The 72089-nt window shown below is 39.5% G+C and overlaps 1 protein-coding gene across 3 annotated transcripts; it reads right to left on the reverse strand.

Moving 5' to 3' along the window:
• Positions 1 to 3201: 3201 nt before the first annotated feature.
• On the reverse strand, positions 3202 to 49198 carry LRRC3B (leucine rich repeat containing 3B). Of its 3 annotated transcripts, none has more exons than XM_064672698.1 (2): positions 48960 to 49198; positions 3202 to 4463 (listed from the first exon to the last, which is right to left on the reverse strand). In XM_064672698.1, the coding sequence occupies exon 2, from the start codon at positions 4298 to 4300 to the stop codon at positions 3521 to 3523; it is 780 nt and encodes a 259-aa protein (XP_064528768.1). In that variant the 5' UTR covers positions 4301 to 4463; positions 48960 to 49198; the 3' UTR covers positions 3202 to 3520. The 3 variants fall into 3 exon arrangements, with proteins under 3 accessions (XP_064528768.1, XP_064528748.1, XP_064528757.1); XM_064672678.1 differs by having other exon boundaries at positions 49059 to 49197; XM_064672687.1 differs by lacking the exon at positions 48960 to 49198 and adding an exon at positions 48207 to 48225.
• Positions 49199 to 72089: the final 22891 nt, after the last annotated feature.

Genomic DNA, 72089 nt, shown 5'->3' on the forward strand with positions numbered 1-72089 from the left:
GCAAAATCTTACTATTAAGAAGACTTGAAAACACAATGTCTGTTAACAATGAAGATATCTGTATCTAATTCTGTACCAAGCTAAGAGCAAAATAAAAACATGAAGTCTGAGCCTAAATACACACAGACCAAATGCACTATCACAGATCCTACAGATCATAATAACACTAGAAAATTAACAGAGAAAAAATCACCATTAGTTTTAAGAAAAAATTCAAGCTTGAGAGAGTTATCATTAATCATTTTGAAACAAAAACTAGAGAAGTTTTTTTTAAGAAAATCAGGGTAGAGAAATTAATGACATATAAGTTATTAAGACCCAGCTCTACATTTCCTGAATTATCTTAATTGAAAACAAAAATAAAAAATCACTGTGTTATGTATGTCCTTCATTTTCTGTCACATGCTATCTCCTGTGAATAAGGAAACATCAATTTCCTCTCATCTGTATTTACATGCTAAGGTATCATAGCAAAAAATACAGCAATTTACTCATTTGTGGGCAAAACTGTTTTTGTAAATAACTCCTCGAAGTGTTAAACTTTATCAAACTTTTAAAATTTGTGCCATTGACTTCAAAGGGCAGAGTGTAGGCTTTTCTCCAGGGTAGTTTTGGACAGAAAGGTGTGTAGTAAATGTGAAAAAAACATGCATCTTTTCATGCTAAAAGTTTTTATCTTTCTATTCTGTTTCTTTTCAATGAAATAAAGAGATATAGCCCAAATATTTGAGCTGACAGGAAAACTTGCATTGTCAGGTCCACATAGCTGAGGAACAGTAATTTAACTAATTTTCCTCATCAGCTAAATTCAGCTTGATGAGTTTGCATCTATTGGTTGTCCGAGTATTGCCTTGATTCTCACACTTTAAAAAAGAGATTTCAGTACAGCCTTCAAAGGAAAACTTTTGTGAGGAGAGATGTTTGATAGAGATCAATTAAAGAAAATCAATAGACCTGGAGAACTGACTGGAAACCATCCTTCCAAAACATTTCTACAGAGTAATGGTTAACTTGGTTTAAATGAATTTTGATCTGGATTTAAAGATGTAGAGTCAGAAATTCAGCTTGGCTAAATCTATACCAGCTCCAGATGCTGTCTTGCAGATCAAGTAATAAAGTGGAAAACCAGAAAAACTAAAGATATATTCTTTACATTTTTGTCAGTCAGGTTTGGGAAGAGGGGTTCTTTTTTAAAATGTTGCTTGAAATATAATTTTTAAAACCTGCAAGTGTTTTTAAAGTGTTTTAGGACCATCCATAAATTTGTAGATGTTGCTGTTTAAATAATTTTGTCCAAATTTTGTGTAGAAATTTCTGCATTCAGCTGTGAATAAACACTGAATTCTTGATTATATTAGTACCTCCAGCTCAGTTCCTTCTTTTAGCTAGTCCCCCCTGCTTTTTCCAAAATAAGCATACTATCTGGATCCTAAATATCACTTGGGGAACACAGTGATAGAAACTAAACCAATTTTATTCTGAAGGAAATTTTAGAGAAATTAGAAGAATTACATCAGGAACAAATTTGGCTCAGCCTATACAGAGGCACACACATCCCATTCAGTAGGGTTTGTTATATTGCCAGTACAGTATAATATTTTATATGCTCTCTTCAGAATCACATGTGTATTTAACCCTACTGCTCCTGAAGGAGTCTATGCAGAGTTTGGGGGGCTGGGGTATATAGCCAGATCGAGCTTGGAAAAAGGAAAGTATAAAATGCTAACTAAGGAGGATGTGTAATCAACAGTCATCTCAGCTTAGAAAATAAAATTTTTACTTAAGGGAGGTAGTTTCAGGAACAGAAATATCAGACAGCAGATACTTCCCGGACAGACTGTGCCCTTAACAAACATTAACACTCTCTTGATTTGCCAAAAACTGTTCATGGAGATAAAGCAATGCAAACAGCTAAGTTGGTCACAAGAACTCAGGTAGGACTTAGCCTACAAAGATTACATAAAAGGTTGACTCTATGCATATTGAAAAAAAATTGTCTTCTTTTTCCTGCTCTCTGACTTGCTTTGAAACAGATTTTAGCTATTCTTTTAAAAATGTTCTGAAAGAAATAAGATAAACAAGCTTGTGCCCTCTAAAATATTAAAGAGTATAACTGTAACAGAAATAACAGATAATCTAATTGGAGAAATGATTCCAGAGTTTTTTCTTAATTTTTAAAGAGTATAACTGTAACAGAAATAACAGATAATCTAATTGGAGAAATGATTCCAGAGTTTTTTCTTAATTTTTAAGGCTGTCTTTTAATACTTGTTCTAGCAAAGCAGCATTTTATATATTTTTTTATCCACCCTTCCGTAATACACATTCCAATGTCAGTTAGACGGGACCTACAGGGACCCAGAGACGAGCATCATTTTATTATGGTAATAAAGAACAAGACAAATACATTCTTGAGAATTTGTTCCCTTTGAAAACTTTATCTATGAAAAAAAATCATATTTTTAAAGACAGCAGAGATTTAAAATATCCATTTCATATGCAACACTGAGTTTAACTGCATGTGGGCTTTATATCTTCCCAAATGTTTAGTCACGAAATCATACAAAAACACATATTTCCTATCACACAACAGAATATGTCTAGCCTATATATTAATTTATTTCCTTCATTTTTTAAAAAAGTCTATACCCTAAAAAATAAAGTCACTTTTACTTATGAACAGATTATATACAGATTAAAAAAACCCAGGTTTATTAGGTTTTATTTTAATCATCACTAGTGGTACTCCAGTTTGAACAGTATACTAAGTTTGCTCTTGTCTTCTTGCTGTACTCCCCAGCACTGAGGACAGTTGCATGAAGCTCACACAAGGCAGTAAGCAGGTGTAAGATGAAAATCCACCACATTCCCCCAACTTACCTCTCTTTGACATCCTGAAATGCAGCTTCTTTATGTTTTCTCCTCCCCAGCACTGCCTAAAGGCCCTCTGAGGTCTTAACCAAGCATCAGTCCCTTACACTCAGTCAGAGCTTTCTGCTCTCCTCACACTGCGCCCCTCTCCCATCTTGGTGGGCAGACCCCCAGACAGGCTACCATTCACCAGCTTTTCACTTTGCACCCATGAGTGAGAAGTGCCCTTCAGGGACCCTCCACTCCTGGACCTCTTCATCATCATTCCTCTGAAGAAACCAAGTGTGCTCTGGCACTGCACAGGTTTCTGATCAATAAATTACTCTGCTCTACATGGTTCAAATTTAAGCTTTTATTTGGTTTTTAAATTAAAAAAATAAATTTCGTTATTAAATAGTGGAATGGGTCTAAACTAATGTTTACATATTAATTCACTTGTTTTAGGATACCACCAGAGAAATAATTGAAGTATACCACCCAGACAAAACTTTCTGTTAGAAAGCTCAACAGGGGCGTAATTCAGTTAAACAGGAAAAAAAACCAACCCCAAAAGTCTTAATGTTTACAATGAACATTAGAAGTAAACCTCTGGTTTTAGTGTCATCCAATTCTAGTTCTCATCACAAAGGCAGTCATTGTATTCAGGATACTATACCACAGTGCTAATGTCATCAGCTTCATCTGGTTTCTTTTGCCTGCTTGGCAGAGATTTCAAGTACTCAAGGTGCCTCCTTGCATCCTCCTGATTCTGTCGGACGTAATAAACTACATAGGAGATCACCATGGTGAACCAGCCAAACATGGTGACCAGCATGGCGTAATCAGTAGTCTTTTTAGGAAGGTTGCAGAGGTCAGCATCATTGGCAGCATTGAGGAATGGTGTCCCTGTGTGTTCATCCAGCACAGAAGTCTTGCAGATGACGTTGTTGGCTGTCTCATGGTTGGAGGCCATGCTCCGCAATACCTGCTGCAGTGTGCAGTCACAGTGCCAGGGATTGTTTGCAATCCTGGCTCTGGCCTTTAAGTTGTTGAAAGCGTTTTTGTGCACGCTTTTAATCCGGTTGTCAGACAAATCCAGAGTCTGCAAGGTTTCTGCCACCCCCTTAAAGGCGTGTTCATCTATAAACTCAATCCCATTTTTTGATAAATCGAGGACTCTCAGTTGGTGCAAGTCCTTAAAAATTCCATTGGGGATAGATGTTATCTGATTGGAGTCCAAATAAAGTACGACTGTTTCTGCAGGAATATCTCTGGGTATTTCCTTGAGGCTTGCATTGCTACAGTTGACATTCAGACCTCCAGAGCGGGAACAGAAGCAGTCTTCTGGGCACACAATGGCAGAATGAAAGCACGGCATCATGAGGACAAAGCTTTGTAAGAGCAGACACACGGAGAGGGAACGAGTTAACCACAGGTCTACCAAATGCATGCTGGGGTGTCAGCATAATCACATGACCATTTCTCATTCAGCCAACTATGGTGGAAAAAGGTTCGGCAAAGCTGAAACGTGGCTCCATTTTCTTCCGTGGGTTTAGTAAAAAACAACTAACACATGGGCTTCCTCATGGTCAGTGCTCTTCTTAGAAGCATGCCTACAGACAGGAAGGAAAAAAAGTTCTTTATACCATAAACTCCAAGCCTAACTTTGTTTTCATAAAAAGAAAACAGAAATTAAAGTGAAATGCAACACTAAATAAATGAGCTATTATCTTAGGTAACTCCTATTAGCATTAATCTGAGTTTAGTGCATATATCCCCTGGACATTTTTAAGAGGATAGACTGCACTTACTACAAATTGCACAGGTTTGGTCTTTAATACTTATTAGAGAAGGCACTGGTTCATTTTTATCATAGATTTTTCTAAAACAGGTATAAAATTAAATTGCATTTTCCCTTGCTGAAGTAGAAGATGCATTAATAGGAGCCAGAAGTCGTATCCCCAGCAACAGGGACAGGTAAGTAAGGAATTTGTGGTGGTTAATGTGAACTTATCTCAAAATAATTTATGCCATTGTAAATCCAAATCAAAATACTTTAGCAACAAAATATTTTTACTATATCAAGGAACAAAAATTAGGCAAACCAAATGCTGCTGCAGGACACCACAAACATCCACCATCTCCTTGTTTCTCTCCCCCCTCCTTTGCTTCTGCTTTTGAATGCTGGACTTCCTGTACTTTCCAGCATTTTGTGAGACCCACAGACATAATTTCTACTTCCAGTTATCTTGAAAAATTTATTTGCATTTAACATAAAGAAATGGAACAACTGCCAAAAATTCACATACCTCACTTCCAAACCAAATAAAACTCACACAAATCTATGTACGAGCCAAACACCAAAATATCTTATTTGTGGCATATATTTTGCTAATGGAACATATGAAAAATATTATTTCTGTTCCTCTCCTCTCAAGTTAGCCTAAAAATAGTAAACATCCAGAAGCTTTTCCATTTTCTCCTTTAATTGGAACACAAACATAGAAGTCTGAAATGCTGACCTATATGGTTTCAAACACAACCTTTTCCCCCACCCCTATTATGGTAAACTATGAATTTCTAACGACAACAGGTCCATTTGTTTTCATGTACATGCCCTCTGTCTTTGTAGAAGCTCAGATATTTGCAGCCTTCAGGTTGTATTTACATACAAATGAATTATGTTTTTTTCCAAATCCACATTGTAGTCCACTAAACAAGAAAATCCCTGCAGGGAGGATATGTATGATTTTACACAAAAAAGAAGAAATTGCATTGCAATCATTTTTTGCTCGCAGAATTGACATACCAACTGCAGTTTCTGGCACATTGCAGTAATATGGATCAGATGTTTCATGAAGAATTTCAAACCCATAACTCAAGTTTTATTTAATCCTTTTTGCTGAGGCACAGTATTCAGTAACCCCACAGGAAAAAAACAAAAAACAACTCAAAACCATCTTAATAGCATGTACATTATGCGTGGTTACTTCATTGCTCAGGAATGGCAAAAGCTCAGCACACACTCACTGCAACTACTGCAGAGAGTAGTGTATTACTATTAATCCTCAACTTACCTACTGTTCAAGTCAGAGATTGCCCAAGAACCTAAACAGAAAGTTACACTTGGACTCCATAAAACTTCTACTTTAAAACTAAAAAGATTGTAGCAATGAGAAGTTGTGAAGTTAACCCTGGAAATGTGAAACCATTAAGAAGGGAAGTAAGCAGAGCATGAAAAGCTCCTTTTGAGGAGAGAGAGGTGAGGTAGCACCTCCCCAGTCGATGGAGTCCTTCATGACCTCTGTGGAAGAAAGGGGGCTAACGTGAAAGAACCCCACTGCAGTGGGCTCATCCTTTCCATTTCTCCCTTTGGCTCTTTGGTCGCTGCAGTGCCTGGTCTTCAGACCAGGCAGAAATCTGCTACAGAAGGAGACAAGTTCCAGAAGTTGTTTTTTCCCAGCCTGCCCAAAAGCGCTAAGTACTTGCTAAAATGTGAAGCCCATTTGGAGGCCAAGCTGGAGCTGGCAGCTGCTCCCCCCGGCATTCCGAGCTGGCATTCTGCTTCTCCCTCCAGCAGCCCTGGGTGTTGCAGCAAAATGGCCCATCCCCTGGAGATACAGACACCTATTGTCTTCTCCCTTCATGTTTACATGTCTCACTACTGGGCTGCACCAAAAGAGTACATAAGTGGTCCAGCTCTTCGCCACAGAACGAGCATCATCTCATCACCTACTACTCGTACACAGTGGCTTCCCACTACCAACACTGGAGTCCTACTGCTGGAATAGACGGGGCTGAAAGAGACAAGACCTGAAGTAGTCTCAGATGCTTAATTTTGTAGAAGCATAATCATACTGTTGTCACCGGAGTGTGACAACTGAATAACATATTTGCTCCATTACAGGCTAAAAAATCCTGCCAACCTGGAATTAGGGCATAGACCCTGCTGAGTCTTCCACAGTGCAGTTACACCACCGAAGATCATGTATCAAAGAGGCCCCAAGAACCAAAGACAATGTGGAACATCTTCATCCCACTGAAGACAAATGAAACTACTTAATGTAATAATGGGTTTAGAGTGGAAGTAGTAGGATCATTACAGACTAAGCAGGAAAATGTTTAATGAAGCAATGCCTCTTCAAAAGACATAACCAAGTAAATGGATACAGAGAGGGGAAAAGCTCCCAATGTTTTAAGTCGTTAGAAAGAGAAAATACAAATTTAAACCCATAATGAACAACCCAGTCAACAAAACTTAGCTGAACAAGAACAAAGATCAGCAAATTCTCAGTAAATTAACTGGAAGAAATGCAACAGGACTGAGCATCAGTGAGGGTAAACAGAGCTTTGTTTGCTTCCATAATCAGAATATCTGATCAAAGGGATATCTGAGGTCTGGGTTTCAACAATAAACTTACTGCAAGAACTTTCTTTACTCCTTATCATTGCAAGAAGAGAAAAGAAAACGAGGATCTACACATTTCTAATGCCAATAGGAATATTTATGGGTTCTTGAACATCCATCTAATTTCATCTGCTTGGAACACAAAAAAATAAAGAAGGTAGCAAAGTCGGAACTAACACAAAAGACAGAAACACTAAGGACTACAGAGAAAGGGATGAAAGACACAGAATTAAAATAAATACATGAATTAATTATAAATCTGCAAATAAAGAACAAAATTAAAACTAAATTAAAAAGTAAACAAAGGCACAGGGAAGTGACAGCAATCCAATGAGCACTGGTAGCAGCATGTTATAAAAAGGTTTTTTGTGTACATTTCTAAAATACAAATACAAACATAGAAAACCTAACATACAAGTCAAATATTGCAGGGCAATAAAACTGGAGACAGATGATTGCACAAAAGAGTTCTTTGCAGTCTTGCAATTTAAATGGGTTTTCAAGCTTTACTCTTCCCATGCTCCCCCAAGACCATTCACTCAATACAAACATCCAAAAGCGTAGAATGTACAAATCCTGAAATCCTCAGGGAAAGCACATTGCTTTTAATACATAGTGAGATTTCTACTGAGCTTCAGGTGTCAGGCACTTTACGGCAAAAAAGGTGCAGAGACTGTATCTTAGCACCCGAATGCAATATTGCTAAATTATTTGTTTGATTAATAACTTCCCCCCACATGAAACTAATGATGTAAAGAATAAAGAAACATTAGTGCCTCCAACTACCAACATGGAAAAAGGGCCCACAGGCTCAGCCAAGCCACACAGACGGTCCAGGAACAAGACTGCCTGCAATATTAATTTATATTTTGTCTTCAGGGCAAGATATAGGAGGAAAGGAAATCCGACGACTATCACACAGAACAGCCTAAAAATGACACAGACTGAGACTTTTTGTTGTTTAGGACAATACTAAGACAGCAAAAGATGCATAAAAAAAGAATCAAACATATATATAGTTAAAGGTGTCTGACCAGGGGAAGAGGTTTCTACTATGGTGTAGAGACTTTCAGAGTCCACATGGCATCTTTAGTCATTACCCAAGTACTCACACATGTATGAGTAGTTCCTTATTAGTCCTCCCTCCACACATGCCATGCCTCCATAAAAAGTGAGAGTAGAGGAGCTGCCGACCCTTGCACTTAAGGGCCAGCCACTGCTGTCAGAGGATTCAAAAGCATAGACTAAAATCAACTTTAGGAGGTATTCTGCCTATAGTATTTTGTACACACACACAGCCCCCTCAGTCATCAGGTGAAATCAGCAGAGCCACTTCTTGATGACACTCTTCCTGGAAATTTTTATCTCCAGATGCGAGAGAGGGATTTACTCCCTACTGTTCATGAGATGCCCTCTCCAGATGTTGTGTATCTACATTTCAGTAGGGTCCTTCAAAGATTCCTTTCTAGCACTACAAAAATTACCTGTGACAATCAAATATCTTTGTTCAAGTCACTCCAACAGGACAACACTTCCACTTAGAATTTCACCTGAATTCTCAGACAGTTTCAGGTGAATTCCCAAACATTTCTGTTGAGGAAAGATCATGAACACCACCCTTTTCCTGACAGCTGTTCATCAAAATGTTAAAGACAAAATCATGATCCAATGTATTTAAACACCTTTATGGGTTGACTCCTGTTGTAAATCACAGAATGAGGGCCACAAATTAAGTCTGTAAAACAGGATCACACATGTACACACCAATGTAACACTGGGATCCTGAGGGAAGCAGTGAGGGCACAAGAACAAGGCAAGCTTATGGAGTCAAGTCTGGGGCAACAGTATGAAAGTGAGAGCATAGTTGGCAGCCACTTATAGAATTTTATTTGGCTTCTAGGGTCAGAAGGTCTGGCTACAAAGGGTTTTCACAGTTGATCTCTTATGTCGAGTGATATTTCCATCTCATGCATGATCACTGGTGCAGATCCCATAAGATAAATTATGCCTTCACTGGCAATTGAGCAACTACACCATCCTCTTGCATGTGCAAAAAAAAAGAGCTGCACGTCTCACTGTGAAGGAAATAAAGCGATAGCAACTCCATTTTTTGTATCAATCATGTAAGGTACTAGAATAACGTCTCCTCTTAAAAGCTGCATCCCCTGATGAAAAAGATTGCATCTGTTACTCCAGCAATGTCGAAGGGGTCACAGCTAACTAGTGATGCTCAGCATCTGCACACGCAGTTTGTACTTAAAGTTACTTGAAGGTACCATGATTAGAGAGGAATTTCTTGTTACTGTAGCTTATGTGCTCAAAGAAGCAGGCAAGATCAGAAGAGGTAAAAGGAAGAAGCCAACAGACCAACCACAGGGGGTGGGCTGTTGGCTGCATCATGACTGTACTCAATCTGTCTGGTCTGTCACTTTTCAACCACCAGAAAAACTGGAAAAAAATATGTACAACTCAGCTTCCCAAGAACAGGGATCGTAGGGGACGATGCACAATTCACCTGCCTAGGCTCACCATGCTTCTGATGATGTACAGCTACAAAACTTAAATGACCTGTTACTAACTTAAGGCACAGTACCCAGAGAAGTCCTCATTTGGAAATGGATGCCAAATGGCACCGCAGAGCTTCACACTCCTTGGAATCACAAGAGTCCACAACAAACATCAATTTCCTCAGTCAATACCAAAGGAATCCCTGGGAACAACTGCTGGCCCTCCACACCAGGCATGCACTGCACATGGCAAGGTGCCTCCCATACAACTCACATATAGCCCATACAACTCACATATGAATCTATAGACTGCTCCCATTTCTGCGGGCAGCAATACTGCCTTCAAAGGAAACAGCTCCCAGTAAGCCTTCAAGAGATCCCTGAAAAAAATAGCTCAACTTTTCAAACCTGGTCTAAGTAAAGTCCTCCCCTTCAGAGTAACAACTTTCTTGTGTGCCAGCATTGGAAGTCTGATACAGAATTAGAAAAGTCCAGGAAATAAGACTCTTACAGGGCTCTTTTTTTAGACATCCTTTACAGCAAACTTGCACTTTGAATAAATATTAAAATTTTATAACTAAAAATCCATTAAAAGGGAACACTGTAAAAAGATCATTGTTTTATCTGACTTCTAGAAAATTACTGAGATGTTTTATAGTTTTGAAAGACCTGACATTATTATAACTTTTTTCCCCCTCTTTAAGACATTTACTATGTTGGTTTATAGAAAAGATGCTCATTGATAAATCTAGTTTCCTATTCTCTATTAAAACAGGCCTTAACTTTGCCATATTGAATATTTTTGGTTTACATCAGGTTTAACAAAGTACCCACTGAAGTAGAAAATACTCCCTTTTTTAATACATTGTTTTCTTGAGTTCTGCTTCTTGTAATGCCAGTCTGCTTGTTACAAAATGCACACAAGTACCTGCCTTGTTATCCACATCCACAAAGAGCAATATTTTTTCTTTTTTTTCCCATTGTGATAAAATGCCATCTACTACTTTATCTGTAAAAAAATTCCCTTGCAATTAGTATTGACAAGACAGCCATAAGCTGGAGACTATAAGCTAAAGTTAATGGGTGATTATCCTACCTGAAAAGTCCAGTTTGCTAGAGGACTAAGGACAGGACAATTTTACCTGAACCCAAAGAAAGAGATTTGCCACCACTACTCCCTAATAATTACTAATGGCATATTTATGACAGAGAACATATCTATAGAAATAACTATTTATATACATCCTACTCTTAATCAATCTTACACTATTGGTAAATACTGACCTAGTAAGCTACACATGGGGCTTTCCTGTGCACCTGTGTGCCATACTTGAGAACAGCAGAACCTCTGGAGGTGAACAGAATCTGTGCACATTGGGAAAAAACCTCCATGAAATCCTGCCTGGCTCCACTAACATCTGCAGGCTGAATTGGCCCAAACTTTTTAAAAAACCAAGAGGATTGATGTAAAAATGCTGAGCCTCTTCCTTTCCTATCTTACTCTAAATTCTGTTTCAAGATTTAGATGATGGCTCAAAAGTGACAGAATCAAAATAATAAAAATTAAAATATTAAAAAAAAAAAGTTTTGTTTTGTTTTTTTTTTCTACTTCCCTATGGATATATGATAAGACTACACCATGGCAATATGACAGACTGAGTGGGTATTGAGCTGGAAAATGATGATACTTACAAGCTGGAGCTGCATAGGAGCAGCAGGACCCGAAGGAGAATGCAGAAGCCCCTTCTGATCTCTGTGCTGTCTGCACACTACAGAACAACAAATTTCATGGTACCAAGTAAATTCCTTCAAACAAACAACACAATTTTTCAAAACAATACCACTTGTGTACTGTCAGCACACCACAGCTAAGGGCAATCTCACTAGCTGCACAGACAGACACTGAGTCAGGCAACTCAACCTTCTCCATGGCTCCAGGACTACATGAGGAAATTTAATTTAGCAGATGAAACAAGAATCTCGTTTCAAGTCTCAGGACAACCTCTGTCTTTCATGCCTCTCTCCATGTCACTCCTCAAATGTGTTGGCAGCTTCAAAGCTCAGCTACCTTGAAGATAGGCAGTTAAAATGCTATAAAGCACCACACCAGAGAGATGCCACGAGTTGCTTGCAAGGTGCCAGGTGATTTAAATTCCCAGAAGAAAGTCTCTAGCAGTGAAAGATTCTCACGATTGCACAATATGGCAAGATGAAATCCTAAAGAAGTAAGAAGAGAAATTAATAGAAGCCAACAGCAAATTAGATGGGGGAAAAAAGGAGTGCAAAAGATCACCAATTCTATGAATAATTGAAATGTCATGATTAATCAGTGTAAGCCTGAACTTCAATTGCATAATGGATTCATTATCTAATGAAACACCAAATGTACTCAAACTATAATATTCTCCCCAAAGATAGAACTCAGAATGCCAGTTGACACTTTGTTCCCAAAAAACTTCCAGTATAGACATCTACGTATGTATAACTGTTCAGGCAAGACACTTCCAGTTGCAGAAGAAAACTGTATAGGTAAAATTTTATAGATCTTAAGCTATGAATGCCCTCTCTTAACAGTCACAGAGTAATAAAATGGTTGAGGAGAGCCAAATGAACATTTTAAGCTATAATTACTTTCTGATTGTGAGATCACTGAATTTATCATTCCTTATTATAGATTAACAGCTTAATTATACTGTGTGGGCAAATGAATCAGCACTTTAAGACTGATGTGTTGAGTTCATGCTAAAGAATGTATTTGACTTTTCTCCCTTTTCACATCAAGTCAGGAATTATTTCATAACTCTCAGCTGATAAATACTTGTGTGAAGCTTAGCAGATATAATAACAGATCAATGACAGGAAAGTATTACCAATCATCTCCTAACTTTCTTATGATGTTTTGCTCTTGGAAGTCTTCTGTGGCAACATGTTTCTTGGAATGAAATTTTATATACTTGCTGGAAATGAAAGAAACAGCTGTAGGGGATGCTCTTAGGCCTAACAAAGATTGAATCACTTGCTTTTAAAAAGTGACGCCTACTTTTCCCACTTATCTCCTGCACCCTCTTCATATGATGTAGACTACAAAACGCTCCAGTCCCTTCCCTGAGCAATACAACCTGATGGGAAATATAAACAATATCTTGTATGCAAATCTATGCCACTTGAAAAAGTAAAGAAAACATTACATACACTTATGGTGCGTATGTAGCGGCAACATTAAGTTAAAAATGAAAGGTATAAGATGTAAGAGACGTCATAATCTTCAACATCATTTATCACTATATTTGGGAGAAATTGTCTTGGCAACCCATAGAAGAATGCACTCAAACTGGCTCAAAATATGCCAGTTACTTCTCAGCAAACGTATCTGCAAAATGATTTTTTTATCACTATATAAGAACATGAAGAACCACATTACAGATGCTAAGGAAAATGCTCCAACACATGCAAATGACTACTTGTGAAGCGTTCTCCAAAGTCACATAATTTGTTTCTAGATTAATTATTAGTGTGCATTAAAGCAAAAAAACATTTTTAAGAGTTTGGGATTATATTCTATCAAGTCTCAGTCACATTTTCTGAGGCAACATCAACAAGCATTCTGTTTAGCAAGAAAACTCTTTCCAGTAGCAGCTGAGTCAATCCTCCATATGATCTATACTAGAAAAAAAATATACTCTGAAAGCTTAAAATAACCTGAACTGGAAATACTTTGTCTTCCTTGGGTAGAGAGACCCAGACTAAAGTCTGTTCTGAAGACTGGTTATGAACAGAATACCTAGACACCTTTCATGATTGCAGTAGCTTTTCAATAAATCTGATATAATCCAAGGGAAAATGTTTTCAATGCAAAATGGCAATTTCACAATATTTGCTGATCTATTTTTCTCCCATATTATAAAAAACCATGATTGAAGTGAAACAGACAAGCACCCAGTTGGAGCCATACACTGACTTTATCCAGTAGCTAATGATGGATGTTCCTTCAACTTAATTCTCCAGTATCAGAACAGAGAAAACGTCGTCTTGATCTCAAGTTAATTACACTGATCACCTCAATGATTACCAGCATAATCAGTGTCAAGTCTTGCAATTCAGTCTTGATAACTGCATCTGGTGACTGCAGATGGTGTCCTTGTCCAACTGAAAAATCTCATTCTTATTTTGCAAAGTGTAAATCTAACCTGTGGTAACAAAAGCTTATCAGAAGCTGATAGGCCTTTAAGGAACCACCTTGCAAAGACAAGATTCAGATCACCTAGATGCCTTTCTTCCACTTTTAGGGGTGTTTATTTGGTTCTGTGTACTGTGATCTTCAGTCTCATTTGAGGTTCATCCAAATGTTCCTGCAACTTAGTAGGCAGAGAGAAGTTGTAATTAGGCTGGGGAAGCTGTGCTGATAATAAAGTCAGCAATGCAGAAATAACCATGCAAACCTGAAGGGACCATTCAGCAAGGAGCATGCTAGTGGCTTCGTAGAGTTGACAATCGTTGCACAAAGCAGGCAGCAAGACAGCTGCTGGCAGCAGATACCTGGGCACTGGGGAGTCCTAGAAGAGATGTGTTACAGACTCCAAAGTAAGACAAGGGAGGAGGAGAATGAAGCAGAGCATGACCGAAAGTTGCTTTTTCCAGCTGACCCTCTGTCACAGAGCAGGTTCCCAGGAACTGCAATGAGACACATTTCTTGGGTTAGACAGCTTAAAAGGAAATATAGATGTGATCAGAGGAAGTGCCCCAGTGGCAGTTTAGCATCCAGCTTCACAAACTTACTCTTCAAGTGGGATTTAGATTAACCCATCGTGTTAAGCTCCAGGAAACCAAGGCTGTTTCTCCCCGTGCACAATTGCCCAGTGACACAAACACAGAGCAATAATCCACGGCACAAGGAATTTTCAAGGAAAGAAGCTGGTAGAAGCTACTACTAAAATGAAGCAATCTGATTAATATACACAAGATAAGACTACAAAGAAAAAGAACATACTTCCAGAGCAATTACTCTTTACGAAAAAATATTAAAGGGGTTGAAAAAACCCCACAAGATAAATTAGCAAAAGGGGACAGCAGTTAAAATAGAGTACCTCAGCAGTTATTAATTCAGCTCCTTGTGCTTTGAAATATGCTAGCTGTATAATAACAGGACCTTTAAGAGGCATGCAGAAGTAGAGTAACTCATTTAGAAAAATGCAAGAAAAATAAGACGTCTAACCGCATATAAAAGAAACCAAAAAAGTTTGAAACTTCCAATTAAAAGCTCTAAACTTAAATACCACAAAACTGCAATCTCCTATTAAAGAAACTAAAATTGTGACTTATCAATGCATTTCAGAAAATAACAAAAGAGAGAGTAAGTATGGAATAATTATGAGATCAATAAGCAATTAAGCAACTTCAAAAGACATTTAAGTGACCTTCCAGAATCTGGACACACTGAGCTAACTACAAGCCACTTGGCTTGCCAAAGAAACTGGCTGATCAGTGATGCTGGTTTTGCTGTGTCAATGGTTATCAGACCTGCACACTGCCACTTGCATAGCTGAGAGAGCAAAGAGCACATCTACAACACACAAACACACAATGTACTTCCCATTTCTCACCAAAGGTGTCAAGCAAAGGTATCATAAATGTTTCCTGTACCAAACCACCCACCACTAAAACCACATCCTCACTTTTAATACTTTAATCCATGAGCAGCTCCAAATAACTGTAATTTCTTTTTCATCAGCTTGCCAAAAAAACTTACCTTTTTTTTTTCTTTTCTTTCTGTCACTGAATGCCATAATACTGGGCTAATAATAGATTTTCTTTCTATATTTAGATATCATTATAGCTCTAAAAGCTCAACATGTGGGAGACTGAAATAGTCAGATACAGGGGCTCTTGTACCATGACAGCAACATTACCAGGTCCCATCAGGACCTGATTTTAGCTCTGCTGGCTGCTACTGCCATTAGAAGCTGACTAGCCAAAGCAACCTCTGTAGCCCTGCTTCAGATGAGGATCCCCCAAGCAAGTGAAATCTAGCAGTGTAAAGCTTCAATGCCATCTTCTGCTGGCAGCATTTCCCTAATTAAGAGTTTAAGGCCAGATGGAGCTGTTAGATCATCTAATCTGACCCCCTGCCTACTACATGACGTATCATTTTACCCGGTAAACCTCATATTGAGCCCAGTAATTTAGGTCAGACTGAAGCATGTCAGAACTGAGGAGACTGCTGTGTGCCAAGGCAGTACCTTCTGTACCCACTGTTCTTGCACCACCCTGTATCTTCATCCACCATAACAGTTAAACTATTCCAGCAGATGTACCTGCTCCACCAGGATCTAGACATCAAGCAAGACCCTCTGTTTTCAAAAGACAAGCTATACTGAAAGATAATGTTACACAGTTCATCATAAACACTTACATGTCTCCAAATGAAAGTTAGAAAAACTGGCTATTTTTTAATGTTCTGGTGAGCTACATCGGGCCCTCAACTGCCATTAAAGGACTTTGCAAATTACATGTGTTACATCTAAACAACAATCAGCACATTTTCATTTTGAAATAACTACTCTGGAGCATCCCCAAGGCTTACTAGGAAGTCAGGTAATTTATTTATTATTTTTTTTAACCACAGAGTACTTTTCCAAACTCATAAAAAAACTCGCTGTGTAAGTTCCTCTTCTGAGGACATAAGATGATAGCAAGTTGTTATTACAGCTTGATGTAGCAGACCGAAATCCTTTAAGGGTTTTCTAACCCTTACTCAGCAAAAATCTTTAGCCTGCTTGCAGTTCAGCAGCTTGGTGAGAGGTAAGCCTTCAACGTTCAGGGAGTTGAAATAGAAATTGTTTATCAAGACTTGCTAAATAAAAGGAACAGCTCCAAAGAAAAAAAAAATCTGCATTTTTCAGTGGAAATAAACACTAGTCTTTATCAGACATGAAATTTAGCTGCTCAAGAAAACCAAAACCAAGGCACGGCTGCTTCATACTGAGCGCACAGAGATTTTCCAGTCAGTCAGTCATTCTACCCAAGGAGAAAAGAAAGCAAGAGCCAAAAGAAAGTATTGCAATGGCTGCCTCCAAGATGAGAACAAATTGTTGAGGTCATATTTATTCTAAAGGAAAAGAGGTCTTTATCAGCTGCACTAGAGCACAACAGGAAGAGACTAAAACTCGGTTCAATAAAACCCTTATTTTAAAGAGAAGAATACACCAGCTCTTTGTGTGTCCCCTCTGAGGTTACACAGACAAGTTGACTTTGGCGGAGCTAGCTGACACAAAAAGCAGGAGTTGTGAAGGAAAAAAAAATCTTGATTAGCTGGGCAATGATCCAATAAGCAAGACACTGGAGGCTGCAAGTTCACAGCCGAAGAAGCTCAGGTAGAAATAATTTATAGCAAATTAAGTTAGGTCATGATAATGAAATTTAAAGACATGTGGGACATGATTTATTTTACTAAGGCTTGTTGGAAAGTGAAAACCAAGCAGTTCTAACAGGAGGGCTAATTTAACTCTGGTCACAGTTGGTATTGGCACTAGCATAAACTTAACTTGACATACTTGGAATGAGAAAGAGAATACAAGAATAGGATTTTTTTTTAAAAAAACTTAACACCATTTTTCCAAATTGCAGAGGAAAGTAGGGCAAATTTGGTCCTCTGAATCACTGCTGTTTGTTTCCCAATTTTAAAACACCCTGGCACGCAGCCCTCAGTGGCAAACGCAGTGGAAATACCTGATCGCAAGCATTGGGAAGGGATAGAAACCAACACCTGCACTGCAAAGCCGCTGCCATCAAGAAGCAGGAGGGAGGACGGAAAAACCTAATGGGAGAAGGTCTAATAAGAGGTACAGCCCCCTTGCAGGTCACTAGAAAGTGGCAGCAATGGCAGAAGGGATGATGCCATCTTTGAGGACTTCGCAAGTTACCTCAACAGGTTATCTCGTGGCAGCCTGGGCTTTGGCTTCATTCGGCAACAGATGCAGTGCCATTATGTCCTCAACTGTCCCTCCTGCCACCCATGTTTCTCATGCTATGAAAAACACCAGGTGAAGGGGAAAAAAGAAAGAGCCACTTTATAATGGATGAAGGCAGCAGTTTGCAGAAGGGGGAGAGAGAGAGAGAGAGAGTAATGAAAAAGTGTTAATATTAAAGTAATAAAGCTTGTGGCCATTTTTCAGTCTGAAATGCACAACACCATAAAACAACGCTTAAAGGCACTCACTTCTGTTCCAAACCACCTGCATGCTCAGGCACCCTGCTATTAGCACAGAAGTTGTTTACTACCAGTCTCATTTCAGTCTAACTCCAGGAGAGCCATAAAGCTGAATTTTTTCACTCAGTACAAGGCCCCAAGTGGCCCCAGGTTTTCTTTGGTATGCCAAGCCTCACTGTGTCACCTGCAATCCCTGCCCAGTCACTAACCCACTCATTTCAAACAAAACGTATAAAAGTCAAATCAGAACAAAGGGAATCTGTGCCTGGAGCACGGCACACATAAACTCTCCTTCTCCCCTTCTTCTCCTCCGGTTCCTGAAGCAACAGCTATTCTCAGAGAGGTCTATTAAGCACAACTACGATGTCTGCCAGTAAGTGTCAGTTGTGTCCTACGCTTCCCCAAAATGGTCTGGGCACTGGTGGGTAAAAATGAGACTTCTATTTCCTCTCCTAAAACAATTATTCAAAAAAATAAGGGAGAAGTAATGAAATATAATGGCAGAGTAAATAATGGATATTGTTCTGAAATTAAGAAAAATTTTTACCTGTTTGTTTTATTTGTCACTTGCCTCTTTTTTCTTTTTTTTTTTTTTTTTTTTTTTGGAGGGGGGGGCGGTGGTGGTGTATTTTTCTTTGGTTGCCTTTTTGTTTGCCCCAAATAAAAGCATATGAATTCAAAGCCACTCACTCACTTTTTTCCTCCGTCAGAAACAAACCTTAGGATTTAGGGGCTTTTTATAGAGATGGCCCAGGTACAGTGAAAGTCTTTGTCTCACTGGCAAGACTACTAATTCAAGGACTAGAAGACAGGAACGTTCAAGGCTGTCAGAAAAGCCTGTGGAATTGCAGGAAGAGCAAAGAAGAAGGAGAATCAGAAATTACACCTGTGCTCTCACTGTGAAGGGAGGAAGCCAGATGTGGGAGTTTCACATGAGAGACCACATTGGCTCATAAGCTGACGGGTGAGCTCCTTACAACCTGGAGCCCAGTGAAATTGCCTAGCCTTAACCAATTCTATAAATTATATCATCTTTCTGGGAGTTACGTGACAAACCATGAAACTGCCCACCATCAGCAGCATCAACCTCCTATTGACTAATAAGGTAGAAAGAGACGGACTGCTGGGGCCACCAAACCATACAGTGGTATAGTCCTTCCCCATACTTACACATCTTCACAGCAAGAGAGAAAATAATGAAAAGCACCTTGTTAACTGCCCTCCTCCTTTCAAAGGCACCTTTACCTCTTTCATGCACTCTTAAATCTCACATCTGAATACAAGTCAAGAGTCCAGGACACCCGAAGAAGTCCAAATGGCCTATGCAACATTGTTACCAAGTCCCAGACTACATACCATGAAGAATGGCAAAACAAAGAGTAAAACAAACTGTATCACTTGAGAGCAGAATTTTCAAATCCTTTTCCTCATGCTTTCCATCACAGGAAGCATTATGTTACTCATTCTCCTTTCCTCAGTTGCCATAGATGCAGTGCCACAGTGCTGCGGCAACAAGCAGCCACCTCCATAAGCTGGTTCACATCTGAGCACTCCCTGCTTCCCTTCTTGCTCTCAGTCAGGCAAAGGTATTCTCCAGTTCCATTCTGCCCCATCTCACTGGACAGTGAGGATAACAGACTAGTTCATGCACAACAAAACAGATTAAACTTTCGTAATGAAGGGCTGCCATACAGTTTCAGTGCCACTTGTTCTGGTCCAAAGACAGTTTACCTGCATCCCAAAAGGATGCTTCCTGAAATAACAGATTTTCCACCTCTTCCAGCTGCAAGGAGAAGCCTATCCTTGTAATCCTACATTTCAAACCTTGCATCCTTTGCTAGCCTGAGGAGCAGCCCAGTGTTAAACCTCGGTCAACGCAGTGCTGTCAACCCATATTCAAGCTGCTCCATGATAGATGAGAGAGCTGTGTAAGCAGTAGGTGTTTACATGGCAATAGACATATGTTACTGATCCACCAGAGCTCTCACGGTGCTCTGTGCTCAAAAGTGTCTCACCAGAGCACAAAAGAGAGAGACACTCATAGCCATGCCATCAGTAGTCCCCCCATACTGTCACCACAGTGGACGTGTCTTCATCAACAGGACTGCAGCAGACCTCAGCCCCATGCCTGCGCCATCCTGTTCAGTCCTCAGCTTCTTGCTACTGGCCTCATTGCTGCTTTCAAAACATCAGAAGACTGTTAGTAAAGAAGGGAAAAAGAAACTACGTTTGCAAAAACCATTGGATGTTATCCACTGGATGTTATGGAGATGGGGCACAAGGAGCTGTCTCTCTAGCATGAAAGCATACAGTCACAGCTCTAGGGGGAACACTCCTCAGTAATGAACTCTGAAGTTAAAACCACTTTTTCCCATGATCATCCAAAGAGTGTCCAAGGCACCTCGTGAAAGGAAGGCTAGAGTGAGTGACATGCACCACATTGAGTGTGAAGAGAGAAACAGAGGTAGTCTCCTGACTTTCAGCCCTGAAAAGTCACTTCACCTGCTTTCCTTTTCATTAAGATATACAACTTTTCCTTTCTCTTTCCACTGAAAAATTGTCATCTCGCAAACAACCATTCTAGAATTCTTCAGAGTTGCACACTAAAATGTACTTTGGCAAGCACCTCTGCGAACAGGAAGAAATGAGCAAGTCTATCATCAAACCAAAAGGTGAGTTACAACTTCAACTACAATATTAACCCATCAGATCATCATTTTGTATCATGATGTTGCTTTCACAGTTGTATAAAAAACTTCATTAAGTTTAATTAATTCTCCATACATGGTTTTAGCATAAGCCTTAATAAGGCAATCATTTATTCATAACCAAAGAAATACTAGATTTCTCTTAGAATCAATGTTAGCAGTAAGATGAGAGAAAAAAGATTCTCTTTATAACCTACAAATAATTATTTTATTTTAAGTCAATCAAGTATTTCCCAGGCAAAATTCTATTTCCTATCTTTACTCATTAAAATAGGGCATGACTCAAAGTTGGATGGTGGATGAAGAAAAAAAGAGTAAAAATAATTTAATATTGCTCCCTAAACAGTGGCATTCTTTAAGTAATTTCTTATTTCTGCTGCATTTTTCACAGTATTTGTATCAAATGCATTACTAAAACTTTAATGGATATTTTAAGGTTATTGGGACATACATATTTTCTTCTTGGATTCTATGAAAACCATTTTTATAAAATATTACTTTTCAAAAACTTGAAAAACTTTTTAAAAATTGTATAAACCATTACACAATATGAAAATTTGCAATCAAAATACAAAATTTAAATAATGTTGGCATTTTTCTGTCTTTCTAAAAAGATGGTATTTTTTCTTCAGCAGTTCTATCACTTGGAGCTTTCACAGTCAGCTCTCTTCAAAACTAAGAGAAGGTGCTTCTTTGGTGCACTAAAGGTTACAGCCCTTTATGAACAGGTGAAAAAAGTGGCCCCACTGAACGCAGCTTGGCTGGGCTCACACTCAAGATCTTAGTAATGATCTGAAGCAGAAGCTCAGATGGTTGTGGTGAGATCAGACAACATGCTCTTAAGACAAGACACCTAATATGGGGTATGTTATGAATGGTCTACTGTGAACAGACACACACATTGCAACTCTGACTTAACAAGATGTGATGACAACAGAAGATATGCTGAGGAAAATAAATGACCTTTTTTGTGTAACAGTGCCAGCAGAAAGCAGCCCAAAAGTTGGTACAGCTACTCTTGGGAATAATTACTGCAACCCCTGCAGTCTCCAACTAGTTTTAAGGCGGTACCAAAGTTCCCATGCAGAGCCATTCTCATTTGCGTGCAGGATGAGGAGCAACTCTGGCAGACCCCCATGTGATGCTATGCTGAGTCCTCAGTGCTGTGCAACCCCCAGAGAGTCACTGGCTCTTCAAGGAACCCTAAGAAATGGAAAGGCTTTTAAAAAGTTATAACCTACTTAAAGCTGGCTGAGCCATGCTAGAAGGGTAGATGAACACTGACAAAGATGGGTGGCTCCTCAGCTCTGCCTTCATTCAGTGGGGATGTCCAGTGTCTCTCTGGAGGGCAGGGATGACTAATCTATGCTCCCTACTGATGGTTCAGTAGGAAAGGGATGATCTGTGCTTTGCACCCCCATAAGTGGTGAGATACTTGAGCTGTGGCTGGGCTTGGAGCTCAGAAGAAGCCAGGAGACAGAATCCTGCTTCCCACTGATGGCTGCACCTGAGAGGCACCATCTTCACTTTTTTTCCTTTCTTTATTTTACCCCATTTGACAACTGCACATAAACACTTGAAGATTAGAACTGTTACAGCCCTGAAAGCTTAAAGCAATCTTGCTCGGGCACAGACGACAGCTCTCGATAGCAACATGAATGTGACTGCAGACTAATTCACCTTGTTGTTCTGACACATGAAAACCATCTCTGAAATCACAGCACTGTCTGTAGTCACTCCTGTTACATGTCTCTGCGCAGTCAGTACTCAGTCATGCCAACACACAAGAGAAGCACACAGAAAAATCTTTCACCTTTTTGGTAAATTCATATTGCTTTGTGCAACAGAATTTTTCTTTTTCAGTGGAACCATGGAAAGACATTAATAGTTTAGCTCTAAATACAGGTCTATCAATAGAGTCTAAATTTACTTAATACACACATTCTGCACAGAACTGGTTTGTGTTTAAAGCACATTAGATAGTTAGAAGGACAGACTACTATCAGAAAAAAGGCTATCAATTTAAAAGCTATTTGTTCCTTCAGTATTCTATTCTCAGAAATCCCAGGCCCCTGCAACCAGTGATAAAGTCTGGAGTCATAAAGACTTGCCATCAGTAGAGGAGGATCCAGCTAAGGGACATTTAAACAAACTGGACATACACAAGCCCATCGATCCAGAGGGATGCATCCACGACTGCTAAGGGAGTTGGCTGATGTTAACGGGAGGCTATTCTCAACTGCCTTTGAAAGATCATGGGGGTCAGAGGAAATTCTCGAGGACTGCATGAAAGCCAGTCCTATTTTCAGGAAAGAGGATCCCATAAAATAGAGGCAGGTCAGTTTCACCTCCAACCTTGGGAAGGTGATAAGCAAATAAATCTGGGAACAATTTCCTTAACATATGGAGTAAAATTAAATGATTGGGAGTAGTCACCATGGATTTATGAAGGCAGAAATCACATCTGACCAACCTGATAGTTTTCTGCAATGAGATGCCTGGCTCGTCTCACTGAGATGAGAGAGAAGTGGATGTTATTTATCTTGACTTCAGCGAAGCTCTTGATGCTGTCTCCCATAACATCCTCATTGACAGACTGATGAAGTACAGACTAAATGAGTAAATACTGAGGTGGACAGAAAATTGGCTGAACTGCTTGGCTCAAAAGCCTGTGCACAGCAGCACGAAGTCCAGCTAGAGGCTACTCATTAGTGGAGTGCTCCAGGGGTCAGTACTGGAGCCAACAGCATCTAACATTTTCACGATCCACCTAGAGGATGGGAGAGAGTCCCCAGCAAGCTGGCTGATAATACAAAACTGGGAGGAGCAGTTGATACACCAGGTGTGTGTGCTGCCATCCAGAAGGACCTGAACTGGCTGGAGAAACATGCTGACAGGAACCTCATGAAGTTCAACAAAGGGGAATTCCAAGTCCTGCACCTGAGTATGGATAACTTCATGCGCTACTGCATGCTGGAAAAGCAGGTTGGCAGAAAAGGACATAAGGTCCTGACAGACTCAAAGTTGAACATAAGCCAGAATGGTACCTTTGGGGCAAGGTAATGCATCATGGGCTGCATTAGAGAGATCATTGCCAGCAGGCTAAGGACGGTGATCCACCCCCTTTACTCAGCCTTGGTAAGACAGCTCTGTAGAGCTGGGGCACGTAGTCCTGGGCTTGATGTTCCATGAGAAACATGGACTGAAACAAGTCACCTCCTACTGTGAGTCATCCTCTACTGTGAGGGTGGTCAAACCTGGAACAGACTACCCAGAAAGGTTGTGGCATCTCCATCTAGGCCTGCTGGACAGCAGGCTCTGAGCAACTTGCTCCAGGTGACCCTGCTTGAGCACAGGAGTGGACTAAGCAATCTCAAGAGATGCCTTCCAGCCTCAGCCATTCCATGATTATTTCCAATCAGGTTAAACAAAATAGCTGAAAGAACGACAATTCAAGAAGAAAATACTTGAAAGCAGCATAACTTAAGACAGAGGTAAATCCAGGCTTTGCAGCATAACTTTTAAATCCTACTGAAGTACATTCTTATTTCTTGTTCACGTTACACATGGCTGTACAATCTGTGTTGTCTGTCAAGAGCAGATGCACTTCGTGGGGTTCTTCACTTGCAACAGGGAATTATAAACACACCCCAAAACAGAATTCGGCTGTAAATATGGGGAAAGCTATACCACTGTATGGTTTGGTGGCCACAGCAGTGCATCTCTCTCTACCCTATTAGTCAATAGGAGGTTAATGCTGCTGCCGGTGGGCAGTTTCCACTATGACTACAGTAGGTAAACAGATCCAATTACAGATGTTCTGTTTTAAAAAAAATAATTCTAAGACACAGTGTAAAACATTAATTGAAATTATGCTCCTTTCCACAAGAACAATACTTCCTAAGAAATGGTTATATTAGCAAAGTAACACTGAAGAGACACAATTATTGTATTGCTCTGTGACACTAAATCAAAATAGTATTCCCCTTTTTAAATTCATACGAACATCCAAAAGCAAAGGACCAAAATTTCACATATTTATTCATTTTTGTAACTGAAGTCAACAAATTGAATTACTGAATTGATAGCATGACAATACCCTCAATAAATATGCATAAACTTATTTGGAAACTCTTGAAAGGAGAAGATTTCTAAATGACAACAAGTCACACACAGTCAATTTATTTTGGTAAACAAATTCCTAAGTACCTAATGGACCAATTAAGTGATTAACTGAATTCAATGCATCAAGCACTAACTTGGTTGCCTACTTTCATACAAGCTGTTTTAAAAGCACTGCCCGTAAATGAATTAAAAAAAAAAAAGAGAGAGAGAGAGAGAGAGAAAATGTATAACCCTTTTTTAAATGCTTTTGGGCAGCAAAAGCCAGCAAGAAAACAAGGGGAAAATTTTGTTCTGTTTTCTGCACCCAAATTACAGAAGACAGTCCTGCAAAGTGTAGCTAGAAGGCTTCAAAGCAAACCAAACCCAACCCACTGAACTTTGTCCCTACTTAAGTATCTTGTAAAACTGTTCCAGCGATTTCAGAAAGAGCTGAACTCACGATAGAGCAAGCTTCCTACAATTCAACTTTTTGTTATTAATTTTAAAATGCCAGTCAAATGGTTTGTAATACAAAATACATTTTTCCATCCTTCATTTACAAGCCTGTCTTAGAACATCTGAGGCCAATTCACATCCCTCTACACAGATGTGACATATGAGAAGGGAAAAAAACCCAACTCTGCAGGAATAAGCCACCAAAGCTTTCCCTGAAGCCTCTTGTTGGGTTTTGTAGCCTTGAAAGGACTAAGGCTATTATTATGCTGGTCCCCAGCTTGCCAAACCAAGAGCCCCTAGATCTGCTTGGTATCTTGTGATTTCATTCACTCACGGATTCTTTGTGGCTTTCTTTTGCTATCTTCCAGCAGAGCCAGCACAACTGTTTTCATCTCCTAGTATCATTCAAACATTCTATCAGGCTATTTGCTTAACCCAGAGATCCCAGGGGCTTCTAGGAGCCCCGGCTCTGAGAGAAAGTTTGAGCATTGCAAGACATTGAAGAAGTAAGGCATATTACATCTACTCAATACTTCTACAGGTCCAGACAATCTGCGGTGAGAAGGGGAGCACTTCTGCTTACCAGTTTCTTTCCAAAGCCACGGAGGGAGTCAACCATGAAGATAACCTCTACATGTAAGCAAAGGCACTACATCATGAGATCATGTAGTTTATGCCTTGAAAAAAAAAGCACCATCTCAATTTTCAAGTTCACAGTAACAGAAATACCTTTCGAATTCATGGACTGATAGCACTGATAGCAGACAAACTCCTTTTAAATGCCCTGAACAATTTGGTTTCCCATTTCAAGGCAACAAGTTTAATTCCTTCTTCTGTTTTATGTTGAAGAGAAGCTCCCCTAATTAGGCACCAAGCCTAAAAAAGGCAGCCCATCACATTGCCCCAGTTGTTAACTCTGAGCACTGGCAAACACTGTTTACAGATCTTCTCATGGTGGAAAAAGGCCATGCATAAGAAATTCAAATGTCCAGATAAGTCAAAAAAGTACTACTTAATACAGTATATTCAAGCATGGCTACATAAAGTAAGCAAGATTAAACACTATGGCAAAGAGAAGAAATGAAGGATAAACATATTTTCCCTTACAACATCAAATGGAAGTCACACTCATTTAAGCAAATATTTTGCTATATTGATAGAAGCCAAATACGTGGGGTCTTTTTTTTCCCAAAGCCTTCCTTTAGTCGTTGCTTGTAAACTGCTGTGCTTATTTTTTGTTTGCTTCATACAAAATAACACAAGAAATTTGTGTTCACCTAACACTATCAATGAAATGCTCCTTGCTTTTTTACAAGTTGTTTGCAATGAACATTTTAGCCCTCTCAAATGTTGAAGAATACAATCAGACAACCTCTTCGTGCATGTCCTATGAGGATACTCATCCTCAGTAAAAACAAATTTCACTAGCCTTAGTCAGCAAGCTGTAGTGGCATGTAGTAAAACTACAATACACATGAAAAACTTACAGACTTGCTAATTGGTAGCAAGATAACAATACAATATGCTCTCTGAAAACCACCCAAATTTCCCAAACTGCCTTTGAATAGCTTCTCTTTTTGAACAGGAACTTGATGCTTCACGTTCAATCTGTGCACATCACTTTCTCCTTCCTCCCTAAATTATAAACATTTTTTCTTACATTTACTTCTTCTGAGATTCAGTAGTGACAGTTTCCTCCTTACACTCCTACATATATTTTGCACAAGCTGTTAAACAGAATTAGTCCATGCTTCTCTTTCATATCAGTCACCATTGGCCAAAAATTTTTCTGCAGAATCTGGTATAGAAGAATCCAACTGACTTCACAGCTGCAAAAGCTCAACAACAGTCAGGCTATTAAACTAAACAGAAAAGCAAAGTGTTTGTAATTTATACTTGACCATGCAGTTGAATGCAAGGCTGTTTTCCCTGTGCTCTGAAGGAACCTAATTCACAGGCTTTAGAGAAATTCCAGTTTTGACCCTTACCAGCTGGCAGCCAGGCTGAAGAAAGGTTTTATGGACTATGGTCATGCAGACCCTCCAAAGGCCACGAGAAGCATTTACTAGATGAAAACAGGTCCCCGGTGGCTAACAGCAAAGGGATATGAACACAGCCATTTGGAAGACAGGTTGAATGTGTCCAGCATAAACTCTATGTTGCCTTTAACTACCATAAGAGAATCCTTTACAAGCAGAGGACCACTAAAATATTGCCTGGTGTCACTTCATTGTTGCACTCTGCACAATACAATAACCCAGGTTAGTTCTACAGGATACCATCAGCAAGAGGGCTGGCTGTGACTTTTACCTAAATGTGGAAAGAGATTATTTATTTACTTGAGCATAAAGGTACTCCTAAAATTTCACAGCAAATCTTTATTGCAAATTCCCCCTTATCATTCAAAATCAGCACGAACAAGTTAGAGTTACCTAGAGAAATGAAACTTTGCAGTTTTCACAGACTTAGCGAAGAAGAAAGATTGATGTAAGCAAATTCCCCAGCCACCACCCAAAAGGCAAATTACAACCTGATAATTTTTTCAGTTGCAGTTCTCTAATCATCTTTAGTAGTGAACAGGAACAACCACTTTTGAGATAACAATCTAAACTCAATGTTTGATATTTTAAAAATTAAATAAAAATACCAGAAAAGATACACGAAGAAAACAAAGTGAAGTGACACTGTAAAACTTCTAGATTCTGGAAGATGAAATAATTCAAATCTGAATGTCCTTCCTTTACCACGTGCTGGGACCACATGGCAGAAGGAGCAAAATCAACATGTGCAGTATTTGAAACCCGTGCCACAGAACAGACAAAAATGGTAAAAATAAAGAATAAACCTATTATGCAAGTGCTGATTTTTGCATATGTTTAAATCTGGAGGCACACTACCACTTCCTGCAGAGCTTTCTGCCAAGTACAGAATCCACAGGGAAAATGGCACAGTAATGACGCAGTGTGAGAAGCCTATCTGGGACAAACTTAATGCTGCCCGCCATGCGGAGGGTGCACTTCCAGGAATAAAGAGTTAGTCACCCTGTCTACCTCCACCACTCATCTTTTCATCTTCTGCATATTCTGCTCTGCAGAGACAGGCATTCACACCTACAGGATGCTGCTAAGTCATGTGGGGACATGTCATGCAGGGAACTGCTCTTCTACAGAAAACTCCTGCAAATATTATGGACATCCCACTAAGATATCTTTCTTTATGGGGATTCCCACAGGTGGTTTTGCTATACCCTGTTCCTGAATGCAAGCATCAATCTGCTTCTGCACACCCTGACTTTTCTCACGAAGGTTAGAAAGGGGCAGAGAGCATCTTCTTACATTCTTTGCATATACTGCGAGCCATACAGAGGAATGATTAAAAATATTGGTTTAGAATCACAGATTCATTAAAGTTGGAAAAGATCTCTAAGATCATTGAGTCCCACCATTAACCTGTCCACAACCACCTACACCACTAACCCATGCCTCCAAGTGTCACATCCACTCACCTTTTGAACACTTGCAGGGATCATGATTCCACCACTTCCCTAGGCAGCCTATTCCAAAGCCTGACCATCATTTCAGTGAAGAAATTTTTCCTAATATCCAATCTAAACCTCCCCTGACACAACTTGCGGCCATTTCCACCTTTTACCTGGGAGAACAGACCAACTCCCTTAGATATAGAAACACCTATTAGTTATAGAAACCCTTTCTTTTTTTTTTCTTTTGTAAATTAAGTTTCTCTGTGGAATTGTGATTTACGCTGAATGCTGTAAACATTTCTTGTTAGCTCACTCCCAAAGCTCATTTCAGAGTGGGATAAGATCACATGCATCTATCCCATGAAGCAAATGAATGAGTCATCAGTCTGCAAGTTAAACAACAGACAGAATCATAGATTCAGACCAAGGTAGGAATAGCAATGAATGAAACACCAGGTTCTAAATTACACCTCTGGAGAAAGCACCCTAGGACAGCAACTCGTAAACATACCTGCCTAGCCCAGCATGAAAAAGCATATAGGGAATCCAGTGGGACACTTCAGAGAAAAACTCCATTGAATTCAAGGGAGAGGAAAAATCTCCCTGAAAAATGTTTGAAGCAGTTAAAGAAATTCAATTACAGCAGCATACACCTCTGTAACTAACCTAGTCAAGTCTTGTATCCTATGTTCTTGCAGGTTGGCGTAAAGATTATGGACTAGGAAGATGTATTTTTTACACAAATTAAGTAATTCTAAACAATTTATAGTGAACTCTATTAGTTTTACTCCTACTAAGATCAGTACAGTTTTCCTCACAGAAGAAAAAAAACAATAGTGCAAATGTTTTCTCATTTTGTGTTCAAGTGGTTTCTTCTTTGACTAAACAAAGACAGCAATCTCAAAAAATGAGAGAATGTCTCACGAACCACACTGGCAAAAAAAGGCTCAAAATCTATCTGTGCAGTTTTGCTGGTCTAAATGCAAATAATCTAGGTAATAAGTTTAGATTTCTACCAAAGCAACTGAAAGCAAAACATGTCCCCAAAGATCTATAGCCTGATTAGTGATGATAAGCTGAGATAGCACAGCCCCAGCTGCTTGATATTACACAAAGAAAGAAGTGGGCAGGTTCAGAGAAAGCTGCACATATTGGTTTCACTCCTATTCACAATTTACCCCTACTATCTCACCCACTCTCTCTTCACCAAAGCATGAAATGACAGTTGCTTAGATTTAAGCTGTTCAATATTCAGCTATTGCCATCACAGATTACAAAATAAATTAACAAAATGCCACAATTCCACATAGTAATTCCCAAACATCATGCTAGCCCTATGAATCTTCAGATGTTTTGCTCTCTTCCTGAACTCTTCTGCTCTGTCTCCACCTAACCAGCCACAGCACCTGCACTGTGTTGCAACCACATTTCCTTCTTCCCTGCTCCAAGGCAGCACTGAGGATCGTTGTGGGTGCAGTACACATCAGGGGTATTTTCCCCCAAAACCTTCACCTGCACCTATACCTCACTGAGCATTGCATCCAATCAATTACCCCCTTGGTTATTGCATGATACAGAGGTCATGCCTACCACTCTCTTGTAAACCCTATCCACAGCCAGTGCAGAACTGGCTGAGCTAGTTTAGCCCTCAGTGAGAGACAGAAAAGAGAGCAGGAAGGAGGAGAGCCTGGGAATAAGGCCTTCAGGTCTGCTCTTCAGGAAACTTTCCCACACGGTGACTGCTGGCTCAGGTGCAAGATTCACAGGTTTAATTTTGGTGGTTCTCTTCCTACTAACACTTTAGCCCAGCCACGCTGCAACATACTGTGCACAGACTGCATCAGTCTGGGCAGAGTGAACATGCTCTAAGTATCTGGCTGAGAAAGGTGAGGACCTCATCAAGAAAAATAATACCAAAAATTAAGAGAATTTTATTAAGAGAATGAGTGCTCAAAACAGGGCAGTACAGGATGATATGCCATTTAAGGACTTGCAATATATACTAGCATATTCCAAAGAGGGAATACTACTAAATTTTTATTTTGATACCTCCAAACCCATGATTCAACAACTCAAGAGGAAGATAATTTTGAAGATTATTAAGACTTCAACTCTTCTTCTCCAATCTGGAGCTGCTTCTTCACTGACTGATTTTTTAAGGTAGTTCAGTTCCCATCTCTGTTTCATGGCTTCTAATTAGCTTATTTCTTATTTTAAGTATTTACAGCTTGGGAATAGAAAAAGTAAAGGGACAGGTGATGAGCAGAAGGAACAAAACCTGTCTGTGCAGGATAAACACTCCAGGAGATGGACTACCTCACCTGCGGTCAGGATGGAAAGCAGACTGGGAATGTCTCCTTCCTGCTCATGAAAACACAAGCGGCTGTGAAAGATTGTCTTCCCACCAGATTGTGGCTGCATCACACCTACCATGAAGTGACCCAGAGCACCCCTGCAACACACACAATTAAGTTCTGTCAAGCCTCTACTGACCACCTCTAGTGCCCAGCACATGGCACACTTTAATTTAGCATTAGCAAAATACCAATAGCCCCTGGAGAGACTTGGATTTAATTCTACTCCAAAAATATGTTCACTGTACTAGAAGCAAAGCAGCATCAGTGAATTATAATTATTAACTGTCAGCTCTTTGAACATTTTCATAACTATACCTAATGTCTTGGAAAGGATGGCTCCCCTTTCCCAAAACGAATGCCAGAAACAGAATTTTTCTAAAAACTGTCAGACTGCAGATGTTAACTCTACATTTCCTTTCTAAACTGTACAGATTCTGGAAGCAGAAGAAACAAGAATTCAGTATGTAAAATTGCAGTTCAAATATTTTCAGCAGCCCAGCAAAATCCTGTTTCTGTGAGTTAAAAACCAAATCTGCTGTGAGGCGCAGCATGTACCTCATGGCAACAGTGTATATTTATGTTTCTGCTTCCTGGGAAGTCACTGCTATGTAAAAGAGTATGAATACCTTTACAGGTCAAGGTAAAAACCTATTGTCCTGAAATGTATGGAAAATGGAAAACAGATCTAGCACCCTAAATACACAGAGCTATCAGAAGAGGTTGAGAGTCAGGAGACATCACCACCGATTTACACAGTTTAAATAGCACAGTCAATGCCTTTCTTCTCCATGTGACTTCATGTTTTTCTTGCTTTTCAGCCCTTTGGAAACCTCACTCACAAGGGAGAAGATGTCACATTTCCCCTGGAACAAAACTGGCTTATGACACATTGTATAATTCCAAAAATACATCATGCATTAATTTGACACACTCCTGTCATCAAGACCTTAATTTCTAATATCTTCTTTTCCAGATAGTATGAAAAAATTTCTCTGCCTCAGCTATCTAATTTGTAACACTTCAAGAGGGAAAGTGTCTTCCTGCTCATCCCAAGGTCCTTCACATCGGAGATTCCCAAACCTCTGAGGAAGGTCTGCTTGAGTCTCTTCTTGAACATACTATGTTCTCATCCTAGCAAGTGACTGCTAGTGAGCTGCTTTTCTCAGCCAACAATTAGAATTTTAATTCTTATCATTTCTTGACTAATTTCTCCCCTCTTTTTCTGTGCTAGTTTTTCCCCCTACTCTTGTATTCTCATTAACTCTTTGCTTTCACCTTGGTTTTGCTTTCCAGACCCATGTGTCCCTCTTTACCACCAGACTATCATGTGTGCTACAAGTCATCTCGAATTCTGCAAAGAACTACAGTCATGACTTCTGTGCAATACTCTAGAAGTCTAGGAGTGCTGTCTGGCACTCGTTCAGGTAGAACCCCAGAATTTAAGTGGAATATTTTCTGTAAAATAGATGTGCTTCTGCTACATAAATTTTATGCCCTCCTACCTTCCCTAGAATTACAGCTGCTTCTCTCTCAGTTGTAAAAAGGCAGGGACAGAGACAGGATATATGGACACACTGAAATGCTTTATAATATCTTCTGGTGGACAATTAACTGTAGTCTGTGAGCCAGAGAACTGTAAGAAATCCACCTGCTCACAACTTTGCAACCTTCTGGTGAAATTTAGAAGTTATACACCAGTTCAGATAAGCTGCCATTTCATCTGCCCAACAGACCTCACCTGGTTAAATATTTCATAAATCTTGCTGAAAGCAGAATCATATTGGCAGACTCTGTATTAAAATGCAACAGACCTTTTTTTTCTGTTACCTATAATACTGAGCTACCCCTACAGTGACCTAAGATGAGGAACCAGTGACTAGAGAGGGGGTGGAGGCACAGCACTGTCAATGCCACTACAGGCAGTATTGTCACAATCTGACCCAGCTGTTTTTACCTTATCTCCCTCATTGTACATATTTTTCTCGCCCTGTAAACCCAACTGTACACACACACAAATCAAATGACCTGATGCTGTGTTTTTTTACAGAATGTCCAAAATTTTTATTCCCTGGCTTGAGTTTGATGATACATAGAATAACGAGTCGGTCCCAAAACCCAGAAAATCATTCCAAACTGTAAACTAATGTTGCTGACATCAAACTTGTCTCTCTAAATCAGCCATAAATTAAAATATCAAAAGGAAAGATGCTTCACAGAGATAATAAATTCTGGTAATTATTTTTCATAGCTTTCAATACACAGTCATTTGCACTTGTGAAAGACAATTACAAAACATTACTCTGACTTTATGCATCACCAAAGCAAAACAGTGAATTTGATGTACCAGTGTACTACCTTTGCACTGCTCTCTGTGACTCTGCAGAGTCACAGGGAAAAACATAAGCCAATATTCATAATTTTAAAGATTTCCTTTCTGTGTCCTCTGCCACTATTTTTTTGTTCAATCCCTTCATGGTCTCACCATCAAATATCAGAGCACCATTTACTGTCACAAAGCTGCATATCCTGGACATCGTGGTTTTGAACCAAGTTCCACAGATGGGTACATTGCCCAAGAGAAAGCAGCCTGGCTGAGCTACGTAAGAGAATAGCAGGCAGGGGATAACAATCTTAACATTAAGGGCATAACAATTTTAATATTTTTGGATTCAGGTTTAGGAAAGAGGAAGCAATGGCAGGTGCTGTTGGCTGCAAGGGACACCTGAGGAGTCACTCCATGGCATTGCACACACGAGCCAAGGCTGATCTTACTTTTCCTTCCCATATACCTGGGCAATCAGCCAAGCTAAATGCACACAGCACTGGCATGGAGACTCAGCTCTGAATGTGCTCTTTATACCACATACGTTGGTCAGTTTGACCAAAAACACCTGTTAATTCTGCCTAGTACCAAAAAAAATTAACAGAGCTAAAGCATCACTGTCAAATTGGAGAAAATGACCCTGACTTGGGTGAGCAGCTCTAGCAGAAACCAAGGAAAGACTGGAAGATGTGTCTTTGTTTCAAACATACTCATGTCTTTGACAGTAACTACTGTTTTTCTGCCAAGTTTGCATAATCCTTTGCACGACAAGATATGTTTAACACATGATCTTTTAATGTATTTTTTTAAAAAAGAAATAGAAATATTTCTGCAGCTATGAAGTTTAAAAAACTTCAGATTACAGATTTTACTCTGGCCTACTTCATTACACACTTCGTGTGCAAACTTATTACAGGAAAATGTTACCTAATTAAGTTTATTATGCTTTGTGGGGTTTTTTGGTTAATGTATTTAATTAAGAACTTCTCAATTTATGTAATTTATTACAGCATGACCATTGTTAATGAAGCTCACAAAAGGTACTGTTGGATAAATTCATGCAAAGGAGATGAAGCAGAGCAGAATGAGGGATTATGTCCTCAGACTTCTGAAGCCAAGAAGCCTGAAATAAATGCAAGTTGTGAGTCTTTGGAGCAGACGGTGCATTTATTGTAATTATTTCAGACTGCATGCTGATTGGAAAAGATTAACATAAATAGGAGTTGTTATTGCAGATGTTTCTATTCTTGCTAGGAAATCCCTTGAATATAGGAAGCACAGAATAAAAATGTGAAGATGCAGTACTACAGAATTGTAACTTTTGTTCTATTCTTTTTTCTGTTCCGGACAGAAGAAACATAAATAAGGCTGTTCATCTTCAGGACTTGTTACCTCAGTAACATGACAAAATATCTAGATGCAACCTCATTACTCAGTAGTGAGCGTTTTGGCATATTTCCTCCTCCCTTCCAGAAGTGTCCTTAGACTGCATGACACTAGGTCACCCTCTGGAGGCTGTATGGCCTGCAAGTACAACCATAGTTGGTGCAATAAAATCCACAGCATTTAAACCCTTGTTCCCCTGTTCACCACAGCAAATTGGACACATAAATAAGTCACATGGAATTCTGATATTTCCAACTTCCTTTCTACATTAACCACTGAAAAAATTTCCATTCAGTTGGGAAAAAATACACAAACCCCTTACGTTTGAAAATTTTCCAAAAATTAGAAATTGATAAAAATACCCAGATATAGTACTAGAGGTGTGTATAATACCTCTCATCATATCTTCTGATTTACTTCCTCACGTCTCAGAATTTGTTTTCTTGTCTCCATAGGATCACAAGACACAGAAACCAAGAATTACAGTAAATGACTCAGGGCAGGGCTTTTTTGACTGCAACTTCAATCTGCTAAGGTCTATCACTGCAACACTTTCAAAAAGAAGAATTATACAACTATTCAGCTCTTTGGTTATTTGTGGACCAGCTTCATGCAGTATCCTCCACACTCACAGAGATCAGTATGAGTCAAAGATGCTGTGGTCAGTACAGTGTCTGTCTACAGGCTGAACATTATTTCCTGTGGTTCTGCACTAAACTTGAAGCAAAAAGATCATATGGGCCTGTCCATACACCAGCAGAAATGGAGATGTATGTACACTATGTTTGACAGTCTCAGGACAGTCAGCTACACCACCATGGGCCAGACCTCAGAGCTTCCCCAGAGCCTGAAGCCCCAGAGCAAGCCTCAGCCCTGTGCTTGCACTATTGGTGGTTGTAGCAACATTGCAGACCTAAACACAGTTTTCTTGGTCCGGGAAGGAGAACAGCCGCTGCCGCCTAGGACTCATTGTACCACAAGGCTAGTGTCCACCAAGATGCACCCAGGATGCTGGGCATTACAGCTGCCCAACCCTGCTAGCAGATGGCCCAGGCTCCTTCCGAAAAGAGATGAGGCTACTGAGGAGGATGGTCGCATGGTGACCAGCAGCTTAAACGCTGCCAGGAACCAGAATGCTACCAAGCACGTCTTTCTCACAGCACAGACACTGCCGCGGCGCCTAGCTGAGACAGCTTTAGTGACAAACTCCACTGACAGCACAGCACATCTCATACTCCAGATCTGTCCCTTTATTTCAATGTTATGAAACAGTCTCATCAACTGCAGCTCAGGTACAGCTTCAAAGTAAAACGTATGAGCGCAAAGCAACAGTCTTCTCTAACATTTACAGAGCAACTTTCAACGGAGTGGATCTCATGGGATTTCTTAAGCCTTGCCAAGCCAACTGTATAATGCCACAGGTTTTCACAAGTGTAGCTAAGGGCAGAGTTTGGCTCTCCATACATATGATTTCTTCAATTCACTGCCAGCTGGCAGGGGTCAAACACTGACAGAACACAGAAGCAATTCTCCACAACAACACTGCAGAGGAAGGAAAGCACGACCTATGGGAGTGCCAAAGGGAATTCACCACAACTGCTGGGATTTGAAAAAGAGGGAGCAAGCAAAGAAAAAAAATAATAATAAAAAAATACTGCTTCCCCAACACAGTAGGTTGCAACAGAAATTCTACCCTATTTTCAGGGGGGAACCAGGAGATTTATGGGCACAATTGCAAATTCTGCAAATCCTTTCCAAAGGACTGTCCTTCGAATGACTGAAGCAAGATCCCAATCTCCCCGAATTAACTACATAACAAGGCTCAGCAGGAATTAAATGCATTGTATGACTGTCACTTCTATCATTTTGAGCAGAATCTTGTTTTAGTAGCCTGTCAGATGGTAAGGGTAGATATGAATTCAACAGATAATACTGAAGTCCCAGAAACAGTTATTTCAAGTATTTTTGTATTGCAAGGTAGGAACAATACCACACTTCTCATCTGGAAATATGCTGTGTTCAAATAAGTATGAATAACACCCATTCTTAAGGTGTTTTCATTACGATTTTGCTTAAGTCTATAACAAACTGAGACAGTATGCACACTGTGGACGTAAATCTACTATGGCTTACACCCACATAAATCACAGCAAATTCACCAAGCTTAGACATGGGTTTACATCAAGTCTTTAAACATGAGGATTGTCAAGCAAAAAAAAGAAAAATAAATCCACAATACTGATGTTTCCAAAACAAATACCAACCTAATCGCAACCTCGGTACAACTCTGATCTCAGGTCTGAACCTATGCACATTCCCATGGTTTCTCCTCCTTGTAAGAATCTGTCTTGTAAGCTCCTTCTCTGTCAGCTCCAGCACAGGTACAGGAGGGCCAGCGCCAGGCACCTGCACTGAAAGTCCTTTGGTGCCCTGTTCCATGTAACCCTCAGCCCACACAAACTGTTAAGCTGGTGCAATGGAAGAGTCCTCTGCAGCTGGCAGCTCTAAGAGAGGGGAAACAACTTTTCCTGAAAGCAGCAGCAATGAAAAAGGAAGAAAGACAGTAAGATAAAAAGAAAACAGTAAAAAGTTTAGGGACTGTAAACATTCTCATTAGTATCCAAATATTTGCAAGGAAAATGACACAAAGTTTACTTTTTATTAACTCATTACAGTGCTATGCTATAATAAAACATCTCTCCACTCTTGATTGGGAAATGTTGTACTTGTTTAAGCCTTTTTAAGACTTTTCTATCACCTGAGAACACTTTACCTTCTTATTTAGAATGGACATTTTCCCCTGAGAAAGGAAAAACCTATGCAGCTCCCATTTCAGACCTCTTAAGCTTCTTCAAAGATTTTTTTCTTTGTTGTACGAACATCTCTAGTGGACTTTGTTGTTGGAACATCACTTTGGTTCAGAGGAAAATTAGAACAAGGTTTTAAAAGTACTGGGGAAGAAAAACAAAAAAAAAAAAAGGGAGAAATGTCTGGCAAGTAAAACATTTTAAACCCACATTGCAAAATGCCACATGGGACTCCCCCATTGCTGAGAACATTGAAATCTCACCTACTCACCCTCCCCTAAGCCATGCCACTCACTAAGGAAGAAGAATTGAGCATTTTTTTCTCAGTACAGTTTTGGAAAAGCCTTCCTGTAGTCCTGAATCACTACCTTGAAGGCTTTATGAAAACCACAGCAATTAAAACCCTCAACTCACATTAACAATATTAAAAAAAAAATCAAACAGTGGTATTTTAGAGTGCAGTAAGCATAACTAAATTTGGCAGCAGCAGGTACAGAAAACTTGCCATCATTCTTTTTACACCCTGGACCAGACACCCATCCTATAAACTCCTCTTTTGTATAAAAGCCCAGCTCTTGAATAGACTTTTAAGGGAAGCCTATTACTGCTAAGAGCTGTGAGCCCGTCACATAGATGGCCAGAGACTGAGTTCCTGTCCAAGATGCTTCTCTGGATGCATTAGGAGTTCCATGACTTGCCCTTTGAACCAGTGTCCATGTCTCAGCCTTGACAAATTCTTATGTCCTGTGCACACCCAGGAAATCCATTTTCTCAGGGCCCAGCAAAATGCCTCCATCAGGGATGCCAAGAAAGTAGATGTGGGCTTAGCAAGGACATACTTTAGTATTAGCAGCATGTTTTATCTTTTACCTCTCACCAGAAGCACAAATCTTACAGGAAATGTTTCAGCATGTTCTGATCTTTCTGCCCTTCATCTCTTCAGATGAGCCTTCTTACACAGGTATTTTGTCTGGTACATCCCTGCCAGCTCTTTATAGACAGCACTTCCCTCTCGTGCCATCCTCCAAGCCTGACACGCAACTCCGAACCTCTGCCACATCTGATGAATTAGTGCTGACAGTGTTTTGCTTGGTCTGTTTGTTTGGGGTTTTTTCTGTATGGGCAAGGAAATGAAGTTCACCCTTCAAACGAACCAAGGGTCAAACCCCTAATGAAAAATTAAAGGCTTTCATCATTACAGGGAACTACAATACAGCGTAAGGAGGCAAGGTGAACTTCACCATGTCCCACAGAGCCCCTGAAGGAAAGAGGTGTGCCCCAAAGCTGCGGTCTGATGTGGTTGTAGGTACAACATGTCCTTGCGGTGAGGAGGCTCACAGGAAACCTGCAAACACCTACATCCTTCTACAACACTAACAATGAGACAGCAGCCACACTGCTGCTGTCAGGCAGCGGGGTACCTGATGTTCAGCCCAGTGTTTTCTTTGCTTGTTAGCACAGTCATAATATTCTCTTTACGGCACCTGAGGAATACAGTGTTTCTCCCTAATCTGAAAAAATATGGGCTTTGGTACAGGAAACAGGTTTCAAAAGATGGGCTTTTTTTTCCCCTGTTCTGATGTGAAAATATTGAAAAGATACTGCAAGTATTTGTACTGCATTTGTTTTGGAAGAGAAGACACAGGTTACTCGCTTTTAATTTCCTTTTTCCAGGTTCATTCTTTATTTAGTAATAAATATAAAAATTCTTCTGAAAAAGTAATATGTTCAAGACTAATAAAATCCAAGTGCAAAATATTTTTAGAGAGCAGCTTAGGTACAACTATTAAGTTGTCAAATAAAATCATCTAGTCTAACTTATACCGGAGAAGGGTCAAAGTTAATAGCTAACTTCTCAGATTGAAACTGTTTCCAGGAGCAACTCTTCTATCCAAGATGCTGCTGGGTAACTCCAAGAACAGTCAGGGATATGGGTGAAAACAGTGAACCTGAGTAGTGTTAGTGTTAGCAAGAAGTTCACCTCTCTCCAATCTCCAATTTTCACTACCACAAACTTTCCACCTCTGCAGTCAGCCTACCTCTAGATCAACTGACCACAAGCTCAGTACCTGTAATTAAAAACAAACATGCCCTTTTTTTTTCCTAGATGGCAATAATGAAATGTAGTTCTTGATAGCTGATCTTTAAAAATTCAATCTCTGTCAGCTGTGGTATTTAAGGTCGCTAAAACACTACTCTATCCGTGCCCTTTACCTGCAACTGACCGGTGCAAAATGAAGAAACAACGTCAGAAGGGCTGAGACCAAATGTTTTTAGAGTCACATTAACTCCTCATACACACAACTGAATTTACAAAAATGTCAGTTTTACTACAATACAGCTATTTATTAAATTCAGCAGTCTTTTTTAACCCCTTGCTTTAAACAGTTTTAGAAGAAAGGCAATAATACTTTTTAAAAAAATAAATTAAGGAAACTATGGATGCATAGGAAATGGAGGAGGCTACTTGGAGCAGCTAAATGAATGGAAAAACACGTGGTCATAGAATCAGCCTTTAGTTCCCCAATGCCTTACATTAATGAAGTACTGCTCTGCAAGCCTGATAATATTTTAGTCTCCCTTTGCAGATGCCCAAGCATTTACTCAGTATTCAAAGCTGCACTCCATAGCATCTAGAATCAGAATTTAAAACTAGCAGGCTCAGCCTGCAGATTAAAAAGTGCTTCGGTGAAAAAAAGAACCAAGACAAATTAACTCCAGGCAACAAGACTCCTTTTGGGACCCCACAGAACACCAGAGTTTACCTGCTCTGCAACTCCACAGCAAGAGGAAAATAAAGATTCTGTCCTCATTCACCTCAGTTTTTCTAAGGACTTCCCAGCTAACTCAAATGTCCATAAACTTTTTTAAGCAATTGACATATCGTCAAAGCATTGCTTGCCAAGTCATGCATGCCACAATGCAAAAAATACTCAGATGACAGTGCATGGAGAGTGTTTCTCTGAGGGAAGACTAAGTTCTCTGGAGAACGGACAAGGTCTGTAGAAGTATGTTTGTGGTGATACAGCCACACAGAAAGTCCAAATTGGAATGGTATTTTTATACCTGAAAGTAATGTAAAATATATTTTATTGGATCTGATCTGTGGTCAGATTTCATCTCAAGAAAGATCCCCAGCATGACAGCTTTTCGCATGGAAAAAATAAATATACATTTGTGAGCTGAAATCAGTGACAAAGGTGTAATAGCAAATATTCCTATGGCAAGCTTGTGAGAAAGGGCCATTCTCAGACAACAAAGCCTGAATAAGAGAGGGTACATCAATTATTGCTGCACAAACCAAACTGAAAGAACAGCACACAGCTGATATGTTCATAGCTGTTCATGCAGCATGACAATGAGAAGGGATGAGATGGTATTAGACAACACAACAGTATGCATTCAATTTTTAACAGATTCATACATTTTTTTTTCTTTTTTGCTCACAACCAAAGGAAGTTGCAATGCTACTGACACTGCACAGTTGACTGTTGTTTTTCAATTTGTTAAGAAAAGTCTACTATAATTAAGGACTTGCTTGGCCTCTGTCAATTTTGTTCCACACTGCTGCCTCACACTTGTTTAAAGAACTGAGAAAAAAATTGTTGAAAATGTGGCAGATAGTGGAAAAAAAACAAGTGTTAAGCTTGTCTCCTTCAAATTAGGTGTTATTTGTACAGATGGAGCACCTGCCATGACTGGCAAGAAGAACAGTCATGTTGCTTTGCAGGAAAAATTTTTAGATGGAAAGTTATTGAAATACCATTTGTATCCATCAGGATTGTTTTCTGAGCCAAAGATTTAGGTTTCTTGGATATCTAAATCCTGTCAAGTCCTACTCTAGCAAAATACTTGTTTATAGAATCACAGAATTGTTTAGGTTGGAAAAGATCATGAAGTCCAACCATTAAATCAGCACTGCCAAGTCCACCACTAACCCATGTCCCTAAGTGCCATATCTACACGTCTTCTAAATACCTCCAGGGATGGTGACTCAAACAGCTGTTAAAATGCTTGATAACCCTCTCAGTAAAGAAATTATTCCTAACATCCACTGTGCATCAGGGCTGCCAATAAGCATACCAAGTAAATGATGAAAATGATGAGCAGAATACGTATACAACGTTTTCTGTCAAAGGCCAAAAACTGTGAAATACCCTGGAAACAGAGAATGACCAACACATTTTCTCAACAGAAGTTATTAACCTTTCAATGACAACAGTTTGCTTATAACTAAGAATGGTATCAGCAATCTGGTCTGTAGAGACATGACATGTCAGCTTTGCAGCCTCAATGCATACTCACAGGGAAAGGATTGCCTATTTACTGCATGCTGTCATCCATGTGCTGCTTTTCAGTCAGCTGAGATGTTCTTATTCTTATTGGATTGGTGTGCTTTGGTTACATGCAGTGTGCAAGAAGTGACAAGTAAAGGTCTGAGAAATACTGTGATCTAAATATGGGGAGTTGTTTCACTCTAAGTTAGAAGATCCTACAAAACAACAATTTCCCACTTGTATCTCATTTTATAACTTGATGTAGATAATTTCTTTGAAAAAATATTCCAGTTTGGGATCTCTCAGCTTTAAAAGATAGGGGATATCCTTGCAGCAGCAGAGTGAAAATTGGTACTCCCACCTACAGAACAGGACCAGGTACACCCAGAGAACAGCAAAACCTCAAAATGAGAAGCAGACCTCTGATACATGCCTTCTTTTTTAGTGCTTATGCAGATTGGGACTTACACATATTGAAACAGTAATACTCCATTACAAACCTTCTTAAAAATAGACCATTCAAAAGTCACCAATTCCTATCTCAATGACTCGGTGTCAACAAAGGTGAAAACAACTGCAAAAAGGACATTTAGAAACACTCACACTATCTGAAGGTTGCAATGGCAGTTGTACTCTGTTAAGTTCATTTCAGAAGAAAAGAACTAAGGGTTATTCTCTCTTTTGACACTAATAACAATAAATTATGTTTAATAAAACATGGGAATCAAGCTAAATTTTAAAGACCATTTGTAGTACATCTAGGAAAAAAACCCTAACCCAAAACCAAACCCAACTCTAGCTAAACTTACTATAAGGAATGACCCCTGGATTTACTGATTCCCAGTCTTGTGAACAGTCTTCTGCCTTTGAGTATCTTCCCTCTTCTGAAGCTCCTACATTTGCACATACTAATTTTAAGATTTTTGTTCTTGGCAAATACCATCTTTTGCCATTTCAAAATTAATCTTCGGAGTAAAAAAAGCACTACAGAATCTGTTTTTAAAAGTGTGAGAAAAGGTTTTTTGGAGTTTTTGCCTTTTTCTTTTTTTTAAGGTAAAATTGTATCGAAAACAATACACAAACACTGCTAAAAGAATTAAAAATAAAATAAATTGGAATGGAAATCTAAAGAGATTGTGACAATTTTCATTGCCAAACACAGAAGAAAAATGGGTTAAAAAGTCAAGAATTAAAATGCCAATAGCTTAAATTTATTTTGGTTTTAATGTTGATAAGCTGAAGTTTCATCAATAAGATATATAACCAACCTTTCTTGCTTAACCACATATGATCTAGCAAGCAACTTCATATACAATTTTTGTTGCAGTTCCTCTTTCAAGAGAAAGAAGTATTGGCCTGTGCTCTTAAAGGCGAGGGAGTACTTGTCTGAACTCAACACTATTCACCCAGTGCTTTTCCTTCTCTTCTAACTATAATGCTTTTACAATGCCAAACACCAGGGATTCATTTGAATGTCCAAAGGCTTCACCCTTTTGCTGCAAATTATTCGCATGCACTTAAAAATGTATACCTTGTAAGTATTACAAGAAAACTTTGCATGAAGCAAATTCTGCTAAAGTGATACACATTTGTAATCTAGGTGAGGGAAACAGCCCTCACAAGCTGTTCACAAGCCCCACTAACTCCCAGTGCAGGCATATTAAACACCCAGTCATTCAACCATTGTAATGAAATGCTGAATACTCATGATCTTTACATATGAAGTAACTTTACTTAGAACAGTTGCAAAACTATGCAACCCAGTTTTGGTAAACTGCAAAAAAATACTCCCTTTAAAATCAATGCCATGATTTGGTGGAGAAAGCAATTTTAACAGAGGTAAATGATAACATCATTAAAAATAACATCCACAAATTATACCTCTTAAGACAGACTGCCACCTTAGACATGCCATCTTTAAAAGCACATGCCCTATTAACTGAGGTTGTGCATCAGAAGGATGAAGCAGAAATGTGAAGTGACCCGCCAGGAGAACACTCTGTGTCAGACTTTCAAAATTTGAGTAAACTACTGGTTGTTATGTAAGTGCCGCAATATACAGATTCATACAGATAATATTTTCCAATTGAAAACTCCATGGAAATTTAGGTCCATCCCCTGACCTTTGATCCCTTCCTGTCCACCTTCTACTTTCTTTATGCGTTGTTTCCCTTTTCTAACTTTTTAAAATTTTGTTTGTCTCTCCTTTTACTGTCACTTTATAACTGGACTTTTCATTTATTGTTCCTTAAATAATTAAATAGACTCCATTTGCTTTCCTGCTTCCAAGCCAGAGTAGCATCCCACTTATGTGCTATCACTCACTTCTATCACCTTTCATTTTCTCGTGTTAGCATATCTTTATAGTGCTATTTGGCAAGCACAGATTAACTTTCTTCTTCTTCCCAAAGGGTAAGTTACCAGCTTTATGAAACTGTCATTAATGAAGTGCCAAATTCTTTAAAACACATGCTAACCAGCTGAATTGACCCTGAAAAGCAAAGGTAAGCCTTAATCAAGTACATCAAGATCTGCAGTACCAATATTCATCTCTGTTTAAGTAAAAAGACCAGTTATTCAGGTCAACGTATCTCTGAAAAGGCCTTTTACCAGTCCTGTTTCCTCAAGAGGCATTTTTATCTACTTTCTGTCTGTGGAGTTGAGATAGAAAAAGCCAAATTCCATTCCTCAGTAAGGCTTCTAGTCTCACTCAAATTGACCAAAACATCTTTTCTGAAGGTCCATGGCAAACCCATGGCACAGTATGGAGCTGAGCCAGAGGCCTATGGCACAACCCCACCAGTCACCCCAACCTTCAAGAGTCAAGCTACATAGTTCAGCCACTACCTTTCTCCTTGCTGTCTTCTATTTCTCTCCTATTTTGAGAGCATCTGGCCTTTTTCATCTGTTCTCATTTGGTTCCTCTCTTTCATCCCTACAAAAGTTCATACCCTCCAGAGAAAGAATACCATTTTAATTCAGCAATCATTGCCTTTTCCTTGCTGATGGAAAACAGAACCCAGGAGCTGTGCCGATCCTTATGGTAAAAGGTTTTCCCCATGCTCACTGCCAAATTCAGTCAGAAATAAGCCAGTTTTTCAAAAAGATCTGCTTGCTGAAGGTACTCAATGGAGCATTTAAATATCCAGGTGGAGAGAGATAAAAGATACTTTCTTGTTCAGTAACGGTAAGCATTGCTTTTATATTTCAAAGTTCAAACCAAGTGCGTAAAGCAAGCCAGTGGTAGACACAAATGCTGATAAGTCTATACGGGTAAACAGTGCAGGTCATCAATGGCAAATACAGACACAGCCACCAGTTACCCACAAAAATCCCCATGAAGCTCAATCATACATCTTTAATTGTTGTGAAATAATGAGATCCTCCTCTACAGTGGGTTCAGCAATTGTACATCTGAACCATGAGCTTTGATGAAGCAGCAAGTAAAACTGGTGCCACATCATACTCTTTTTTTCCTCTGGGATGCACCCACAAATCTGCTGTACATCCAGACTACCAAACTCACCAGAAAGACAGAGGCACAGAAACTACTTATGAAAAGAGCTGGACTGAAACTAGAAGCAGAGATTAAACTCACCAGAACAACCCTAAATTTGATGCTACTTCACCCACAGGACATTGGATCTAAGAGCAGAAGGTACACCTTGTTCATGCATGTATTTGCAGACTGTAATCCCTATTAAAATACTTACTGAATGTGCCAAGAAATTCCTATATCCTTTTTGCTTGTACTTTCTGTAGACATACTGACATTTGATTCATACAAGACCAAAGTGCTCTACTAAAATTGCACTTTCTGGAGGTTAGTTTTACTAATAAATAAAATATAATTTTAAAATGCTTGGCCAAACAAGCCAAAGTAAATGCTACATATTCCATGAACTCAAATAATTTATTCCTGGCTCAAAATACTGTCATTTTAAAAAAAGATTCTGTTTAACATTATTGTAAGTTTCTAAATTGTTCCATAAGAGTTTTCTCTAAGCTTACAAACAAATTTACACATTTTTGCTAGCCACAGAACACTAATTTAATCTACATTCTCTAATGAGGGCTGATCCAAAGACCATTCATGCAGATGACAAGGACAGTAGTTATGTGCAAATCCTGTAAATCATCAGGATGCAATATTCCACTCTGAAAATAAGTACCTTCCTTAGTTCATCTTCTGATTAACTGAAATGGCAACAACAAATATTTCTACACATATTCCTTCGTGCTGAAATCATCCACTTCATAAAAAAGTTTAAAACCTTCCTGCCAGTGAGCCATGTATCCTTGTGTTACTTCCATAAATATTCCTAGTGAAGTGACAGGAAATATCCTTAAAAGCAAGACCCAGAAGTACCTTATTATTTAACTGAACATCTAAAGGTGCTTTTGTAATGAAGCAGTACATTTTCTCTAGCTTTAGACACCTGAGTTAGCACTTCTGAATACAGCGGAATTTTATAAATTTCAGTTCTCCTGCCAAGAGGATATTTCTTGAGCTGACATATCATGCACTTGCTCTGTTACTCTACTTACTCTAACAGTGTTTCAGTGTGAAGAGGAAGAGTTTCCTACCTCCTAAAAGATTTGAAATAGAGCCCATAAAGCACATGGAAGAGACAAATCACAAATGTATCCTTAAGTCTTGCTATTCAGTTTATATATGGCAGAGCTCTCACGGACTGTATTAGCTCAGCACTGGATCCAGACCACAGACTTATATGCCTATTAAATTATACTTCTTTTTTGATTAGTCTCTCATTTGAGGCAAACCACATTCATTTTTGATAGTTGCAGGTACAATCCTCCTCCTCATTCACTCAGGCCCTGATCTCCAAGATACTGAGCAGCTTCAACTCTCCCTAAGGCAATTGAAAACTACAATCACACACAGAAGCTCATTTTAGTTGGACTGAAGTCAGTGCAAATTTTACAGCGGACCTCAGGGAAGGCAAGATCAGGGTTCAGTGACCCAACCAGCAATAGCTGAATAAATGTAAGAGATCTGGACTTAACCTCACATTCTTCTCTTACTAAAATCCAAGACATCTCATTAGCACCAATGAGCACATTCCTACATAGTGTCCTACGCTGGAACTCTCTGACAGTGGGCTTGGTCCTGCTATCTTGAGTCGTCATGGTATTACCTGTAGAAGTAATCCCACAGAAACCCACAGCAACTTGCACAAGTAAGGGCTGCAGCAATCACACTGTTATAATTAATTCCAAGCATTTTCACTATTTAGAAACTAAACTAGAAAATTAGAATCTGAACATAACAGAGGTTTTGCAAATAAGTTCATTCTACAGCTTACTTTCTTTCCCTCTAAATCAAACTAGAAGCCCACTGTGTGCCTGTCCTTTTTAATTAAATTACTAAGAACAATATCAATGGGTAAGCCATAAGAACACTGTGGTGTTCTATATCAAAGCCTTCAAGCTACCACATTCAGTAGGGCATGACGCACACCTTGCAATTTAAATGTACAAATTATTAGACAGATTACTACAAGAAGAAATTTTTTCCCGTTCGTTTTCAGCATTCAGAAAAGGCTATCACATCGGAGTTTTCAGCTCGGAAAGAGGTAATTTTCCTTTCCTTTCCAAATCTGTAACATTTTCTCATGGCAATTATTTTTTTGAAATAATTACAATAATATCATAAGCATTGCCTTATTTTGTTATTTTCATATACATGTAAATACCTCTGGGATTACTTCTTTGAGAAGAGCACTAAATGTTGTTTGCTTGGTTTTCATTCTGAGTCTTTAAGTAGAAGGTTTATTTATGCTTTTCAAGTTATTTGGCTGGTTTTATTCTGTAATCACACCATTTCTGCTATCTAGGGACAATCAAAAAGACTGGGTGATAACCTGCAGCCTGAATCACTTTGACATTTTCTATCAGGCACTCTAAAATCTTCTAATTTTTGAAGGCAGAAGCCAAAAAGGAAAGAAGAATTCTCATTGGCACATCTGAGGCATTTTCCAAATTTTTGGCGAGGGAAATTCTGGATGTGTAGCTCGCCAGAAAGCCGAGAGAAGAGCCCGCGGTTCCCACAGACACCGAGTACTCAGCACCCGGTTATTACAAGCGATCCTGACATTTCTGTCCGGGCTTTAAGGTCGCTGCCGTGCACCGCTCGGGGCGCCGGGACGGCAGCGGGACCCCCGACCGCCGGTCCCCGCGCAGGGCCGGGGGGCAACACATCCCCCGCCACGGCTGCGCCCCGGAGGGCGGCATCTGCCCCCCGGGGAAGCCCCAGCGCCACCCGCTACGGTCCCGCCCGGTGCCTCGCCGTGCAGCGGGGGCGACGCAGCTCACCTGGGCGCAGCAGGCACCGCCGCTGCCCCCGCAGCGCGACTGCCCCCACTGCTGCCATTTGTTGCTCGCGTTCGGAGGGAGATGCCCCCTCCTCCCCATCGCAGCCACAGCCGCCTGATCCGTAGCAACTGGTCTTGGTAGATCTCAAAGTGGAAAAATCCTACGGCAACACACACGGCGTCTTCCCACCCCTCCCCACCTCCACCGCCCCCTTCCCCGCCAGCTCCGCTTCGCGCTCCGGCCGCCGCCCGCACACTGATCGGCGCGACCGACCTCCGGCAGCGCGCCCCGCACACGGCCGGGGGGCAGCGGCCAGGCGCCCTGGGAGCGGAGATATATGGGGGGGCGCTTTATTTTCCTCTCGCCTTTCTGATGCCGCTCCGGTACGGGACCGGGGGCCACGGGTCTCAAATCCCTCATTTGCTCCCAAGCGAGGGGGTGTCAGCCCCCTTCCCGCAGCCTCCGCCTCTTGATTCCCTCCCCATCCCCCGCTGCCTCGGCGGAGCTCCGACCCCGTCAGCCCCCAGCACTCACAGGCACCCGAGGTTCGCCAGCACGGGCAGGGGGAGAGAGTATCTCCTCTGGCCCTCGCCGATCAGTGCCAGGCAAGGCGGCACGGCACGGCACGGCATGGCACGGCGGTAGCCCCCTCGGCGGCAGCACCGCTGCTCGCCTCCCCCTCGCTCCCTTCCCGTGGAGTTTCCTCCCGGCGCTGCCGTCCCCCCAGCGCGGCCGCGGGGCCCCGCAACTCACATCGCGGCGCGGCGCCTTCCCGCAAAACTTCCCGGCTATTGCCCCCGGCTGCTCCGCCCGGCTCCGCTCCGCTCGGCGCAACAGGCAGCGCAGCCTCACCTGGCGCGGGGCCGCCGCGCCATGGGAGCGACGGGCGGAGCCTGCGGGCGGCGCGGCCGGGGCGGCGGGGCCCGGGCACGGCCACCGCCCGCCCTGCCCTGCTGCCTCCGCCGGGCGGCTGTGCTGCCGCGCCGCCGCTCCCTCCTGCCCCTCCGCTGCGGCTGCGGGTACGGAGGCAGGCGGGCAGGGAGGGAGGAGAGAGCGGGGCGGGGAGGGAGCGAAGGAAGAGACCACCCTCTCGCTCCCACGGCACAGCGGGGAGGTGCTGGCCGGGGCGGGTGATGCTGCCCGTCCCTCACTGGGGCTGACGGAGGGCTCTCACCCTCCAGCTCCGCGGGGAGAGTCAGGGCCGCCCGGTGGAGGCCAGTGCGCGGGCACAAGCGCTCTCTCCCGCGGGGAGCAGAGAGCCCTGTCTACCGGGAGCACCGCAGCGGGCGCGGGGTGCCTTAAGAGGGTGCTTCTGCTCCCCCCAGTGCCCATCAGGTTCCCCAGCAAAATACGAAATGAGGTTAATTGCTTTGCCAATCTGAATGAACAGCTGTCATTGCCAATGTATAATACTTTATTCGGCAGACTTGTGTATTGTAGCACAGTTCACTTACAGTAGCTGAACTTACTCTGCGCCGAACCTCACCAACTTTTTGCCTTGATCCAGTTATTCAGACCCTGCTTTGGGTTTACCACGGTTCTTGCCGGAGCGACTCAATTCTCTGAGAGGTGCTTCTGTGAAATGTGCTGTGTTGCAGCAATTACGTGGACTGTCAAAACACAGACTTGAAGGAACCTCACCAGCTGGTTCCCTCTCTCACTCAAACGTGCATTCTCTGTTGTGCATTTTTCTATTCTGGCTCTGCAAAGTAAACTTTCTATGCATCTCATGCAGTAAAGAATTTTGTTACCTGTCTCCAGGTGAAATCACCCGGGTAGATGGGTTTTAGAAAGATCCATTTTTGCTTGGTAGCTGGTTTGCTTTAAGGTTAAAGCTGCCTAAAATGCTGCATAGAACAGAAAATTAATTGGCTTGGATTTCCTCTGTTTGGGTTTTTTTGTTGTTATTTTTTTGGTTGGTTGGTTTTTGGTTTGTTTTTTTGGGGCGTTGTTTGTTTGGGGGTTTTTTGCCTCTAACTATACAAAGTGGTTTATCTCCATATAGGCCGTTGTTAAAAAGAAACTCCTAAGTCAGAAGGACCTGTACTATGGCCACATACAGGTGGTCTTTGGAAGGGGGGGAAGAAAACTTGAAACTAATACATTGCTAAATACCATTTTCCATCTGTGAGTCTCTACACAAGTAAATATTTACCTTCCTGAGCAATATGTCTGAATGATATTAGCAAGATAATGTAGGAACAGGCCTTTGTGTTATGTCAAAACCTGCTCTTTTTGCTCCTAAGAATTATTGCAAATTGATTTATGAACACTTTCATCTATGCCTGTCGTTTTACATTCTTATTAGTGTAAGAGGAAATAAAAAATGCAAAGAAACTTGATAAAAATCACTTTCATCAGTTCCTTACACGTTTCTCTCACTGACTGACTCAACCCAGCTTTGAAGACATAATCAGTTAAAAACCAAAAGCATAGTACATGAGCATGCATTTCTACGTGCAGTGTGTTGGATTGTGTCACAAAGCCAGTGAAGACAGACAGAAGAAGCCATGACTGAACTACCAGCCTTGTATTATCTGCAATGGGAAACAATTTTCAGACTTTGTGAGCTTTACTCCTTTAGCTGAAACTGACTCAGATTCATTTTAATACAATAGAAAATTATTGTATTAATCATTGCTGAAATCTCAAATCCAAAATCTAATGTGCAGGAGCCCTTTCTTAAAATTCAGTTTGTGCTCATATTTGTACTGTTCAGTATATAAGTATCTGAGAACTGGGTATAGCGCCCAGAATGGATGCACTTGGTTGCTCATCCCTGCAATACACCATATGACAAGCATTGCAAACCTCCTTGGAACAACTTACTACTCTTAAGTATTTTTTAATGAAAAAAAAATTAGCAGATCTGCTTTTCATTTGACTCAACAGTAAAAAAACCCAAGCAACCAAACAAACAAAACAACAATAACAACAACCAACCAAACAAAAAAGAGATTAAATAAAAATGTGGTAATTTCCCTTTAAAATTGAACCTCTAGTTGTAGTTTGTGGAGTGAACATAGTTAACATAGTTAACTATTACAGCAATAAGAGACAACTGATCTTAGCTTGCATAACTTAATTTACTGCATTAGCCAATGATGTTATTCATCGTATTGATTTGAGTGTGATTGTTTGTGTCAAGGGAAAAAGAACCTCATAAAAAGATAGAAATACTTATTTTTTTGTTGAAATTGCACCTTATTTTGTGTTTTTAGACCAGCTGCACAAGTAGCTGGTTTGCAGGCTTGTATTCAAAGACTCGCTCCTGAAAGCAGCTAAACGTCTACAGCTTCAGTTGAAATTAATGGGTGTTCAGTATATCTCTGAAACAGACAGAAAGTAGTTTTTCTGGAGGAAAATTACTGTAAAGGGATGCACAGCTACTTGCCGTTAAAAATGTCACAGATTTTTAAGAACTGAAATACTGCTGATGTCATGATTGTTGTGTGCAGTAGAAACACTATATTATTATTCCAGGTGGAAGAATCTTAGGTCCTAGAACAAACCTACTAGCAGATTCGCTGACTAGCTTACTGGCATCGCATGTCCATTTTACATAAGTAGAAGTGAAAGGATTAGTTCTCTGTTAGGAAGGAGTATGAGTTTAAAGGATAAGGAGAAGGTAATTTGATTGCCCCCAGATAAGAAAAAAAATGCTAATACTCGCTGACTTCTACACATAGTTATTAAAATTAGGGAGCATAAAATAACGGGGGATACCAGATGGTTCTTCAGTTTCTCTCATAAAATAATTTTGATAAGTGTTTATAAATATTTAGGACCCAGTAGTACCAACCTTTACACTACTATTTTTTTCCTAATGCAAAAAACTCTACATAATTCAGTGAGTTTGTGAGTAAGGATTATTCATACTAATAAGACTTTGCAGGTTTAGATCCTTAAAATTTATAAACATTAGCAAAATATTTCAATTGATTAAAGAATCATCTGGTACTCTCTATTCCTTCAGTCTTCCTAGATATTAATAGCTTTGTGCAAAAATCAGCAAAGAATGCCACTTTCACTGCTGAGATAAATTGAGTGACCTCCTCTTTATCCATTGACTAATATTCATTTTACTAGACGATCAATTCTCTTCATAGCCAACAATGGTATGAAATTAATATTCTAGATGTAGGTACATTAAAAAACTAAATCTCACAACGGTCTTACTTCTAGCGGCACGTGCTTAGGAGTTTAGAGGGAATGTTGTATTCATGGACCAGAATGTGATTTTTATGTAGAGAACAGTGCAAAGGCATGTCAGCAGTGCATTCTTCTTGGGATTACTCCATACTCCAAGGAAGGACACATGCAGGTCTCAGAGCAGTAGTCTGTGTTGAGCCACAAGAAAAGCAAAAAGCACTAAATTTTTCATCCTGGGAATACTAAAAGCAGCACAAACCACACTGTTCACACTACAGCCACATTCCTAAGTTGGATACCTGATTCTGCTCTCTCTCTAGCCTGGATGGTACCAGCAGTCTTTATGCTCTTCTCAGCCCATAGGTACTGCTACTGCATGTAGAGGTGATGAGATTTTGCCCTGAGAAGATTAATAATAAATAAAAGTCATCTTTGGGGAGGGCCAGTACAAATCCTTTGTGTCTCCTAATCTTGCTTAAGCCCTGTGCTGGCAATGCTCAGACCATCTTGATTTATGAACACTGCTACTCTCACAAGGCTTTGAGGACTGGACATTAAACACTCTCTTCAAGAAGCACCACTAGTTTCTGTGTTCCTGTATTTGGCAGATTCTGTCACTTTGAAAGCTCTGTCTGATCTTGCACATAGTCCCTTTTCTACGTAGCAAAGAGATGAACTGAATTATAGAGGAGAATTTCTGTTTTAAATAACAGAAGGTCCTGGTGTTTTAGTCTTCTCACAGAATAGCATGCATTTCTGGGATACTTAACTATTGGAAAAAGAACCAGAGAATAAATATATTTAATCCTGGTCAAAACTGGTTGGTGGAAGCTAGGTCTTGTAAGATATACTTGTTGTGGAATTTTTGGTTATTTTGAAGATTTATGTAAAAGATTACAGGTCTGCATGAGAAAAGCAGATGCATTGATAGAATGTACTTGGATTTCTGCAAAGCAGTTAACTTAATACCACATGACATTTTGATTTCAAGTCTTGCATTACATGGAATTAACAGGTCACCTATTGCGAGGATTAAGAAGCGTCTCACTGACAAATTTCAAAATGTAGCCTTTTAATGGAGAGATTTCATTCAATATGGGGAGTTTTCCCAGCAGAATCAGAAACAGTCTTCACCTAATACTGTTTTATATTATTTTCAGCAATCCGGGCCATGAGATAAAATCTTTGCTTTAAAGGCTTACATATGGCGCAATTTTAGCATGGTAAATAAAGAAGATATATTACTTCTGCAGTGATTTGATTTGCCTGAATGATCACTGTCCAACAAGCAGCACACTAAATCCATTTTACTACAGTCCAAAATTGTAGGAATGCATACTGTGTCAGAGAGCAGAGACTTGTGGAATGATAAAAAGTCATTACCCTAATCATCCCTAACATGAGGTCTCAGTACATTGCTATGGAAAGGATTCAGCACAGTCCTTGCGTGTTTCCAAAATATCAAGCACAGTTCTGGTGCCTGCGCTTTAAAGAAGATGAGAAAATATTGGAGAAAATCCAAATATTCTGCATGTCTAGTACAAGTCTTGAAATGGGAGGCTTAAATAGCTGGACATATTCCACTTAAAAGCTTGAAAGGACACACGGAATAGTTAACAGCGGTGAGCTTTTCCACTTTTGCTGACAAAAGCATAACTAAATCCAGTGACTGGAAGTTTAAGGTTAGATGTAATCAACCTTGAAATCATATGCAATTTCCTAGCAGTAAAGGTAATTAAACTCTGGAAGAGCTTATGAAGGGAGGTGGTGCACTTACCATTGCTCTATCTTGTCCTAAAAATGGCTGTCTTTCCTAGATACAGCTTTACTTCAGCTTCTGGGAGAACTTCTAATGTACAGAGCAGACTCAGGGAGAGAAGGAGGGTCACGTCAGGCTAGATCCCCTGGTGATCCCTCTAGCCCTGCATCCATTAGAACAATGTGACTGTGCAACTTCTTCCATTATGGCTGAAACAGGATGGTTTGAATTGCACCTTGTACACTCAGACATTTTCAGGTTGGCATTAGGGTAATAAATATAATCAAATCCCATCCTTGAGAGCTCCAGTTGGCTGCCTACAGCAGAGAGGAAGAATCTCTTCTCCACTCCTCTAAGAGATATTTGACCTCATATATTCTGCAGCAGAACTTTTTCTCTTCCCTTGAACCTATTATTTATCTTGCTGTAGCCAGGAAGAGAGCAAAGCATTATTGTCTTAGACATCTGATGCTTGAGTTTGAATTAAGCCCAGGCCATGAACAGTAGAGATTTTAATAGCTCATTAACAAGGATGCCATTATTTTGCATGGATTTTTTCTGTGATTGTCTGTGCATGTCATGCCTAGTAAGCTCTCAAGTATGGGAGGTGCTCAGGTACTTCTTTAGACACATAACAGTTTGGTTTTTTTAAGGACTAAAATACTATGGGCTAATGAAAGGAGTTGTCTCAGCCTTGATGTACACGTACAAAATTTAATAGCCACCTATGTGCAGAACAGACTAGATGTTCTGATGATCTCTCTTGGCCTTAAATTTGTGAGGAAATATAAAATTTGTACGTAACAACAGACTCTACTTTTCAAGGGCTCCCAGGAATGCACATGGTTACACCATGAGTCACGAGCACCAAATAGTCTCCAGTACCACTGGTCAGAGAGAGACAAACTCACTGAGAATTCAAAAACCAAGCATCTCCCACCAAAATTTAAAAATATGCCTGCACAAAATATTGCCAATTTCTTGCAGTTCTTTGTCTTGCATGCATCAGAAGAACTTCTTAGAGGTACCTGCCTTTAGTAGAAGAGAACTAGCCTCCCAGCTTCTGCCATCAGTAGTCCCTTCCTGCCAGAACTACCAGAGAGAAAGACAGCTTAGTCATGGAAAAGCCCTATTCAAAGCAGGTTTCTGCAGACTGCCAGTCCTAACCTATGAGGTGTTCAATCTTCATGACAGATGAGGGTGCTCAGTATGCCTGCATGAGAACTTGGATATTTAATACCTTCTCTGGCAAAACATTTATAAACACATCATTGTGTTTCGGTGTAGTTGCAAGGTGCAAGTGGCTCCATCCAGGAAAACCATTACGGAATAAATATAAATTAGCTGTTTTTCTGTGTAGACTGACATAATTAGTGATAACTTATTATTAACCTCTTACACAGAGAGTTATGGATTTCACTCAGACTGGTGAAACAAGATAGAAAACACATGTACATGTATCATGTACATGTATCATACAAGTATAGACATCTCTACAGCTTAATGCTGCTGAATAATATACTTATAAAATAAGTGTTGTATTAATCACTGTAATAAGTGTGATGAATAGTGTGACACTGCAAAATATTCATAAACAAACAGAACCACCATGGTATTACAGATCCCCAAAACGTTTACATCTGGAAGCCTACAAAATCACAGGATATATAGCTTCATATAATGCTTATCATCACAGAAAGTGGATAATTTTTATTGCTGCAGGGTAGGAGAAAAGGACACATTATAGCCTCAGCTCATCAAGATATTTGTCTCAGATTTATCACAGGTTTCTCTTAAACTACAGTTTTATTTAAGAAATGGGCTTGTGTCTTTTAGTATATGGACAGACTGTAAATGATGTTTTCCAAGCAAATCCTCTATTGCATAATCTTTGCTGTCATTTTTAATAGCCAGAAGGAAAAAAGAAGTTTCCATAAACAATCATTGTTCATGATGGGACATTTAAGAAACAACCAGCACTATCACAGAATCAGTTTTCAGGGTGTCTGGGAAGAAAATGAAAAACTTTGGAGGATTTAGTATCTTCCTAAAACAGAAAAAAAGATTTTTAAAAAGTAGTCCAGCATCAACTAACAATAACATAACAGGTATTCATTTCAGCCATCTGAGACATGCACATTTGAGACATTGTTCAGAAGATATTGAAGATATTTCTTACCTTATGTAGAATAACATGATAACTTATAAAACTTGATTGCTCTGGAAGAATTCCCATGGTACCAAGGATCTGCTATCTTGAGTCTTTTAGAATAATCAGCTTGATTGATTGATTTCAGGTTGAATTTTTTAAATTGTGTCTATTATTGTTATGTAGAAAACTGTTATCCAAATTCACTGGGATATTGTGTGTATTTACTGAATGTGCATATTTTGCCATACATTCTCGTGGTATTTTTCATTAATAGAAACAGAAGTATGATGTGCCCCAAAGAAACTACCAACCTAAGATCCTAATCCTGCAGGTGTTTACATATCTACTCAATATTATGCCCCAAGAGTACTGACATTGACTTCAACTGAGCCTTTTAAAGGTTTTAAAGTAAACTGTGTGTCTAAGTCTTTTGTTGAGTGACACTTTTAACAATACCTACAGACACACTGAGAGAACAAAATATATAGGTTAAATGATACCTCATGCTTAGGCACCTAGATAAAACAGGAAGGTATATGCAATTTACTTTCAAGGTAAATCTTGCTCACAAGATGAAAAGTGCTACATAAAAGCAGTCATTACTATAAGATCGCTATTGTTTTTCTGCAGCCAGCGTGTTGAAAAAAAACCAACTTTTGTCTCCCCTGAAATTGTCTTGCAAGACAATTACATTATGGTGTAACAACAGGTGTGTTATGTTATAGAAAAATATGTTATGGTGTAATAACAGGTATTACAGGGGAAATTACATGATCTGTAGGAACATATATGTAGATGTTTTATGTATGAAGATTTTCTTCTCAGCTATCAGACATCCCTTGTTACTACTCTTTGTTGTGGAACATCAGAGAGGATCAAGACTGAAATCCCAAGAAGATGTGGACTTCCCCCCACTGCCCTCCCCCCCCCATAAATTAAACTCTGAAAAGAAGCTGATGGAGATTTAACATAGTTTGTGATTCTTATAATTACTTTTACTTTTCACTAGTCTCCTTTTTTGAGAATTCCACAGAAGACAGTCCAATGTGCACCTCCCACTGTATTAAGTTTTGCCGGTACAACTGGGATGGAGAAGCACCATAAAAGAACCAGAGCTCAGGAGCAAATGACAAGCATGAACACTGTCTTTCTGGTTTTTTAGGAAGTGGGACAAGCATGACATTCTGCAAAGAAGCCAACTAAGGGATTTTTTGTTACAGGGCACCAATTTTAGGCAAATTGCCAAAACTGAAGTTACTGACTCTTGATAGATAACATAGAGATATGGAAGAACAATGGTAAAAAAAAGTTCAAGTAAGCACATATTTGAAGCATAATTGCTCATTTCTTCTGGTTGTCAATAAGATCAGACGTTTCTGCTCTTGTTTAACTAGTCAAGTACACAAATCCTGACTAGCCCTCTGTTGTGTTGAAAGGCACTAAAGGCTGCCATCCAGATTGTTTAACCCAAATAAACATTAGATCCCACTTAAAATCAGTGGTCTGCCAAGAATTCTTTCAGGCTCAGTGAAGTATCTGAAGGCATTAATCATATTGATTATTAGTCAGAGGGGAATAATTGCCCCAGATGCCCAACAGGCCAGAGAAAATGCCCCACGGTAGCAGGGTTTTCTGGTTGCAGGGAATGAGTTTTCTCCCTCTCTGAAAAACAGCTGGAGCTTAGAGCCTCTTTATTTTCCTATTATATTTTAAGGGAGTCAATTATCCTGTGGCATATTCATTTAAAATAATTTAAATTGTAAAATATGTAAACAGGATTAGACCAAGGATTTGGCCTGACTCTTGTCAGCTTGGGGTAAACAGTGAGACAAGGTCCCCAAATACTACTACTGTCAGCTAACAACTTGATTCACTAAGAGAACAGTCTTGTGATGATAGTCATATTAAAAGTGCCTAAAATCATTAGAATTAATTTTAAAGTGGTCTCTAGGAAGCAACTGGACAGGGACTTAGAGGAAGATAATGAGAGAGAGAGAAGTGAGGACATTAAAATGGACTGGTTAATAAAATATGAATGCAGACAAAGCTTTGCAGATGAGATTCTACACTAGCATTTAAAAATAGCCATACATATTATTCTGTTGCTGAACCTATATCACTTTAAGTCTTTTGGAAACATATTAAAATTACTCGAAGAGGGACCATTTTCAAAAGCTCCCTGGAGTCATGAATGATAATTAAAAAGAGTTTCATTGTAAATCCTTCTGTCTAGTTCGACAGTATTATCTGCTTACAGACAACTCTCAGAGGGCAAAGTCACGGCCTTCATCTGGCAAAATTATTGTCCAGTGATGATGCATTTTCTTGGGCTTACAGTAACATCAAATTTTATATATGGATGTTACACTGACAGGACAAAATCATCAAGTACCTCATTGTTTTTACTAATGAGACATTTCTGATATAGCATTATTCATCTAAAATCAAGGACTGACCCATATCAAAAGTCAAGGAGAACAGGGAACAGTCGGCTGTACTTCAATTTTCCATTTTAGGACAAATATTCTGTAGATCGTACAGAAGCATTATGAAAATATGTGTTAAAATGAATTTGAGGGAGATGAGTGGTTGGAAACATTTAGATGGAAAGATCTCGGTGTATATATGAGTTCAGAAAATCATGATCTCAGAAATAAGATGATTGGTAAAAAAGCAGGGTGGAAAGAAATTCTTTAATTAATCTGGAACAGGATACTGAAAAAAACAAACAAAAAGAGAACTGAATTTGAAGTTCTTGTTAGTCATCAGTGAGTCAAGACATGTATCTGTATCTGACCTACAAAGAAACAGATTCTTTAAGCAGCATACTGCTGTTCCCTGTTGGGCATGCTAAATTGTGCTACATTTTAGAACAGCATCTGCCCAGGTGCAGAGGGAGGCCTGTGCAATTTTCTTCCATTTAAGCCTTCAAGACAGAACTAAAGTGAGATCTTTATCTTTTCTTCACTCTTAAGTCAAGTACTGATTTACATCCTGTTCCTTGTTTCCTGTCCCTCACCTTTACGTGCAAGAAGAGGTTGGGCAGCACTTCCTAAACGCACTGAGGAATCTCCTCATAGAGAGGTTGCGTGCGCAAATATTGTGCATGCTTTTGAGAGTGAGTTTGGTTTGAATTGTTGTTTGCATTATGAGCCTATTAGTTCAGGGGTTTAACAGGGCCAAGCAGCTCTGCTTCAGGCTACTATTTGGCACACAACACCACCAGTACAAGAATAATAGTTTATTTCGACAGTTTAATAAAATTCGATAGATCAACTGTTGCCCAGCTCAAAGACAAGCAAAAAAGCATGTGGAGGTTTTTGGATTTTAGAAGCTGTATTCAGACTGCACAAGGCATCTTTGCGTTTAAAGCTAACTACACAAAAAGATGAGAGTTCCTAATTTGAGGTAATTGCCTTGCCAAATTAGGCAAGAAACTTAATACAATATTGGCTGACATACTAGTAGGTAAAAATGATGTTCAGAGATAGCACAGTGAACAGTTGAAATTCTGTGGAATTTGGTTTTAAATATCTGTTGATGACTTCATAACAACCTGAGTCATCTGACATGGTGGGGTAAAACGATGAATTGCAGTCTGTGCTCCTTTGTAAGGTGTTTTGAGATGTGTCAAAGAACGTTCCACACCTAAGTACGCATAATTATTATTTGTGGAGGTCAATAAAAGCTAAGTCGATCCCAGAAACTGGAGTGGTTTATTCATACAAAAATTGGTATTTTACAGGTCTAGGGTACTACATATTCGTGGGGGGGGGGGGGGGGGGGTGTGTGTTACATATTCATCAGGGGATCGGCCTATTACAATTGGGGGTTTTACAGAGATGAGGTAAAGGGGAAAACCCAGGTTTACAAATTTTGGGATCTTAACACTTACACCATAGGGGAAAACCCACTTTATCTTAGGGGAATTACATGGGGGGAACAGGTAACACAAAAGGAGAGATAAAACAGGAGGTCTTCTGCAACATCAGGATATGGTCTCTCTGGCTTGGGCAGGGCACTCCACACTGGTGATGTCCCATTTGCTTCTTAAACTGAGATTTTTTTCCCCAACTCTTGTAGCCCATGGCCTTTTGCTGAGACCACTCAAATTCTTTTCTGCAGATATATGAATTTGGGATCCAAAAATTATTATTTAAGAAATGTATAATTCACTTAGAAACTAAACATTTTTGGTCATGACAGATCTAAATCTTCCAAAGTACTAATTGAGTCTAAAATTATTTCAAGAAAGATGAGTTTGAAAACTGTTGCAATATATATGTAAGAAACATCATATAAAGCAAGCATAAACTTGACTAGAAATGCATTTTCCTCTTTTCTTTCTTTCTTTTCTTTTTTCTTTTCTTTTCTTTTTTCTTTTCTTTTCTCTTTTCTTTTCTTTTCTTTTCTTTTCTTTTCTTTTCTTTTCTTTTCTTTTCTTTTCTTTTCTTTTCTTTTCTTTTCTTTTCTTTTCTTTTCTTTTCTTTTCTTTTCTTTTCTTTTCTTTTCTTTTCTTTTCTTTTCTTTTCTTTTCTTTTCTTTTCTTTTCTTTTCTTTTCTTTTCTTTTCTTTTCTTTTCTTTTCTTTTCTTTTCTTTTCTTTTCTTTTCTTTTCTTTCTTCCCTTCCCTTCCCTTCCCTTCCCTTCCCTTCCCTTCCCTTCCCTTCCCTTCCCTTCCCTTCCCTTCCCTTCCCTTCCCTTCCCTTCCCTTCCCTTCCCTTCCCTTCCCTTCCCTTCCCTTCCCTTCCCTTCCCTTCTCTTTTTCTGTAATAGTTATTCCCTATATTTTCAGAACTGAGGATGAAGTACATTGGGGGGTATAAGGCTAAAAGCCTTGCAATTGAAAATTTTAATTTAGAGGCTTTGAATCAAATAATCTGTGACTCATGACAATGGTAATAGTCCTTAACCAAAGTTGTGGTGAAAGGCTTGTTCAGAGTTGATCTAAGTCTCAGGTCACCAAATAGGCCTTGTGGGGGAATCACCAGCCTGGGATACAAGTGTACACTTCTCCACACTGCAAATGAGTGGGCACAGCCTGGGGCTATTGCATGATCATTTTCCCAATCCCAGCAAGAGCAGAGTAGTGAAGAACACCAAGTAACCCTCTCATAAGCCTTGCTTACCCATTGCTCATTCATACAACCCTTCAAACTACACAATTTGTGGCTATTTCAAAGTATGCGTGTCCTAACTTCCTAAGTATTCCTGGGAAGACTTTGCACTTCAGCTGCCCTGGCTCCCATGCCATCAGCAGCACAGAAGCTAGTTACTTTAAAGCTAGAACAGCTCTGTCAACATCAGCTACAGCCACTGTGAATAAGTCAATGCTTTCATGAATGCTCAAGATCTAGCAAGCCCTATTTGCTGCATTTAAATAAGGGACTGATTGGCATAGTGGCAGCAGACACAGTGGAATAAGAGAAGCAATTCCATTGTCTTTCTGGAACATGATGGTGACCTCTGAAGATCGAGATCAAACTGGAGCAAAAGAATGTAGCAAGGCTGCATGTTTTCTTCCACTTCTTCAGAACAAATAGAGAAATATAAAATTCTCTTAGTTCTGCTGACTTCAGGAAAGCTGTGACAGCCTATACCAGTATCTGCAACTGGTAGCTTTCATAAGCATTGAAACACATGCACAAAACCCCTGCATTTGTGTTTTGGAGGAAAATTCTGTAGAGAAAAAGGTGGCATATATTTTATGAAACAGCACCATTTCTACCGGCTGTATACCTTTGGCTCTGTATTGCTGGAAGAACTGTATTTTGTCATGAGTGGACATATGCTCTGCTCTCACATCCTCACATTCCTTCATGGGATGAAGGAAAAGGAAGTACTCCAGCTCAACTTTTTCAAAGTGTATCTACCTTCAAATCTCTTTGACATTCACAAACAGGCTCCTTTACAAATGCCTGGCAATTATGTCCACATCTATTTTTAGAGTTGTCTAACACACTTCAAAAAGCAGGAAGGAATGCAACAAAACCAGGGCTACCATGTGTCACTTCCTTTAAAAAACAACGCTTGAGTTGCCATGACTTACTACTTTACTGCTTACAAGATGGGTGGATTCCTCCTTGAGATTTTTCCAGCCACTGATTCTAGTGAAATTTAGTCTCTCAAACCGTATTTCTTTCAGTTTCTTGGGAATAGGAAACCAGGCAATGGTGGCACAAGAAACACACACTGTTGGACAGAAGATAGAATATTTGAGAAACATTAGCTCTGTGATACTCTTACCTGGGACAAGTGCATGACCTGGGAAGGAATACCTCGTGCTGTAGGGTCTTACAGGGCATGAAGTCCAAAAATGCTGCCGAAAGAGAGTGACCCTGCAACAGTTTAACAAGGATTATTGCATTTTGACTATTTCTCCTGCAGGTTAGAGACTCCTCATATTTAACACACAATGCATTCTCCTCTCTGTGGACTAGTTATGAACATGTTACATAGATACCCTCAAAAACATTTATAGGCTGATTGTTAATATTGGTTTTGTATATCCCATCTTTTCAAAACCTACATTTCAGTATAATCAGCACAAATGAGGAAACACTTGGAACCACCTGTGAAAACCTCAGTCTTTTTTGCCCCTGTTAAAAGAGATGTTGGGATAGTCCATGATCTTTCCCTCTAAGTGAACACAGGATGAGGAATAGCTATTCCACATCTGTAAAAAGTCATGGGACTTTTGATCATATGAGAGAAGAGGACTAGCTAGGAAATGAAAATAGGTCTGTAGTGCAGAAGAGGTACTTCAAAGAAATCTTTAATTTTCATGCTGTCCAGGGTGAAAACAGAGCTTGGCCGTCATTTGAAGCTGTTCTGGGATATGTCACAATGAACAGAGATCAGCTGTTATATTCAGCATTTATTTTGGTATCCTCAATATCCTATAAAATTCTGATCTTTATCAAATTGGGCTAGAAGGACAAACAAACCAATAAATCTATTTTTATTATGATTATGTTATACAAGTCAGGGATTAAATAAATGTTAAATATAATGCGTGGGAATACTAGCTAATCATCTTCCAATCATAAGAGTAGGTATTAAGAAGTAGACTGTAGTATGGAACTGTTGTTCAAAGAGATTATTTTTCTTAAAATTATAGCAAGTAGAATAACCATTTTTTATTAGTCATTAGTGCCACCCATCACCACGAGTACTTAGTCCATTTCTTACACAGAACAGCTATTGAAAATGCATTGTCAGCTTTAACCTAGTATGCCCTCAATGATTTGGGATTTGGGAAATGCCCTGTATTTTCATGTCCTAGGGCCACTGGGGAGACCAACAGAGACTCATAAAGGGAGATGCTGGCTGAAATCTTCTGTAGCAGGTTTAGATCTTGCTCTTAGCCATGAGCTTTGTTATTGTTTAAGGTGTCCTGCTCTGTGTTCACGCTCCATCTTGCAGTTAGGACAGGGTGGGCTGTAGGATGTACATTCGTATGTGCCTTTCTTCTATTCTTACCTCATGAATTTTTATTACTGGTGCTGGGATAGATGCTTTGACCTATTTTTGAAACTGGACATGTAGAGATGTATTTTGAAAATGCGAATGTAAATAATAACCATGTATGATTAGGAGAAAGAATGAGTACCACAGAATTAAATACCCAAGAGTTGCTATTTATTATACTCCTTGCCTCTGTCCTCAGTGATGTCTACTAAATCACCTGACAGGAGACCTATGCTGTGGAGAACTGCTCTGGCATGTGGGCAGCTGTATGGCAAGGTGCCTGACACCCAGGAAATCGATCTCTCCTTGCTACTAACTGCATCCACAAACTAGTCTCATCTCAGGGGTGGAAGGAACAGACTCAGTTCCAAAATCTGAACTGGCAGAAGCCTGTAGTCTAGCAACAAACGACCATAGTCAACATTATACCAGGGGTATTAGTGACAGAGGCACAACCCTCCAGTTTTGGCTGGGCCACTATCCTAGTTGATATGTTTCTTCACAGGTGAAGACATGTCCTGTCTGAATTAGGCAGATGCAGGTGGCCTGAGTTCGTCTTTGCACCTTTCTTTACACTTTTCTCCACAATGACGTGTTGTGGGTAAGGTTCTGTAAGACTATTACTAGTTAAAAATAGCACCATAAGTAGAACAGATCCTGAGATATCTGCTGCAGAAGGAGCAGTCCTGAACAAACTTTTTATGTTCATAGCAGAGAAGAAAGAGGACTTCGAAAATTTTAGTCACTGAATACTGGAATTTCTTTTGCAAAGACTAATCATGTCATACTATAGCACAAACCTTCCTTGGAAATGCTGCTGAGAAGACACCTGAGAATAGATGCATCTCTCTGCATACTATTGCAGTAGCTGCATACAAAAGCATAAACACAGTTCAGCTTGCATATTTGCAACATTCAAATTCACCGACCTTGCATTTCTAGGGGAAAAAAAGAGAGAGAGAGAAAAAATTGCAGGGCTTCCAATATTTCAAAATCACTGTTTTCTAATGGTGACATAACTGTGACTTTTTGCACCGATACAAGACAAGTTGCCTGATAGTATTCTAGGCTATGCTGTACAGAAGAGAGGTATAATCATCCCTAACATTGGTGGCTGCCAGCTCCATTCTGTATGTTCAGTTCGATTATTGCATAAATTGTTTGATTTCATTAATGCAATATTTAAAACATTACGTAAAATATTTAATTTTAGAAGGGGCAGCTTGAAGACAGTTTTTTCCATAGTATAACATATACTCAAACACAGAATATATTTAATAACATATACCTAAAGCTCAGAATTAAAGTTCAATGTTCTATATAAATGATGGGGAAAAGCCCACAATACCCATCCTCTGAGTATTGTCAGAATTTATGGGTTGATGATAAGCCTGTACTAATTTTGTAAAACATTGATGATACTTCCAGCTATAGTAAAAAAAACCCATACAGATATGAATATATGTTAATAACCTGAAAAAGTAAGCATAAAAAATGGGGTTTACATTGTGTGATATATGTAAAATCTAAAAATTCAGTAGCAGTTCAGACATTAAACTTTATTTTTTTGCAAGTTGTGAGAATAAGGAGACAGATTTCAGTTTGAATTCCTCAAAAAACCCCTCTCATTCATAATTTAAATAGGTTATTTGAGTGAGAATCTTTGCAGAGATTGACTGTTAGAAACAATCAGTCATTAAAATGGGGTCATGAAACATAAACCTTCAGAGAAGGAACTGGTATGCTTCACTCCAGGAAACCATGCTGCTTGGATTGTTTATGTCTGAAATGATACCTGTTTGCAGGATTCAGATCAGTGAGGAGGAACTATAGTGCCTTCTCTTTTTTTCCAGCCCTATCTGGCTGCCAGTGTGTCTGAGCTGTCAAGGAACAAATGCTCTGACTTCATCTCGCATGCTCTTTCCTCCGTATTCTGACAGTGCCTCTCAGGTTCGGAGATGTGTCAACCCCATTGTAATGATTGTTGCTAAAACGGATGCACTGAGGAATTAAACATGGAGATATATGTTGAAATTGCCTTTCCTATTCGTCAAAGGTGACAAGCCCCTGAAAGAAATTTGGAAAGAATAAGCACATCTGTAATGGCTGAAGGTGGGTTTTTTCCTGCTTCTATGGATAACACTTCATATAAAGCCAGCCCTCTTCACTATGGTTTTCTTATATCAGACAGAATCTTACCACCAAAACAGTTGCAATCAGAAGTCTAATTGCCTTTCAGAGGAGCAGTGGGATTGCATAAAACAGAATCACTTAATTTCAGTTCATCATCCTAGCCTAGCATCTTCAGCATTCCTGTATTGTTTTCTAAGTGTTTGCACCATCTATGTTAATAAAGATGATCATGTCACAGTCAACAAGTGAAAACAATGTCTTCAGGAGGAATGGTTTCTTATGAAGGGAAAATGCTCAATACATATGCATCCATCCCAGGAGTCCAACACCCTTCCTTAGGAAGAGCTTGTAATTGATTTAATTCAGAAAAGCCTTTGGGATCTCTATTAAATAAATTAGGTTTAGTGGGAAGGCTCTGTCAATCCAACAGTTTCCCTAAAGTACAATTTTTAACCCCTCCATTGCTCTCACAGGGATTTGGTTATTATTAAAAAAAAAAAAAAAAGAAAAAGAAAAAAAGGGACAGAGAAATAGGATAGCAGCTCATGCCATTTAAATAAATGTCAGCTCCAGTTGACTTGACCTACACTGCAAGAATGGTTCTTTTCAGAAGGCTACTTTGCAAATTTCACAAAAAAATATCATGAGCTGATCTTTGGCAACATTTCCACAACATTTCATATATGTCTCACCATCCATAGTGCATCTGTAGTCATATTCCTCCTTAGCAGCTCCTGACTGAAAGTCAACTTGATCTCATGCCTGTCCACCAATGTAAATGCTGCTAGGAAAGGACATGGCATGGGGCTTGATCTAAACTCTTGATGAGTTATTGTTCTGGGAAGACAATTTATCTGAGATGTGGTTTGAGTTCTTGACTTTGTTTTTCCAACATTTCAGTAAGAGTCTTACACAGTCTCTAGGCAGAGATTTGGACCAGCCTGGCTCTGGTCCAGAGGAGTCAGTGTCTGAGCTGAACTCTTCCTGTGTGTCGCATCCACAGATTAAACTGCCTTAAGCTCAGGCCAAACTGAAGTGCTCTTTAGAGAAGAGCCTATATTTGGCTTGCTTCCTGACCAACATGGCCCAAGATAGCCAAGATCATGCTCTAACCCAGACTGCCAATAACTGTCCTAAGTAGAGCACCAGTGCTCCAAGCCAAGACTAGACTACAAGGAAAGAGCGAGCAAGGGTAACAAAACTCAGTGGGATTATGACTGCTTTCAAATCCTGGCCTCTGTGAGGACTACATGGCTATTCCTGTTGAAACTAGAATTTTCTCTTAACACAGAAAAAAGACAAGAAGCAGTTGATACTGTTTGTTACCCAGCAATAACATTGCAATGGGGACACCAAGACTTTGTCTGCTGCCGAGTTAGAAGTCCTGCACCAGCTAGAGACAGAACAGCGCTGAACTCTATTGTACACAGACACAGTAGACAACTTTAGATAAATGAATAATGTTTCAAAGTAGGTAAAGTACTTTTCATTCTTGTATTTAGTCCAACCAGCTGAAGTCGATGGAAGCTGAATTAGCTCATGCACTTTCAAATGACTCATCACTCATGCATTTGCTCTGTGAAGTGCATCTCCTACTGCTCTGTTCCGTGGAGGCACAGTGCAATGAAGGCAGTACTCAAAAAAGAAGGCAGGTATCCGAATTTCCCATACTGTTTTCTCACTATCCAATACATCCTGTCTAGGATCTTGCCCGTGCAAGTTACTGCAGTGTCACTGATTGTAGCCGGTGTATGCTGAGTTACACAAGACTAAGTTATATGGAACCTCGGGATAAATGAGCAATTGCCTACATGAAATTTTTAATTTGAATGTTAATGTAGTCTCCTATGCAGCAGACAGCATTCAAATCAGATTTTCTTAAAGTTTTCTGTTGTTGGAAATATATACACAAAAAAAGCACCTTTGTAAATAAGATCTTAAATCAAATGGGAAAATTCACAGGCCGTTCTCTTTAATTAATTTGAGCATCACTAATTTAAACTAAGTTCTCCTGAGTAATTATGGTAACAGCACTTAAAAATAATGTTCCTGTGAAAAGCTTTGCTAATTCAGAAAATGATCAGAATTAATGTTGCTCATTTTGCAAAGAGGAAAGAAGATTGTATCTGTTGTGGCACATGCAGAAAGTTCTATTCTATTAGCAAATAAGATCAAAAATTAGATCATTAGCACTGGCTGAAACAAGTCAGATTTTGATATTTAAAAATTATAGGTCTTATAAGATCCTTAAGAGGAAAAGGGAAAACAAAGCAAAAATGGTGTGTACTCACAATGGGAAGGGAAATTATCCTTCATAATACTAGTAGACAACTGGTTAGGTTACAATTACAACCACTTTCACATTTTATCATTGCTATAAATACTTTTTTATTTTTTATTAAATTAATGTCACACTGGCCAAAATTATCTTGCCATCATGACAAGCAGCTGCTGGACAACTTGCATTTTTAGTTTCTTCCTCAAATTTCTCACAGATTAGCTTCCTGGCTCTTCTGATTTAATTCTACACACCGTAAATGCCTCTGGTTTTGGTCCAGTAAGTAGAAAAGTTTTTTTATTTAACCTGTTGATTTTTTTATTTTCTATCAAATGTCATTGTGTGGCTGTACTTCAGTGAGCCCCTACAGAAATACAGTTTCTGCAAGAATGCCATGCAAAGGGGAGCTAAAGAATTAGAAATTTCTCCTGCAGTGACTGATGAGATATTGAAAGAACAGCTTTCAACACAAGTCTATACTCTTTTGCCTTTACATGAGTTCAGCATATCCAATGGAATTGATTTGGTGATGATTTGGTTTCTTTTATCAAGGATCTGATGTTCTTCCTAGAGTGTAATTCCATTTTGTTGATCCACTGGGGAGAGCTGTTCGTGCAAGGAGCCAGTCTGTAAACACGTTTCATTAGATGGTCTTGGCTGACTGTCAGTGGCATTTGTGAGATAAAATATATAGATTTATGTCTGTAAGAAGGATTAGTCTATAAGTGGACTTAATATATGCAACCATGGAGTTACAGAACACTCAGTTGCACACACTCAAAATGCTGAGTATGCTGTCAAAATATTCCTTAGTTAGATTCATAATCACAAGTTAAATGGTTTCATATATTAATCTGCTACGAAACAAGAAGGTGTATAAAAATAGCTCCTGCAGCATTGTAACTACCTGTTGCCCACTATGACCATGCAAACTCAGCTAAGCATAATTAGGGTCCTGCCTTCTCGGACGATACTCATCTTTGTCCCTGGTCTTTTGGGGGTTGGTAAAATGGGGTTACTAATCCGTTTTACTTAGAGGCTATTGACACCACAGTCATGATTAGACCTGTTCATTTGTTCTCTATTTCTGTTCATGGGGACCTGGTCTTTATCAGCAGTCTTTAAAGAGTCTAGACTATACAGTGGAGTAAACATCACAGACAGGAAGGAAGTATGTAGGGTTCTATAGGGAAGAGCAAGATGGCTAATTTTAGATATTTCTATCATTAAACATGTAAATACTATATGCAGGCAACTTGTCTGGCACTTCTTCCATAACCTACAAATCAAAAGAAGATTCTGACCTTTTTTTGTTTCTGTAGAAAACTGCAAGAGGTCATAAAGGCGTGTATATGGGGCACTTTCTTTTTTTAATCTATGTTGAAATTTATGTAGTGTTGAAAATAATAGCATATGGAAAGACAAAGAGGCTTGAGGTTGTTATGGTCTTAACATACCGCAGTATTCACTTCTAAAATTGTTTTTTCTTTTGCTTTTCTTTCTGATATCAACTAGAAAATTAGATACTGTGGAGTGAGCAAGATAAACAGTAAGAATTCTGATCTTCTTCCTCATTTAGAAAACTGAGATTACTTTTCTATTGGGTTGCATTTGCTGGTTTTCAAGTGTTTCTTAGAGCAAAGAAAAAGCCCTAAAAAGCACTTTCTAGCAAATTGGATGGCAGTACAAGATTTTTGCATTAAATTTAGACATAAGTATCAGAAAGAAAATGTAGTATAAAAAGATTTCTCTTTTAAGTATGTTTATATTTAGATACTGCTGGGAACTTCAGTCCAGTTAAAAAAAAATTTGACACTAGGTTCTCAATTGACTTAAGCTAATGTTGATATATTGCCCTTTGTTTAAAGAAAAAATAACTGAATTGCTGGAAAGATGAATGGTGCATCTTTACCTTGTTGTACTACAGTATAGGGGACTAAGCACTCACAGAGTACGTTTAGATTTTAATTTTTGGAAGGATTATCTAGAACATAGCCTCTCCTGGTTTGCACCTGATTAATTCCAAGGCTGAATAGTGAAATGCTTTCTTAGGCAACATTAGCACTAAATTCTGAGATAGCATTTAAGAGTTTGAAACCAGATTTGCAAAGGCATTTAGATACTTAAAGGTGCAGATAGGTATCAAATAGGATTTGTGAAAAAGCTTATACAGGATCTGGGACTAGTTCCCTTTGAGAAGTAATGTATATTAGACATCAAACAGACCTGGTGTTTTGGAAATACCATTGGGCATTTCCATGCAAAATTAGATGCCTAGGGATCTTCAGAGTTTTTATCATTTGCCTTCCATCTGAAATTATTTTAAAATCTATCTCGGATTAAGAGAGATGGAACAAATATAAGAAATTAATACATCAAATTAAAAAAAAAAAAAAGATGTGACAACCTGTAAACATCCGACACGTAAGTTCTGGATGTTCACATTTTAAACTACTCTCTACACATATCTCATGAATTATGAGACCAGGAGGGTGTAATATATACAGAGAATAGATTACCTGACTTTACAAGGTTGTTTATAAGAACACATCTGATTTGACTTGGCATTTGAAATATATTTATGGCACACAAGCTCCTTTTCAATTGCAAGTCAAGTACAACTATGTGAACTATTACATTTTTCTCCTGCTGAAATCCAGAGAAATTGAATTGCTGCCTTGAGCCATGTTTTGAACTACTAACTATTGCCACTTGAACCAAGAAAAGCTTTAAAACTTACACTGCAAGACTTCTCCAGAAGCTACAATATCCACCTCCAAGCCACCAAGTCAGCTGCTGATGGGAACATTTTTTTTTTGGGTTGCCCCACAGGTATTTACCTTTCAAGTCAGTCACTGCTGAATTCATTGTGCATTGATCCTACATGAGTACAACTGTAGGTTCCTAGCAAGGATTTACAAGAAATGCTAGTGTGCCTAAAATGTTAGTGTGCCATGACCATGCACATGAAACAGCCCTGAGCATAAAGACCTGACAGATGAATCTTGCTGTGTCCCTGTGCAATGAGATAAAAAAATCTTTGCCTTTCAGCTTTTTTTAATCAAGCATAGAAAACCAAGGGAGATTTCTTTTGTTCTGTAGTTGTATGTGTGTCAGTGCCATGCCTTTCCCAGTTTATTTGTTGTGATTTATATTTTCAGAAAGCGTATATTGTGCTGCATGAGGAATGTCTCTGTTGAATTGAATTCTCTGACTGCGGCTACTTTAGATGAGCTCAGTATCTTAATCTGATGGTGATTTCTTGTTTTTATAGAACCAATGTGTACAGTGGCTGCACTACTTATAGTAATTAATTTTGGTCTCATCCTGCAAATTCTTCACTCTGCAGGAATTTCCAGGAAAAAAAACCCTGTTGCATATAATAAACCAAAATAATACCCTAGAGTAAGTTTCTATTTAAATATTGTGCCACAGGTCAAAGTCTCCTTTAGCTGTATGAGTCCAGATAAAGTACCTAGAAGTTCAAAAGAAACAGGAAGATTTTTCTAAAACTTCAGCAAGGCTTCTGTAAGCACTGGCATTAATATACCAAAAGATATCTGAATATCCAAGGTGGCTGGAAAACCACTGGTTCTTTCTGCAGATCTCTCTGATGAACCTGAAGGAAGGACGTCCACAGAGGATGTGAGAAAAGGAGAATACAAGGATTAAAAGACCAGAAGTGGCCTGAGTTCCTGTGACTGGCAATCTAGCAGAGCTAGGCTCTGGCAAAATATTCTCTAACTGCAGTGTTAATACTAAATGCTAGCAGAAATTGGCCAGCAGGCAGTACTTGTGAAGCAGACCAGGGGAAAAAACCCTGAAACTTGTATGGCCAGATCAGAACCACTGAAGTTAGCTCCAACAGAAGCCAGGCTCAAATGTAACACTCTAATTTAAGTGCATCTCTAGAAGCAAAATGTAAAATTTTCTTCTACCT

Source organism: Pseudopipra pipra, chromosome 1 (assembly GCF_036250125.1).
Source record: "Pseudopipra pipra isolate bDixPip1 chromosome 1, bDixPip1.hap1, whole genome shotgun sequence".
NCBI lineage: Eukaryota > Metazoa > Chordata > Aves > Passeriformes > Pipridae > Pseudopipra > Pseudopipra pipra.

Coding starts and splice junctions, on each gene's coding strand:
- LRRC3B (XM_064672698.1), bottom strand. CDS start 4,300: ATGCATTTGGTAGACCTGTGGTTAACTCGTTCCCTCTCCGTGTGTCTG.